Source organism: Panulirus ornatus, chromosome 70 (genome assembly GCF_036320965.1).
Source record: "Panulirus ornatus isolate Po-2019 chromosome 70, ASM3632096v1, whole genome shotgun sequence".
Classification (NCBI taxonomy): Eukaryota; Metazoa; Arthropoda; class Malacostraca; order Decapoda; family Palinuridae; genus Panulirus; species Panulirus ornatus.
In genome coordinates this window covers 3,070,885-3,142,973 of record NC_092293.1, presented here as the reverse complement: position 1 = coordinate 3,142,973, position 72,089 = coordinate 3,070,885, and the positions used below count along the sequence as shown (strand labels likewise).

At 42.9% G+C, this 72,089-nt stretch overlaps 1 pseudogene; it reads right to left on the bottom strand.

The window, feature by feature from the left end:
- Positions 1 to 18,307: 18,307 nt before the first annotated feature.
- On the bottom strand, positions 18,308 to 42,771 carry LOC139747743 (uncharacterized; annotated as a pseudogene).
- Positions 42,772 to 72,089: the final 29,318 nt, after the last annotated feature.

The window sequence follows — 72,089 nt, the reverse complement described above, 5'->3', positions numbered from 1 at the left end:
AGCGATGGGATGTCGGAAAAAATATATATGACTCGTGGGGTCAAGCAGGGCGACCCATTATCGCCGATGCTCTTTAACCTGGTGATTGACGAGGGAATCACTAGGGTAAAGGAGACCGGCGTAGGGGTAAAGTTAGGTGACAAGACTGTATCAGCGCTGGCTTTTGCTGATGACTTGGTTCTGGTAGCGCAGACGCCCACTGGCTTGCAAAAGGCAATGGACGTCATGGCTGAGACCCTCGCGGGGGGTGGGCTTCAAGTGAACCCAGGGAAATGTCGTACCCTCAGCATGGAGGTTGACGGCAAGCGAAAGACTTGGTACGTCAATAAAAATAGGACGTATCAAGTCTTGGGCAGCGCCGTCGGCTCCATGAGTTCTGAGGACGATTATAAGTACCTCGGAATTCTCGTTGGGGCCGGGGGTCGCCGAAAGTCTTATGGGGCCTTGCTAGAAGAGGGGCTAAGAAACATCACCAGGGCCCCTCTAAAACCCCAACAACGGATTGCGCTGCTGGTTGAACATCTGATCCCCAAGCTCATGCATCGACTTGTGTTGGGGGAAGTATATAAGACACAGTTAGCACGCATGGACAGGCAGGTGCGAGTGGCGGTTCGCCGCTGGCTACGCCTAGCCCATGACGTGCCCTGCGCATTCTTCCACTCGACATCTGGAGATGGTGGGCTGGGCATACCAGACTTTGTCTCAACCGTCCGGCTTAACAAACAAGCGCGGTTCGAAAAACTTCTCACCTCGTCCGACCCAGCAATTCAGGCGGCTGTTCGGGAGCCTGCAGTCTTGAGCAAACTGCAGCGCTGGTCCGGACCCGCATGCATTGCCGGTCGCCAGGCGGGAAGTAAGACCGAACGTCAGCACGTATGGCGTGCCAATCTAATCAGCACTGTTGACGGTGCGGCCCTCGCTCCATCTACCACTGTGCCTCAAGTGAGTAGATGGGTGAATAGTGGGAACCGTTTCTTGTCCGGTGCTGATCATGTGAAGGCCGTTCAAGTGCGGATAGGCGCCTTACCCACCCCTGCCAGGGCGTCCAGAGGCCGGCCCGAAATAAACGGCCTCTGTGACACCTGTCAGAAACCGGGTACGCTGGGTCACATCGCTCAGATGTGCCCACGTACACACGGGGGTCGGGTCAAGAGACACGACAACATCTGTGCGTTTTTGGCTGGACGTCTGAGGCAAAGGGGTTTTCAGGTGTCCTGCGAGCCCCGCATTCCGATTGTGGGGTCCTTTAGAAAGCCGGACATCGTGGCTTCTAAAGGCACGGAGACCTACATAATAGACACCCAGGTCTCCGGGGTTCACTTCCCGCTTTCGGCTGCACATGCCTACAAGTGCAGCTACTATGGTACCCCGGAAGTCTTACAAGGCGTACGGGAATACACAGGTAAAGACACCGTGCATGTTACCTCAGCTACCCTGAGTTGGCGAGGTGCATGGTGTCAGGAAAGCGTGAGTGCTCTCAGGGGGTTAGGGCTGACGTACCGGGACCTCGACGTGTGCAGCGTCAAAGCCCTAACCTGGACGCATTCCCTTCACAGGATGTGGTCCAAGAGCACAGGTTAGTAGTCGGAGCCTGCCTCAAACATCTGGTGTCGGCCCACCGAGCGGGCGAAAGGTCATCTCCCCCTTGTCGGCTTGGGGTGTGCGGGATTAGGCTGTTCTCCCGTGGCCCCCACAGGCAGGTACCAGTTCCTGAGGGCGGGTTGTCGGGCGGGATGGTGGACGCCTAGGCAGGGCTGCCCATTGCTCCCGCGCGACGGCCGCACCGGAAGGTGAGCGGTGCTGGAAGGTCGCTGTGCCGATGTCGGCAACCTAAGTCGAAACGGGCCCAACAGAGTCCGAAACATCCTCTAACTGCCACCTCAAACTTATCTCGAACTTTACTATCAGCATTCTGATCTATAATCTTCCTCTTATAGTATCCATACAGTTTTCCTATTAACAACTTCCTTCACTTTCAATACGTAGTGTTAGCCGACGAACCATCACCTTTGCACAGTAGATAGATCTTCCCCATCGCACCACTACTAATTGGCAAGATCGAAAAAAAAAAAAAAAAAAAAATAATCGAATACGCATCGTCTCACGATGGTGCGCAACGGGGTCTAGACCAGTCAAAGCCTTGATCATCAAGCCCACATAACCACTATACAGCATTTCACAGAACCTAACTGTACAACACAGAGGTATATTGATACGAGATTAGCGCATAAGAACGCGCACTTTCATAAAACATACAAACATCCTACAGCCTGGCTCGAAAACAGGACCCTGCATGGCAGGCTGGAGCGGTACCACAAGGCTATGATTGCCCATAATAGGGACATGACTACTGGAATATTAATAATAGAATACCCTTAGTCTCTCGTTGTAGAGTAACGGGCCTTTAACAGCTCAAATCCAATCAGGCTCACAAAATCATCATACAGCATTTTGCAGAACCTGACTATACAACACAGAGGTATATGGATACAAATATAGTGCATATGAACGCGCACTTTCATAGAACATAGAAACTTCCAACAGCCAGGCTCGAACCCGGGACCCCTGAGTGGAGAGCGGGAGTGCTACCGATTGGTTATGATCATCTATAGTAGAGAAATGACAATTCCAATACTAAGTAATCGAATACCCATCGTCTGACGTTGATGAGCAACGGGGTCAAGACCGGTCAAATCTTATCAAACTCACACAACCAGCAAATAGCATTTTGCAGAGCCTAACTATATAACAAGGAGGTATGTGAATACGAATATAGTGCATAAGAAAGCGCACTCTCATAAAACATTCAGACATCTGACAGCCAGGCTTGAGCCCGGAGCCCCTGCGTGGTAGGTGGAGGCGCTACCGCTAGTCTTTGATCGCTCCTAATAAGAAAATGACTGGTCGAATATGAGTAATCAAATACATTTCCACTCATATTGGTAAGAAACGGGGTGTAGACTGGTCAAATCCCATCAGGCTTGCACAACCAGCAGATAGCATTTTACCAAAACTAACTGCACAACACGGACTTATGTAAATACGAATACATTGCATATGAACAAGCACTTTCATAGAACATACAAACCTTCAAAAGCCAGAATTGAATCTGAAACCCCTTGAGTGGCTGGCGGGAATGCTAGTACTAACAGGGATATGACCATTCGAATACTAAGTCATCGAATACCTTTCGCGTTACATTAGTGAGCAACGGAATGTAGACCGGTCAAATATCATCACCCTCACATAACAAGCAGATAACATTTTACAGAATCTAATTGTAGAGCACAGAGGTATATGCAAATGAATATAGTGCATAGGAATGTGCACTTTCACAAAACATACAGTCTTCCAATAGCCAGTCTCCAACTTGCGACGCCTGCGTGGCAGGGGAGAGCGCTACCACTAGGCTATGATCACCCATAACAGGGAAATCACTATTCGAATACTGAGTAATCGAATACCTTTCGTCTCACGTTTGGAGCAACTGAGCTTAGACTGGTCAAATCCTATCAGACTCACGCAAACAGCAGATAGTATATTACGGAACCTAATTGTACCACACGGAGGTATATGAATACGAACATACTGCATATGAACGCAGTCTTTCATAGAACACAGAAACCTACAACAAGCGCTAACTGCAAGGCTATGATCACCCCTAATTGAAATGACTATTCGAATGGTAAGTAGTCGAATACCCTTCCCTTCACGTTGGTGAGCAACGGGGCCTAGACCGACCAATTCCCATATGTCTCAAACAACAAAGCAGGTAGCATTTTAGAGAACCTAACTTTACAATACGGAGTTATATGAATACGAATATAGTACATAGAACATACAATCAGACTCGATCCTGGGACGCCAGCTTGGCAGGCGGGAGCGTTACTGCTACGCTATGATCACCCCTAATGGGGAAATTACTACTTGAATACTGATTAATCGAATACCCTTCGTCTCACGCTAGTAAGCCACGGGGTCGAAACCGATCAAATCCCATCAGGATCAAGCAACAAAGTAGATACCATTTTACAGAACCTAAATGTACAACACAGAGTTATATGGATACGAATATAGTGCATATGAACGCGCACTTTCATAAAACATAGAAACCTCCGACAACCATGGTACTGACGACCATGACGGTGTTGATGATTGTACTGACGGCCATGATGGTGTTGATGATGGTACTGACGACCATGATGGTGTTGATGATGGTACTGACGACCATGATGGTGTTGATGATGGTACTGACGACCATGATGGTGTTGATGATGGTACTGACGACCATGATGGTGTTAATGATGGTACTGACGACCATGATGGTGTTGATGATGGTACTGACGGCCATGATGGTGTTCATGATGGTACTGACGACCATGATGGTGGTAATGATGGTACTGACGACCATGATGGTGTTGATGATGGTACTGACGACCATGATGGTGTTGATGATGGTACTGACGACCATGATGGTGTTGATGATGGTACTGACGACCATGATGGTGTTGATGATGGTACTGACGACCATGATGGTGTTGATGATGGTACTGACGACCATGATGGTGTTGATGATGGTACTGACGACCATGATGGTGTTGATGATGGTACTGACGACCATGATGGTGTTGATGATGGTACTGACGACCATGATGGTGTTGATGATGGTACTGACGACCATGATGGTGTTGATGATGGTACTGACGACCATGATGGTGTTGATGATGGTACTGACGACCATGATGGTGTTGATGATGGTACTGACGACCATGATGGTGTTGATGATGGTACTGACGACCATGATGGTGTTGATGATGGTACTGACGACCATGATGGTGTTGATGATGGTACTGACGACCATGATGGTGTTGATGATGGTACTGACGACCATGATGGTGTTGATGATGGTACTGACGACCATGATGGTGTTGATGATGGTACTGACGACCATGATGGTGTTGATGATGGTACTGACGACCATGATGGTGTTGATGATGGTACTGACGACCATGATGGTGTTGATGATGGTACTGACGACCATGATGGTGTTGATGATGGTACTGACGACCATGATGGTGTTGATGATGGTACTGACGACCATGATGGTGTTGATGATGGTACTGACGACCATGATGGTGTTGATGATGGTACTGACGACCATGATGGTGTTGATGATGGTACTGACGACCATGATGGTGTTGATGATGGTACTGACGACCATGATGGTGTTGATGATGGTACTGACGACCATGATGGTGTTGATGATGGTACTGACGACCATGATGGTGTTGATGATGGTACTGACGACCATGATGGTGTTGATGATGGTACTGACGACCATGATGGTGTTGATGATGGTACTGACGACCATGATGGTGTTGATGATGGTACTGACGACCATGATGGTGTTGATGATGGTACTGACGACCATGATGGTGTTGATGATGGTACTGACGACCATGATGGTGTTGATGATGGTACTGACGACCATGATGGTGTTGATGATGGTACTGACGACCATGATGGTGTTGATGATGGTACTGACGACCATGATGGTGTTGATGATGGTACTGACGACCATGATGGTGTTGATGATGGTACTGACGACCATGATGGTGTTGATGATGGTACTGACGACCATGATGGTGTTGATGATGGTACTGACGACCATGATGGTGTTGATGATGGTACTGACGACCATGATGGTGTTGATGATGGTACTGACGACCATGATGGTGTTGATGATGGTACTGACGACCATGATGGTGTTGATGATGGTACTGACGACCATGATGGTGTTGATGATGGTACTGACGACCATGATGGTGTTGATGATGGTACTGACGACCATGATGGTGTTGATGATGGTACTGACGACCATGATGGTGTTGATGATGGTACTGACGACCATGATGGTGTTGATGATGGTACTGACGACCATGATGGTGTTGATGATGGTACTGACGACCATGATGGTGTTGATGATGGTACTGACGACCATGATGGTGTTGATGATGGTACTGACGACCATGATGGTGTTAATGATGGTACTGACGACCATGATGGTGTTGATGATGGTACTGACGACCATGATGGTGTTGATGATGGTACTGACGACCATGATGGTGTTGATGATGGTACTGACGACCATGATGGTGTTGATGATGGTACTGACGACCATGATGGTGTTGATGATGGTACTGACGACCATGATGGTGTTGATGATGGTACTGACGACCATGATGGTGTTGATGATGGTACTGACGACCATGATGGTGTTGATGATGGTACTGACGACCATGATGGTGTTGATGATGGTACTGACGACCATGATGGTGTTGATGATGGTACTGACGACCATGATGGTGTTGATGATGGTACTGACGACCATGATGGTGTTGATGATGGTACTGACGACCATGATGGTGTTGATGATGGTACTGACGACCATGATGGTGTTGATGATGGTACTGACGACCATGATGGTGTTGATGATGGTACTGACGACCATGATGGTGTTGATGATGGTACTGACGACCATGATGGTGTTGATGATGGTACTGACGACCATGATGGTGTTGATGATGGTACTGACGACCATGATGGTGTTGATGATGGTACTGACGACCATGATGGTGTTGATGATGGTACTGACGACCATGATGGTGTTGATGATGGTACTGACGACCATGATGGTGTTATGATGGTACTGACGACCATGATGGTGTTGATGATGGTACTGACGACCATGATGGTGTTGATGATGGTACTGACGACCATGATGGTGTTGATGATGGTACTGACGACCATGATGGTGTTGATGATGGTACTGACGACCATGATGGTGTTGATGATGGTACTGACGACCATGATGGTGTTGATGATGGTACTGACGACCATGATGGTGTTGATGATGGTACTGACGACCATGATGGTGTTGATGATGGTACTGACGACCATGATGGTGTTGATGATGGTACTGACGACCATGATGGTGTTGATGATGGTACTGACGACCATGATGGTGTTGATGGACTGACCATGATGGTGTTGATGATGGTACTGACGACCATGATGGTGGTAATGATGGTACTGACGACCATGATGGTGTTGATGATTGTACTGACGACCATGATGGTGTTGATGATGGTACTGACGACCATGATGGTGTTGATGATGGTACTGACGACCATGATGGTGTTGATGATGGTACTGACGACCATGATGGTGTTGATGATGGTACTGACGACCATGATGGTGTTGATGATGGTACTGACGACCATGATTGTGTTGATGATGGTACTGACGACCATGATGGTGTTGATGATGGTACTGACGACCATGATGGTGTTGATGATGGTACTGACGACCATGATGGTGTTGATGATTGTACTGACGACCATGATGGTGTTGATGATGGTACTGACGACCATGATGGTGTGATGATGGTACTGACGACCATGATGGTGTTGATGATGGTACTGACGACCATGATGGTGTTGATGATGGTACTGACGACCATGATGGTGTTGATGATGGTACTGACGACCATGATGGTGTTGATGATGGTACTGACGACCATGATGGTGTTGATGATGGTACTGACGACCATGATGGTGTTGATGATGGTACTGACGACCATGATGGTGTTGATGATGGTACTGACGACCATGATGGTGTTGATGATGGTACTGACGACCATGATGGTGTTGATGATGGTACTGACGACCATGATGGTGTTGATGATGGTACTGACGACCATGATGGTGTTATGATGGTACTGACGACCATGATGGTGTTGATGATGGTACTGACGACCATGATGGTGTTGATGATGGTACTGACGACCATGATGGTGTTGATGATGGTACTGACGACCATGATGGTGTTGATGATGGTACTGACGACCATGATGGTGTTGATGATGGTACTGACGACCATGATGGTGTTGATGATGGTACTGACGACCATGATGGTGTTGATGATGGTACTGACGACCATGATGGTGTTCATGATGGTACTGACGACCATGATGGTGTTGATGATGGTACTGACGACCATGATGGTGTTGATGATGGTACTGACGACCATGATGGTGTTAATGATGGTACTGACGACCATGATGGTGTTGATGATGGTACTGACGACCATGATGGTGTTGATGATGGTACTGACGACCATGATGGTGTTGATGATGGTACTGACGACCATGATGGTGTTGATGATGGTACTGACGACCATGATGGTGTTGATGATGGTACTGACGACCATGATGGTGTTGATGATGGTACTGACGACCATGATGGTGTTGATGATGGTACTGACGACCATGATGGTGTTGATGATGGTACTGACGACCATGATGGTGTTGATGATGGTACTGACGACCATGATGGTGTTGATGATGGTACTGACGACCATGATGGTGTTGATGATGGTACTGACGACCATGATGGTGTTGATGATGGTACTGACGACCATGATGGTGTTGATGATGGTACTGACGACCATGATGGTGTTGATGATGGTACTGACGACCATGATGGTGTTGATGATGGTACTGACGACCATGATGGTGTTGATGATGGTACTGACGACCATGATGGTGTTGATGATGGTACTGACGACCATGATGGTGTTGATGATGGTACTGACGACCATGATGGTGTTAATGATGGTACTGACGACCATGATGGTGTTGATGATGGTACTGACGACCATGATGGTGTTGATGATGGTACTGACGACCATGATGGTGTTGATGATGGTACTGACGACCATGATGGTGTTGATGATGGTACTGACGACCATGATGGTGTTGATGATGGTACTGACGACCATGATGGTGTTGATGATGGTACTGACGACCATCATGGTGTTGATGATGGTACCGACGACCATGATGGTGGTAATGATGGTACTGACGACCATGATGGTGTTGATGATGGTACTGACGACCATGATGGTGTTGATGATGGTACTGACGACCATGATGTGGTATTCAGCAGAAATAAGTCTTTTTATATTAAAGAACATTACTTCCATTATATAAGAATGAGATAAACTGAAGGTTTCGTGTCTTAATGTACCTGGACCATAGACGTTTTAGGTCTTGCATCAAGAGTATCAACATCAATATCATCCTGTTTAATTATTTCTTGAACGATGTCCACAGCTCTCTCATCAGATTGGGTACCCATATGATCGTCAAATAAATTAAGGTTGTATTCCTTTTCGATGTCAGGGTGTTTGGCAGTATAATCCATAAATGCCAAACATTAATATGTGCACGAATCTACTGACTTTCCCTGTAGGCAGTAATGCTGGAAGTAACCACCAGCTGGTCTTCCAGACCTTAGTACAGCTTCCTGGATACCTTGAGGATAGCTCACTCATGCAGGATCGAAAACAATATGTATTTTTAAAATCTATTGTACAGTAAGATTATCATTATCCCTTAGTACAAAAAAATAGTATTTCTTTACAATGTTGGAGGAGTAAACTGGACACTCCCTTCAGTAGTGAGATTCAACAATGAATCGCAGTTTGGTGATGACGGTGTCGAGAGAAGGCCGGGCTCTGGGACTGTCGTCTTGGATTTCGGCTTGAAGCATGATAAGCTCCCATATGACCTCATCGTCGGACACCTTCTTCGTTACGGTGCCTATAACCTCTCCAAATGAGTAGACGTCGCAGGCTGGGGTCAATGGCACTCCTTCATACAACTCGGGTGCATACCAAGGTCGTCTCCCACTCTTGCCCGAGAAGATGAGGATTTTGCCTATTTCTGTGGCTAACCCATAGTCAATAATGTGGATGTCGATATCTTCGGAAACTTCGACTGTTATATTGTTTGTTTTGAGGTCAGTGTGCACGAAGCCGTGATCGTGGATTTCTTGTAGTCTGGAGGCCACGGTAATGAGAGACTCGATGAGTTCTCGCTGCGTGCAGCTGTTGATGTAGGTGTCGTAAATCTCTCCAGTGTAGGACATGAAGACCCTGGCAGGCTCCAGACTCAAGCCATATATATCAGGGGCTCCTCCAGCGCCTGCTAGTTCACGCTGGATCCTGACTTCACTCAGCAATTCGGGAATGTTTTCCAATTTTAGGAGAGTCTTCATGACAACCACTTGGTCATTGATTTTGACCAGTTCTACTCTTCCGTTGCCACCAATCCCAAGCAACTGTAGGTAGTGGATATCATTGTCGTCGGGTTGTACGAGGAGGTCATGTTCATCGTCTTGGAGAAGGTGTACGAAGCTCTCACGTGAAGTAGTGGAGACGACGATAAAGTCACTGTGGCCAGAGGAAGAAGATGAGGTGTTACCTGCTTCTGCAGATGAAGAAGGAGGCGCGTGTACCCGTTCTTCATGCCCAGGAGGGTGAGAGGTAATGTGTGTGTGAAGCTCCTGAAGACAGGTGCCGGAGTCGTTCACGTACACCTTGTCTGCTCCAGCCCGTACCAAGAGCTGGTCTTGGTCCTGACGAATAAGGGATTGTGAATACGAGATCATTTCGCTGATATTGTTACAAGATCATTCAACACTTTACGAAGTAAACTTTCATAGCCTTGTAGCTTTAGAATATAGTGAAGCATCTTCAAATATAGTAAATATAGTTAAGTCTGTTTTTCCAAGAACTAGATTTTACCGGATAAGGAGTTGATAAAACTGGATTATACCGAATGAGAATAAAAGTTACATTAGAATGGACAAGGAAAAAAAGAAAAAAAATTCATACATAACCTTTAAAGGTCAGGTTCGAGTGTACCTTTATCAAACTATGGCGTTTGGCCTGACCGATAAAGATCAGTGTAGAGAAGATGTAGATCTAGTGAAGAGAAAGATATTAGTGAAGATGAAGGGGGCTATTTTAATAGTGTAGAGACGATGAGGGTGTAGTGAAGATAAAATGTGTAGCGAAGATGAAGGGGGCAAGTGTAAGTGAAAGTTTTGAGACGATGATGGTGTAGCGAAGATGAAGTGTAGTGAAGATCACGGTCGTCGGCTATTGTAGGTGAGACTGTACTAAATATGTGGGTGTAGTGAACATAAATTGTTGATCGAAGATGAAGGGGGGCTATTGTGTGAGTGTAGAGATGAGGATGTAGTGAAGATAAAATGTAGTGAAAAGAACAGAGGCATGTGCAGGTGAGAGTTTAGAGACAATGAGGGTGTAGTTAAGATAAATCGTGTTGTGAAAAGGACGGAGGAAAGTGTAGGTGAGTATAGGGTGTACCGAAAGGAAAGATACAGAGATGGCCTTGTGCACACCCTCTGGCATCACCCGGTCGTAGGTTAAGGGGTATTGAGTGTGTAGCGAAGGTGAGGAACCAATGAAAATATGGAGTGGAAGTGAAGAAGAATGGGTCGTGCCATTGGCTTTGTTCCGACTTGATCTATTTGAAAGATGAAGGCACAGATGGACACATTCCTTCATGAGACAGAATTTGGGGCCTTTTATGATCCAAGGAGAGTGTGTATATGCGTGTGTGTGTGTGTGTGTGTGTGTGTGTGTGTGTGTGTGTGTGTTGATATGTACATTTATGTTGTGCCATGTTAGCATTCTTGACTGTGTTGCTTTGTGACGTGTTACTATCCCGGCTGTGTTGTACTGTAGCGGTGCTGGAACATATGCTATCTAACTTCCCAAGGTGTAGTGTATTGAGTTAGTGTTCCAAGATCTCTTGTGCTAACATAATGTGTCTATGTCCCTTGTGTTTCTAGTGTCCTTAGGTGAGTTGTGTCAGAGTCCACGGCTGGATCACATTATACTAGTATCGTCAGCTGTGCGTTTGTTGTCTTCTGTGTGATGTTCACATCCCTCTTTGTGTTATGTTCTGTTAGTGTCTCCAACTGTTTTATATGTCGTCAGTATTCTCTGTTGTGTTGGGTTATGCTTAATTCCCCGGATGTCTTAGTTTAACGTTGTGTTTCTAGCTGTGTAGTGTTGGTCTATCTGACTGCATTATATTGAAAGTATTTTCTATTGTATTGAGCGTCACTAATATGTTGTGTAGCGTAGGTGCCTCCAGTTATGTTGTATTCTTTAAAATTGGATGTGGTGTACTACATTAGTCCCCCGCTATGCTATGTTGTATAGTGTGTCTTCATTAAGGGGATTTCAATTTTGTTTTGTAGTATGATGCCCTGCTATGCTCTCTTGAGCATGGTTAGTGGCGTCCCACCATGTTGTGTTCGTACTGCCTAATGTGTTATTTGTGCTGTTTATTGTTGTCACCATTAGTGTGTAACACACACACACACACACACACACACACACACACACACACATACACACACACACACACGTTACATATATATATATATATATATATATACATATATGGGGATAGGGGAGAAAGAATACTTTCCACGTATTCCCTGCGTGTCATAGAAGGCGACTAAAAGGGAAGGGGGCGGGGGGCTGGAAATCCTCCCCTCTCGTTTTATTTTTTTTAATTTTCCAAAAGAAGGAACAGAGAACAGGGCCAGGTGAGGATATTCCCTCAAAGGCCCAGTCCTCTGTTCTTAACGCTACCTCGCTATCGCGGGAAATGGCGAATAGTATGAATATATATATATATATATATATATATATATATATATATATATATATATATATATATATATATATATATATATATATACATACATAATGTACGTGAGAAATACTTAGAAAAGCAAATGGATTTGTATGTAGCATTTATGGATCTGGAGAAGGCATATGATAGAGTTGATAGAGATGCTCTGTGGAAGGTAGTAAGAATATATGGTGTGGGAGGCAAGTTGTTAGAAGCAGTGAAAAGTTTTTATCGAGGATGTAAGGCATGTGTACGTGTAGGAAGAGAGGAAAGTGATTGATTCTCAGTGAATGTAGGTTTGCGGCAGGGGTGTGTGATGTCTCCATGGTTGTTTAATTTGTTTATGGATGGGGTTGTTAGGGAGGTGAATGCAAGAGTTTTGGAAAGAGGGGCAAGTATGAAGTCTGTTGTGGATGAGAGAGCTTGGGAAGTGAGTCAGTTGTTGTTCGCTGATGAGAAACTGCAGAAGCTGGTGACTGAGTTTGGTAAAGTGTGTGAAAGAAGAAAGTTAAGAGTAAATGTGAATAAGAGCAAGGTTATTAGGTACAGTAGGGTTGAGGGTCAAGTCAATTGGGAGGTAAGTTTGAATGGAGAAAAACTGGAGGAAGTAAAGTGTTTTAGATATCTGGGAGTGGATCTGGCAGCGGATGGAACCATGGAAGCGGAAGTGGATCATAGGGTGGGGGAGGGGGCGAAAATCCTGGGAGCCTTGAAGAATGTGTGGAAGTCGAGAACATTATCTCGGAAAGCAAAAATGGGTATGTTTGAAGGAATAGTGGTTCCAACAATTTTGTATGGTTGCGAGGCGTGGGCTATGGACAGAGTTGTGCGCAGGAGGGTGGATGTGCTGGAAATGAGATGTTTGAGGACAATATGTGGTGTGAGGTGGTTTGATCGAGTAAGTAACGTAAGGGTAAGAGAGATGTGTGGAAATAAAAAGAGCGTTGTTGAGAGAGCAGAAGAGGGTGTTTTAAAATGGTTTGGGCACATGGAGAGAATGAGTGAGGAAAGATTGACCAAGAGGATATATGTGTCGGAGGTGGAGGGAACGAGGAGAAGTGGGAGACCAAATTGGAGGTGGAAAGATGGAGTGAAAAAGATTTTGTGTGATCGGGGCCTGAACATGCAGGAGAGTGAAAGGAGGGCAAGGAATAGAGTGAACTGGATCGATGTGGTATACCGGGGTTGACGTGCTGTCAGTGGATTGAATCAGGGCATGTGAAGCGTCAGGGGTAAACCATGGAAAGCTGTGTAGGTATGTATATTTGCGTGTGTGGACGTATGTATATACATGTGTATGGGGGTGGGTTGGGCCCTTTCTTTCGTCTGTTTCCTTGCGCTACCTCGCAAACGCGGGAGACAGCGACAAAGCAAAAAAAAAAAAAAAAGAAAAAAAAAATAGACTGGTTATCTAGAAATTCCTCTTGTATCAGGCTACAGACTAGCTGTCAAATTACATGAAAGGTCTAATGCATTTTGTCCGTACAGGTGACGAGTGTCGCTTCAATGTCTTAAAATGTGCCACATTTCCAGTCGTATTCAATCTCACTTTTTTCTTTCGTTTACAAAGATACTTTTAGAAAACGGAGCCACCACAACACGTAATGAACAGCCGAGATTAACAACACGTCATCAACAGCCCAGATGATGAACAACACGTAATGAACAGCTGGGATGATGAACAACACGTAATGAACAACTGAGACGATGAGCAACACGAAATGAACAACTGAGATGATGACCAAAACGTAATGAGCAGCTGATATGATGAACAGCACGTGATGAACAGCTGAGATGATGAACAACACATAATGATCAACTGAGATGATGACCAAAACGTAATGAACAGCTGATATGATGAACAGCACGTGATGAACAGTTGAGATGATAAGCAACACGTAATGAACAACATGATGAACTACACGTAATGAACAGCTGAGATGATGAACGACAAGTAATAAGCAGCCGAGATGATGAATAACACGTAATGAACAGCTGAGACGATAAACAACACGTAATGAACAGCTGAGATGATGAACAACACGCAATGAGCAGCTGAGATGAAGAACAACACGTAATGAACAGCTGATATGACGAACAACATGTAATAAACCGCTGAGATGATGAACAGCACGTAATAACAGCTGAGACATGAACAGCTGAGATGATGAACAACACTTAATGAACAGCTGAGATGATGAACAACAGTAATGAACAGCTGAGATGATGAGCAACAGGTAATGAACAGGTGAGATGATGAACAACACTTTATGAACAGCTGAGATGATGAGCAAACGTAATAAGCAGCTGAGATGATGAGCAACACGTAATAAACAGCTGAGATGATGAACAACACGTAATGAACAGCTGAGATGATGAACAACATGTAATGAACAACTGAAAGGATGAACACGTAATGAACAGCTGCAATGATGAACAACACGTAATGAACAGCTGAGACGATGAACAACACGTAATGAACAGCTGAGATGATGAACAACACGTACTGAACAACTGAGATGATGAACAAAACGTAATGAGGAACTGAGATGATGAATAACGCGTAATGAATAGCTGGGATGATGAACAACACGTAATGAACAGCTGAGATGATGAACAACACGTAATCAGCAGCCGAGATGATGAACGACACGTAATGAACAGCTGGATTGATGAACAACACATAATGAACAGCTGAGATGATGAACAACACGTAATGAACAGCAGAGATAATGAACAACACGTAATGAGCAGCTGAGATGATGAACAACACGTAATGAACAACTGAGATGATGAACAAAACGTAATGAGCAACTGAGACGATGAATAACGCGTAATGAACAGCTGAGATAATGAACAACACGTAATGAACAGCTGAGATGATGAACAACACGTAATCAGCAACCAAGATGATGAACAACACGTAATGAACAGCTGGGATGATGAACAACACATAATGAACAGCTGAGATGATGAACAACACGTAATGAACGGCAGAGATAATGAACAACACGTAATGAAAAGCTGGGATGATGACCAAAACGTAATGAACAGATAAGATGATGAACAACACGTAATGAACAGCTGCGATGAGGAACAACATGTAATGAACTACTGAAAGGATGAAGAACAGGTAATGAACAGCTGAGATGATGAACAACACGTAATGAAGAGCTGAGATGATGAACAACATGTAATAAACAGCTGAAAGGATGAACAACACGTAATGAACAGCTGAGATGATAAACAACACGTAATGAACAGCTGAAATGATGAACAACACGTAATGGATAGCTGAGATGATGAACAACACGTAATGAACAGCGGAGATGATGAACAACACGTAATGAACAGCTGAGATGATGAACAACATGTAATGAACAGCTAAAAAGATGAACAACACGAACAGGTAAATTGATGAACAGCACGTAATGAACAGCTGAGATAATGAACAACACGTAATGAACAGCTGAAATGATGAACAACACGTAATGGATAGCTGAGATAACGAACAACACGTAATGAACAGCTGAGATGATGAACAACATGTAATTAGCAGCTGAGATGATGAATAACACGTAATGAACAGCTGAGATGATGAACAACACGTAATGAACAGATGAAATGATGATTAACACGTAAAGGATAACTGAGGTGATGAACAACGCGTATTTAACAGCTGAGGTGATGAACAACACGTAATGAACAGCTTAGATGATGAACAACACGTAATGAACAGCCGAGACGATGAACAACACGTGATGAACAGCTGAGATGATGAACAACATGTAAAGAACAGCTGAAAGGATGAACAACACGTTATGAACAGCTAAATTGATGAACAACACGTAATGAACTGCTGAGATGATGAACAACACGTAATAAACAGCTGAGATGATGAACAACACGTAATGAACAGCTGAGATGATGAACAACACTTAATGAACAACTGAGATGATGACAAAAACGTAATGAGCAGCTGAGATGATGAACAACACGTAATGACAGCTGAGATGATGAACAACACGTTATGAGCAGCTGAGATGATGAACAACATGTAATGAGCAGCTGAGATAATGAACAACACGTAATGAACAGCTGAGATGATGAACAACACGTAATGAACAGCTGAGATGATGAACAACATGTAAGGAACTGCTGAGACGATGAAGAACATGTAATGAACAGCTGAAAGGAAGAACAACACGTAATGAACAGCTAATATAATGAACAACACGTAATGAACAACTGACATGATAAACAACACGTAATGAACAGCTGAGATGATGAACAACATGTAATGAACAGCTGAAATGATGAACAACACGTAAAGGATAGCTGAGATGATGAACAACACATAATGAACAGCTGAGGTGATGAACATGTTACCTCTGTTATTATCAGTATACTGTATGATTTATGATATACCTGTTTTGTTTTACACAAACGTTGTTACCTATGTTACTATCAGTATACTGTATGTCGTGTTATACCTGCTTTGTGTTACACAAACGTTGTTACCTATGTTACTATCAGTATACTGTATGATTTATGTTATACCTGCTTTGTATTACACAAACGTTGTTATCTATTTTACTATCAGTATACTGTATGTTGTGTTATACCTGCTTTTTGTTACACAAACGTTGTTATCTATGTTACTATCAGTATACTGTATGTCGTGTTATACCTGCTTTGTGTTACACAAACGTTGTTATCTATGTTACTATCAGTATCGCTTAGTATACTGTAATTAATGTATCCTAGACCCACCTCTGAAGGGAGTGTACCCTTGGGGTGCCTGAGCCCGCTCGCCTTCCCCCGTCACTCTCCTATGTTGATGTATTTTACCCACTGTGCGCTCTATACTGGCCTCCACCTACACTTAGATATGTATGTACACTTCACCCATACAATCACTGATATGCTTTTTCTATGGATATCCAGACAATAATCTTTCTTTTCATAAAAGAAATAACATTTATTGAATTGTAACAAACTTACCTCAATCTTCAACATTATCAACGACACGAGCAGGTTTCTCAACTAATTGGATTATGGAACTATCAAGCAAATCTACGTGGATCCGCACCCGAAGCTGGTGGAAAGAGACATTCGCCCCAACCTTGCACTTAAGTCTTTTACGACAGAATCTTGTTCATCACAAATTTCTGCAAACTGATCATAAAATCTGTCGCCTTTCTCTGGTGTTTGTCCTACTGTTATTTTCTTACGAAGTTCATCTTTAATTTATGCAAAATGAAATCGACATTCCCATCGGGTACATTTTATTCATCACAAGATTAAGATGATCTTTAACAAAGGCCAAACATTACCGCCTACATTATTTACCATGTTTCTATCAAAGATTATACCCTGGAATTGCGTATTAGACAAAGAAGTCTATCTATTTTATATCAAACAAAGACTCAGAAATAACAATCACATAATATCTTCTACAGATGCTTTCTCAGACTCTGACATTTAGTTACGTAGCCTCCGAACATTAACAATACTTTATGTCATGAACCAATGACAGTAAAACAATGCACAGTTCAATATTAGTATTAGGTGCAGAGACAAGTGTAACACTGCAAACTGTTGCCACTCGTTACCACCACACATAAGTATTAAGGTTTTCTACACAGTCTAATGGCAATAAACAGACAACTTACCTACAGTGAGCTTATTCTAGGGAAAAGTCACTTTCCTTCAGGAGTTTCGTCACATTTGCTTGCAGCCAGTAACCTGAGCTCTCCTGGCTTAATGTTGAGGCTCTACATGTACTGTACTGTACGTCTGTACTTACCACCATGTATACTTAATTTTCAATGAATATAACATGTGTCGTGCTGTTGCTTTCATATGGAGATGCAAGTGAAATGACATACACTACTGATCAGGCAAGTAAAAAAAAAAGAAAAGATTGATTAAAAGGTAATTTATTTCTTTGATAACATATCACTAATACAATAAACACGGTAAATCAACACTTTTTTAAAAGTTATTGATACTCTTATAGTTAGAATCTTTACAAATCAAGCAATCTCTTGCACAGTTTACGGTTTACTGAGGCCATAATGTTTAAATATGATCAAAAGGTTGTGGACATAATGTTGCTGAAGCCGCAGACACCCACCAGAGATAATCATATGTGAGCAAGAGCGTGACACCTGTGTTACTATAAACCAGACCTAGGAGTGAGGCAGTGTGCCTCCCACACACTAGACCAGGCACTGGGCTGCTGTATTATACATTCATCATGGATGGTACAAGATAATGAATTTCCCATAAACCAGACTTAATGTTGAGATAGTTTGTCCTCAAACATCAAGACTGGCAACGTGTCTCTGCAGACCAGACCTGCAGAGAAGCTTGGCGATTGTGTCACTACACAACAGGCTTAGCACTGTGGTACTGTGTCACTAGGCACAGCACCTGGCACAAGGGTCCTGTGGCACCACACATACACTAAATCTGTGGTAGTGTCTCACCACACACCACACCTGTCACGAGGGTCCTGTACCACCATACCACACCTACGCTAACCCTGGGGTACTGATGTCACCAGACACCTCACCGTTGTGAAGGAAAGTCTTGTAGGTCGGCAATGAGGGTGAATAGTGTAGGCGGGTGGCGAAGGAAGTCAGTGTTAGCACTACAGCGCTGCACCACCACACCTACACTGACACTGGGGTACTTTCTTACCACACACCACATCTGACACTAAACCATTTTATCTCACACTGACCAGTATTGCACTGGCACTGAGGTACTCTGTTCCTCACATACCAAACCTGGCAGGTAGTACCACACACCGCAAGCTTGTACCGGGATGAGGATACTGTGATAAGAGTTCCGTATCTCTGCTTGGGTATGGCGTTCCTTCACACATCACATCTCACACATAGGTATTGTGTCCCTCACACACCAGACGTAGCACTGGGGAACTGTTCCTGCACACCACACCTGGAGCTGGGATCCTGTTTTCCCACATCCTGAAAAATAATGAACATAACTCTCAGCACTGGTAGGCTTCCTGTAGATCTTAAAGAATAACTAATCAAAATACCTAATTATCACCACATTAAGGAAGGGTGATTTGCCTTTGTGTTTCCATTTAGTCTTAAACTTGATGGTGGGATGAATCGTAATTCATTAAAGAACACATCACGATCTTGGTAAGATGGCCATAAGAACCACACATCGTTAACGTATCTTAACATTATTTTTGGACTGTTACTAACTGAAGTTTGGATCTCAGTCTCATAGTATTCCATGAATAAGTTACTGAGAATGGGAGTGAGGGAATTTATCATGGCTAAACCGAATTTCTTTCAATAAGAATCAGCCTCAGCAACTTGGAAAACGTTATTGTCAACAAAGTTTTATTAAGTCAATGAAAGTTTTTGAGGGTAGGGGCATCTCAGCTACGTTAAAGGAAAAAGAATCTCGCCATATAATGTAAATAATAGATTAGATTTTGCTAAGAGGGCTAGGATCATTTATTTGCCTGATCATGAACTTCTTAGATTTAATATCAATTTCTCTTTACCAAAGTCTATATTGATGAAACCATTGCTTACTTAACCCTAAACACTATTGTCAATAATGAGGAATGGTTTTACTTTCCTCGGGTCCAACAGACACAGAGGAGAAAAAGATCTCATTACGATTTACTAAACAAATTACATGGACTTAAGCTTTAATTTACCTTATTGAAATATACGAGTAAAGAGAACAAATATAGGAGTAGTTATTGTGTATAATGCAAAAAGTAAAAGATACGAGAAATGAAAAGAGAGAGATAGAGAGAATTTGTACGTGTGTGTGTGTGTGTGTGTGTGTGTGTGTGTGTGTGTGTGTGTGTGTGTGTGTGTGTGTGTATTTTCAAGTCCTGCCATTACATGTTCCTCAGATCAGCAATTCCACGTACTTCAGGTGGAGTGAGCGAGGATCTTAAGCCGCTGCAACAATGTATTAAAGTGTGTAATAAGACTAATAGTATGTTTGGGTTGATTAATGGGACTGTTAGCAATGAAACTCCTAGAGTATTATTACAACATTATCTTGAATTGGTGAGACTCACATTTGAATCATGCGGTTTAGTTTTGGGCTCCATACTATGCAGTTAATAATGATCATTAGAGAGAGAGAGAGAGAGAGAGAGAGAGAGAGAGAGAGAGAGAGAGAGAGAGAGAGAGAGAGAGAGAGAGAGAGAGAGAGAGAGAGAGAGAGAGAGACCTCACTTATGAAGAAAGTAAAAAAGGCTGAATTTGCAGTCATTTAAGAGGAGAAGGTCTAGAGGGGATGTGAATGAAGTTTTTGAATAGGTGAAGACCATACATAGAGGTAACATGAATAAAGTTCTTAGAATGACGCCACTGGGTAGGACCAAAAATAATGGATTTAGATAGATTCAGGTCGGATGTGGGTAGATATTGGTTCGGGAATAGGGTAGTAGATTATGGAACAAGCTGTCAAGTACAGTAGTTGAAGTTAGATCTTTAGTTAGCTTTAAACGAAGGTTGGATGTGTTTATGTGTACAGGCAGTTGGTTTGTGGACAGACTCAGGACCTGCCTAGCTCGGGCCAATACGCCTCTTGCAGTGTCCTTACTTCTCATGTTCTTATGGTATGTAGTTTTGTAATATACTCTATAATACAGTTGGACTATGTATCCCTGATAATACCTTTGTATTTTTCTACAGTTTTCTCGTATAGGCGTTACTATTAAAAATCAATCCCAGAGATAGAACAAACATACTTATAAACCGGTACAAACATACTTATAAACCGGTACAAACATACTTATAAACCGGTACAAACATACTTATAAACCGGTACAAACATACTTATAAACCGGTACAAACATACTTATAAACCGGTACAAACATACTTATAAACCGGTACAAACATACTTATAAACCGGTACAAACATACTTATAAACCGGTACAAACATACTTATAAACCGGTACAAACATACTTATAAACCAGTACAAACATACTTATAAACCGGTACAAACATACTTATAAACCAGTACAAACATACTTATAAACCGGTACAAACATACTTATAAACCAGTACAAACATACTTATAAACCGGTACAAACATACTTATAAACCGGTACAAACATACTTATAAACCGGTACAAACATACTTATAAACCGGTACAAACATACTTATAAACCGGTACAAACATACTTATAAACCGGTACAAACATACTTATAAACCGGTACAAACATACTTATAAACCGGTACAAACATACTTATAAACCAGTACAAACATACTTATAAACCGGTACAAACATACTTATAAACCAGTACAAACATACTTATAAACCAGTACAAACATACTTATAAACCGGTACAAACATACTTATAAACCAGTACAAACATACTTATAAACCAGTACAAACATACTTATAAACCGGTACAAACATACTTATAAACCAGTACAAACATACTTATAAACCGGTACAAACATACTTAGAAACCAGTACAAACATACTTATAAACCGGTACAAACATACTTATAAACCGGTACAAACATACTTATAAACCGGTACAAACATACTTATAAACCAGTACAAACATACTTATAAACCGGTACAAACATACTTATAAACCAGTACAAACATACTTATAAACCGGTACAAACATACTTATAAACCAGTACAAACATACTTATAAACCGGTACAGACATACTAATAAACCCGTACAAACATACTTATAAACCGGTACAAACAAACTTATAAACCAGTACAAACATACTTATAAACCAGTACAAACATACTTATAAACCAGTACAAACATACTTATAAACCAGTACAAACATACTTATAAACCGGTACAAACATACTTATAAACCGGTACAAACATACTTATAAACCGGTACAAACATACTTATAAACCAGTACAAACATACTTATAAACCGGTACAAACATACTTATAAACCGGTACAAACATACTTATAAACCAGTACAAACATACTTATAAACCGGTACAAACATACTTATATATATATATATATTGGATGGTATTGCAGTGGAATTTATTAAAAAAGGGGGTGACTGTATTGTTGACTAGTTGGTAAGGTTATTTAATGTATGTATGACTCATGGTGAGGTGCCTGAGGATTGGCGGAATGCGTGCATAGTGCCATTGTACAAAGGCAAAGGGGATAAGAGTGAGTGCTCAAATTACAGAGGTATAAGTTTGTTGAGTATTCCTGGTAAATTATATGGGAGGGTATTGATTGAGAGGGTGAAGGCATGTACAGAGCATCAGATTGGGGAAGAGCAGTGTGGTTTCAGAAGTGGTAGAGGATGTGTGGATCAGGTGTTTGCTTTGAAGAATGTATGTGAGAAACACTTAGAAAAGCAAATGGATTTGTATGTAGCATTTATGGATCTGGAGAAGGCATATGATAGAGTTGATAGAGATGCTCTATGGAAGGTATTAAGAATATATGGTGTGGGAGGCAAGTTGTTAGAATCAGTGAAAAGTTTTTATCGAGGATGTAAGGCATGTGTACGTGTAGGAAGAGAGGAAAGTGATTGGTTCTCAGTGAATGTAGGTTTGCGGCGAGGGTGTGTGATGTCTCCATGGTTGTTTAATTTGTTTATGGATGGGGTTGTTAGGGAGGTGAATGCAAGAGTTTTGGAAAGAGGGGCAAATATGAAGTCTGTTGTGGATGAGAGACCTTGAGTCAGTTGTTGTTCGCTGATGATACAGCGCTAGTGGGTGATTCATGTGAGAAACTGCAGAAACTGGTGACTGAGCTTGGTAAAGTGGGTGAAAGAAGAAAGTTGAGAGTAAATGTGAATAAGAGCAAGGTTATTAGGTACAGTAGGGTTGAGGGTCAAGTCAATTGGGAGGTAAGTTTGAATGGAGAAAAACTGGAGGAAGTAAAGTGTTTTAGATATCTGGGAGTGGATCTGGCAGCGGAGGGAACCATGGAAGCGGAAGTGAATCATAGGGTGGGGGAGGGGGCGAAAATCCTGGGAGCCTTGAAGAATGTGTGGAAGTCGAGAACATTATCTCGGAAAGCAAAAATGGGTATGTTTGAAGGAATAGTGGTTCCAACAATGTTGTATGGTTGCGAGGCGTGGGCTATGGATAGAGTTGTGCGCAGGAGGGTGGATGTGCTGGAAATGAGATGTTTGAGGACAATGTGTGGTGTGAGGTGGTTTGATCGAGTAAGTAATGTAAGGGTAAGAGAGATGTGTGGAAATAAAAAGAGCGTGGTTGAGAGAGCAGAAGAGGGTGTTTTGAAATGGTTTGGGCACATGGAGAGAAAGAGTGAGGAAAGATTGACGAAGAGGATATATGTGTCGGAGGTGGAGGGAACGAGGAGAAGTGGGAGACCAAATTGGAGGTGGAAAGATGGAGTGAAAAAGATTTTGTGTGATCGGGGCCTGAACATGCAGGAGGGTGAAAGGAGGGCAAGGAATAGAGTGAATTGGATCGATGTGGTATACCGGGGTTGACGTGCTGTCAGTGGATTGAATCAGGGCATGTGAAGCGTCTGGGGTAAACCATGGAAAGTTGTGTGGGGCCTGGATGTGGAAAGGGAGCTGTGGTTTCGGGCATTATTGCGTGGCAGCTAGAGAATGAGTGTGAACGAATGGGGCCTTTGTTGTCTTTTCCTAGCGCTACCTCGCACACATGAGGGGGGAGGGGGAAGGTATTCCATGTGTGGCGAGGTGGCGATGGGAGTGAATGGGGGCAGACAGTGTGAACTGTGTGCATGGGTATATATGTATGTGTTTGTGTATGTATATATATGTGTACACTGAGATGTATAGGTATGTATATTTGCGTGTGTGGACGTGTGTGTGTATACATTGTGTATGGGGGTGGGTTGGGCCATTTCTTTCGTCTGTTTCCTTGCGCTACCTCGCTAACGCGGGAGACAGCGACAAAGCAAAATAATAAAAAATAATATATATATATATATATATATATATATATATATATATATATATATATATATATATATATATATATATATATATATATCTTTTTCTTTTTCTTTTAAACTATCCGCCATTTCCCGCATTAGCGAGGTAGCGTTAAGAACAGAGGACTGGGCCTTTGTGGAATATCCTCACCTGGCCCCCCTCTGTTCCTTCTTTTGGAAAATTAAAAAAAAAAAAAAAAAAAAAAACGAGAGGGGAGGATTTCCAGCCTCCCGCTCCCTCCCCTTTTAGTCGCCCTCTACGACACGCAGGGAATACGTGGGAAGTATTCTTCATCCCCTATCCCCAGGGATAATATATATATATATATATATATATATATATATATATATATATATATATATATATATATATATATATATATATATATATATATATATATATATATATATATATATATATATATATAATATATTTTATTTGTTTTGCTTCGTCTGTCGCTGTCTCCCGCGTTAGCGAGATAGCGCAAGGAAACAGATGAAAGAATGGCCCAACCCACCCACATACATATGTATATACATACATGTCCACACACAGCACATATACATACCTATACATCTCAATGTATATATACCCATGTACATAATTCATGCTGTCTGCCTTTATTCATTCCCATCGCCACCGAGACACACATGGAAAAACAACACCCGCCCCCTCATGTGTGCGATGTAGCGCTAGAAAAAGACAACAAAGGCCAAATTCGTTCACACTCAGTCTCTAGCTGTCATGTAATAATTCACCGAACTACAGCTCCCTTTCCACATCCAGGCACCACAGAACTTTCCATGGTTTACAGCCGATGCTTCACATGCCCTGATTCAATCCAATGACAGCACGTCAACCCCGATATACCACATCGTTCTAATTCACTCTATTCCTTGCATGCCTTTCACCCTCCTGCATGGTCAGGCCCCGTTCACTCAAAATCTTTTTCACTTCCATCTTTCCACCTCCAATTTGATCTACCACTTCTCCTCGTTCGCTCCACCTCTGACACATATATCCTCTTGGTCAATCTTTCCTCACTTTATTCTCTCTATGTGCCCAAACCATTTCAAAACACCCTCTTCTGCTCTCTCAACCACATTCTTTTTATAACCACACATCTCGCTTACCCGATTATTACTTACTCGATCAAACTACCTCACACCACATACTGTCCTCAAACATCTCATATCCAGCACATCCACCCTCCTGCGCACAACTGTATCCATAGGCCACGCCTCGCAACCATAACATATTGTTGGAACCACTATTCCGTCAAAGATACCCATTTTTGCTTTCCGAGATAATGTTCTCGACTTCCACACATTCTTCAAGGCTTTCAGAATTTTCGCCCTCTCCCTCACCCTATGATTCACTTCCGTTTCCATGGTTCCATCCGCTGACAAATCCACTGCAAGATATCTAAAACACTTCACTTCCTCCAGTTTTTCTCCATTCAAACTTACCTCCGAATTTACTTAACCCTCAACCCTACTGTACCTAATAACCTTACTCTTATTCACATTTACTCTCAATTTTCTTCTTTCACACACTTTATCAAACTCAGTCACTAGCTTCTGCAGTTTCTCACACGAATCAGCCACCAGCGCTGTATCATCAGCGAACAATAACTGACGCACTTCCCAATCTCTCTCATCCACAACAGACTGCATACTTGCCCCTCTTTCCAAAACTCTTGCATTAATCTCCCTAACAACCCCATCCATAAACAAATTAAACAACCACGGAGACATCATACACCCCTGCCGCAAGCCTACATTCACTGAGAACCAATCACTTTCCTCTCTTCCTACACGTACACATGCCTTACATCCTCGATAAAAACTTTTCACTGCTTCTAACAACTTGCCTCCTACACCCTATGTTCTTAATACCTTCCACAGAACATCTCTATCAACTCTATCACATGCCTTCTCCAGATCCATAAATGCTACATACAAATCCATTTGCTTTTCTAAGTATTTCTCACATACATTCTTCAAAGCAAACACCTGATCCACACATCCTCTACCACTTCTGAAACCACACTGTTCTTCCCCAATCTGATGCTCTGTACATGCCTTCACCCTCTCAATCAATATCCTTACATATAATTTGCCAGGAATACTCAACAAACTTATACCTCTGTAATTTGAGCACTCACTCTTATCCCCTTTGCCTTTGTACAATGGCACTATGCAAGCATTCCGCCGATCCTCAGGCACCTCACCATGAATCATACATACAATAAATAACCTTACCAACCAGTCAACAATACAGTCATCCCCTTTTTTAATAAATTCCACTGCAATACCATCCAAACACCCTGCCTTGCCGGCTTTCATCTTCCCCGAAGGTATTACTATCTCTTCTCTGCTTACCAAATCATTTTCCGTAACCCTTTCACTTTGCACACCACCTCGACCAAAAAACCCTATATCTGCCACTCTATCATCAACCACATTCAACGAATCTTCAAAATACTCACTCCATCTCCTTCTCACATCACCACTACTTGTTGTCACATCCCCATTAGCCCCCTTCACTGAAGTTCCCATTTGTTCACTTGTCTTTCGCACTTTTTTACCCCCTTCCAAAACATCTTTTTATCTTCCCTAAAATTTAATGATACTCTCTCACCCCAACACTCATTTGCCCTCGTTTTCACCTCTTGCACCTTTCTCTTGAGCTCCTGCCTCTTTCTTTTAGACATCTCCCACTCAGTTGCATTATTTCCCTGCAAACATCGTCCAAATGCCTCTCTCTTCTCTTTCACTAATAACCTTACCTCTTCATCCCACAACTCACTGTCCTTTCTAACTTGCCCACCTCCCATGATTCTCATGGCATAAGCATCTTTTGCGCAAGCCATCACTGCTTCCCTAAATACATCTCATTCCTCCCCCACTCCCCTTACCTCCTTTGTTTTCACCTTTTTCCATTCTGTATTCAGTCTCTCCTGGTACTTCCTCACAAAATTCTCCTTCCCAAGCTCACTTACTCCCAACACTCTCTTCACCCCAACATTCTCTCTTCTTTTCTGGAAACCCCTACAAATCTTCACCTTCGCCTTCACAAGATAATGATCAGACATCCCTCCAGTTGCACCTCTCAGCATATTAACATCCAAAAGTCTCTCTTTCGCGCGCCTATCAATCAACACGTCATCAAATAACGCTCTCTGGCCATCTCTCCTACTTATATACGTATACTTATGTATATCTCTCTTTGTCAACCAGGTATTCCCAATCACCAGTCCTTTTTCAGCACATAAATCTACAAGCTCTTCACCATTTCCATTTACAACACTGAACACCCCATGTATACCAATTATTCCCTCAACTGCCACGTTACTCACCTTTGCATTCAAATCACCCATCACTATAACCTGGTCTCGTGCATCAAAACCACTAACACACTCATTCAGCTGCTCCCAAAACACTTGCCTCTCATGGTCGTTCTTCTCATGCCCAGGTGCATATGCACCAATAATCACCCATATCTCTCCATCAACTTTCAGTTTTACCCATATCAACCTAGAGTTTACTTTCTTATACTCTATCACATACTCCCACCACTCCTGTTTCAGTAGTGCTACTGCTTCCCTTGCTCTTGTCCTCTCACTAACCCCTGACTTTACTTCCAAGACATTCCCAAACCAGTCTTCCCCTTTACCTTTGACATTTGTTTCAGTCAGAGCCAAAACATCCAGGTTCCTTTCCTCAAACATACTACCTATCTCTCCTTTTCTCTCATCTTGGTTACATTCACACATTTAGACACCCCAATCTGAGCCTTCGAGGAGGATGAGCACTCCCCGCGTGACTCATTATTCTGTTTCCCCTTTTAGAAAGTCAAAATACAAGGAGGGGAGGGTTTCTAGTCCCTCGCTCCCGTCCCTTTTAGTCGCCTTCTACGACAAGTGAGGAATGCTTGGCAAGTATTCTTTCTTTAAAATGATATCAAAATAAAATTATATATATATATATATATATATATATATATATATATATATATATATATATATATATATATATATATATATATATATATATATATGATATGGGTAATACTGAAAGTTGATGGAGAGAGATGGGTGATTATTGGTGCATATGCACCTGGGCATGAGAAGAAAGATCATGAGAGGCAAGTGTTTTGGGAGCAGCTGAATGAGTGTGTTAGTGGTTTTGATGCAGAAGACCGGGTTATAGTGATGGGTGATTTGAATAGAAAGATGATTAACGTGGCAGTTGAGGTAATAATTAGCATACATGGAGAGTTCAGTGTTGTAAATGGAAATGGTGAACAGCTTGTGGATTTGTGTGCTGAGAAAGGACTGGTGATTGGAAATACCTGGTTTAAAAAGCGAGATATACATAAGTATACGTATGTAAGTAGGAGAGATGGCCAAAGAGCGTTATTGGATTACGTGTTAATTGATAGGCGCGCGAAAGAGAGACTTTTGGATGTTAATGTCCTGAGAGGTGCAGCTGGAGGGATGTCTGATCATTATCTTGTAGAGGCGAAGGTGAAGATTTGTATGGGTTTTCAGAAAAGAAGAGAGAATGTTGGGGTGAAGAGAGTTGTGAGAGTAAGTGTGCCTGGGAAGGAGACTTGTGTGAGGAAGTACCAGGAGAGACTGAGTACATAATGGAAAAAGGTGAGAGCAAAGGAGGTAAGGGAAGTGAGGGTGGAATGGGATGTATTTAGGGAAGCAGTGATGGCTTGCGCAAAAGATGCTTGTGGCATGAGAAGCGTGGGAGGTGGATTGATTAGAAAGGGTTGCGAGTGGTGGGATGAAGAAGTAAGATTATTAGTGAAAGAGAAGAGAGAGGCATTTGGCCGATTTTTGCAGGAAAATAATGCAAATGAGTGGGACATATATAAAAGAAAGAGGCAGGACGTCAAAAGGAAGGTGCAAGAGGTGAAAAAGAGCATCCTCTCTGATGCTCTGTACATGCCTTCACCCTCTCAATCAGTACCCTCCCATATAATTTACCAGGAATACTCAACAAACATATACCTCTGTAATTTGAGCACTCACTCTTATCCCCTTTTGCCTTTGTACAATGGCAGTATACAAGCATTCCGACAATCCTCAGGCACCTCACCATGAATCATACATACATTAAATAATCTTACCAACCAGTCAACAATACAGTCACCCCCATCTTTTTTATAAACTCCACTGCAATACGATCCAAACCCGCTGCCTTGACGGCTTTCATCTTCCGTAAAGCTTTTACTACCTCTTCTCTGTTTACCAAATCATTTTTCCTAACCCTCTCACTTTGCACACCACCTCGACCAAAACACCCTATATCTGCCACCTATCATCAACCACATTCAACAAACCTTCAAAATAGTCACTCCATCTCCTTCTCACATCACCACTACTTGTTATCACCTCCCCATTTGCCCCCTTCACTGAAGTTCCCATTTGTTCACTTGTCTTCCGCAATTTATTTACCTCATTCCAAAACATCTTTTCATTCTCCCTAAAATTCAATGATACTCTCTCACCCCAACTCTCATTTACCCTCTTTTCACCTCATGCACCTTTCTCTTGGCCTCCTGCCACTTACTTTTATTTATCTCCCATTCATTTGCATTATTTCCCTGCAAAAGTCGTCGAAATGCCTCTCTCTTCTCTTTCACTAATAATCTTACTTCTTCATACCACCACTCACTACCCTTTCTAATCTGCCCACCTCCCACGCCTCTCATGCCACAAGCATCTTTTGAGCAAGCTATCACTGCTTCCCGAAATATATCCCATTCCTCCACCACTCCACTTACATCCTTTGTTCTCACCTTTTTCCTTTCTGTACTCAATCTTTCCTGGTACTTCCTCACACAAGTCTCCTTCCCAAGCTCACTTACTCTCACCACTCTCTTCACCCCAACATTCTCTCTTCTTTTCCTAACACCTCTACAAATTTTCACCTTCGCCTCCACAAGATAATGATCAGACATCCCTCCAGTTGCACCTCGCAGTACATTAACATCGAAAAGTCCCTCTTTCGCGCGCCTATCAATTAACACGTAGTCCAATAACGCTCTCAGGCCATCTCTCCTACTTACATACGTATACTTATGTATATCTCTTTTTAAACCAGGTATTTCCAATCACCAGTCCCTTTTCAGCACAAAAAATCTACAAGCTCTTCACCATTTCCATTTATAACACTGAACACCCATGTATACCAATTATTCATACAACTGCCACATAACTCACCTTTGCATTCAAATCACCCATCACTGTAACCCGGTCTCATGCATAAAATCACGAACACAGTCATTCAGCTGCTCCCAAAATACTTGAATCTCATGATCTTTCTTCTCATGTCCAGCTGCATATGCACCAATAATCATCCATCTCTCTCCATCAACTTTCAGTTTTACCCATACCAATGTAGAGTTCATATATATATATATATATATATATATATATATATATATATATATATATATATATATATATATATATATATATATATATATATATATATATATATGTAGTGCTGATGTGAGAAGGAGATGGAGTGAGTATTTTGAAGGTTTGTTGAATGTGTTTGATGATAGAGTGGCAGATATAGGGTGTTTTGGTCGAGGTGGTGTGCAAAGTGAGAGGGTTACGGAAAATGATTTGGTAAACAGAGAAGAGGTAGTAAAAGCTTTGTGGAAGATGAAAGCCGGCAAGGCAGCAGGTTTGGATCGTATTGCAGTGGAATTTATTAAAAAAGGGGGTGACTGTATTATTGACTGGTTGGTAAGGTTATTTAATGTATGTATGACTCATGGTGAGGTGCCTGAGGATTGGCGAAATGCGTGCATAGTGCCATTGTACAAAGGCAAAGGGGATAAGAGTGAGTGCTCAAATTTCAGAGGTATAAGTTTGTTGAGTATTCCTGGTAAATTACATGGGAGGGTATTGATTGAGAGGGTGAAGGCATGTACAGAGCATCAGATTGGGGAAGAGCAGTGTGGTTTCAGAAGTGGTAGAGGATGTGTGGATCATGTGTTTGCTTTGAAGAATGTATGTGAGAAATACTTAGAAAAGCAAATGGATTTGTATGTAGCATTTATGGATCTAGAGAAGGCATATGATAGAGTTGATAGAGATGCTCTGTGGAAGGTATTAAGAATATATGGTGTGGGAGGCAAGTTCTTAGAAGCAGTGAAAAGTTTTTATCGAGGATGTAAGGCATGTGTACGTGTAGGAAGAGAGGAAAGTGATTGGTTCTCAGTGAATGTAGGTTTGCGGCAGGGGTGTGTGATGTCTCCATGGTTGTTTCATTTGTTTATGGATGGGGTTGTTAGGGAGGTGAATGCAAGAGTTTTGGAAAGAGGGGCAAGTATGAAGTCTGTTGTGGATGAGAGAGCTTGGGAAGTGAGTCAGTTGTTGTTCGCTGATGATACAGCGCTGGTGACTGATTCATGTGAGAAAATGCAGAAGGTGGTGACTGAGTTTGGTAAAGAGTGTGAAAGAAGAAAGTTAAGAGTAAATGTGAATAAGAGCAAGGTTATTAGGTACAGTAGGGTTGAGGGTCAAGTCAATTGGGAGGAAAGTTTGAATGGAGAAAAACTGGAGGAAGTGAAGTGTTTTAGATATCTGGGAGTGGATCTGGCAGCGAATGGAACCATGGAAGCGGAAGTGGATCATAGGGTGGGGGAGGGGGCGAAAATCCTGGGAGCCTTGAAAAATGTGTGGAAGTCGAGAACATTATCTCGAAAAGCAAAAATGGGTATGTTTGAAGGAATAGTGCTTCTAACAATGTTGTATGGTTGCGAGGCGTGGGCTATGGATAGAGTTGTGCGCAGGAGGGTGGATGTGCTTGAAATGAGATGTTTGAGGACAATGTGTGGTGTGAGGTGGTTTGATCGAGTAAGTAACGTAAGGGTAAGAGAGACGTGTGGAAATAAAAAGAGCGTGGTTGAGAGAGCAGAAGAGGGTGTTTTGAAATGGTTTGGGCACATGGAGAGAATGAGTGAGGAAAGATTGACCAAGAGGATATATATGTCAGAGGTGGAGGGAACGAGAAGTGGGAGACCAAATTGGAGGTGGAAAGATGGAGTGAAAAAGATTTTGTGTGATCGGGGCCTGAACATGCAGGAGGGTGAAAGGAGGGCAAGGAATAGAGTGAATTGGGTCGATGTGGTATACCGGGGTTGACGTGCTGTCAGTGGATTGAATCAGGACATGTGAAGCGTCTGGGGTAAACCATGGAAAGCTGTGTAGGTATGTATATTTGCGTGTGTGGACGTGTATGTATATACATGTGTATGGAGGTGGGTTGGGCCACTTCTTTCGTCTGTTTCCTTGCGCTACCTCGCAAACGCGGGGGTCAGCGACAAAGCAAAAGAAAAAAAAAAAAATATATATATATATATATATATATATATATATATATATATATATATATATATATATATATATCGCTGGGGATAGGGGAGAAAGAATACTTCCCACGCATTCCTCAGGTGTCGTATAAAGCGACTAAAGGGGATGGGAGCGGGGGGCCAGAAACCCTCCCCTCCTTGTATTTTAGCTTTCTAAAAGGGGAAAGAGAAGAAGGAGTCACGCGAGGAGTGCTCATTATCCTCGAAGGCTCAGATTGGGGTGTCTAAATGTGTGTGGATGTAACCAAGATGAGAAAAAAGGAGAGACAGGTAGTATGTTTGAGGAAAGGAACCTGGATGTTTTGGCTCTGAGTGAAACGAACCCCAAGGGTAAAGGGGAAGAGTGCTTTGGCAATGTCTTAGGAGTAAAGTCAGGGGTTAGTGAGAGGACAAGAGAAAGGGAAGGAGTAGCACTACTCCTGAATCAGGAGTTGTGGGAGTATGTGATAGAGTGTAAGAAAGTAAATTCTAGATTGACATGGGTAAAACTGAAAGTTGATGGAGAGAGATGGGTGATTATTGGTGCATATGCACCTGGGCATGAGAAGAAAGATCATGAGAGGCAAGTGTTTTGGAAGCAGCTGAATGAGGTTGTTAGTGGTTTTGATGCCCAAGACCGGGTTATAGTGATGGGTGATTTGAATGCAAAGGTGAGTAATGTGGCAGTTGACGGAATAATTGGTATACATGGGGTGTTCAGTGTTGTAAATGGAAATGGTGAAGAGCTTGTAAATTTATGTACTGAAAAAGGACTGGAGATTGGGAATACTGGTTTAAAAAGCGAGTTATACATAAGTTTACGTATGTAAGAAGGAGAGATGGCCAGAGAGCGTTATTGGATTACGTGTTAATTGATAGACGCCCGAAAGAGAGAATTTTGGATGATAATGTGCTGAGAGGTGCAACTGGAGGGATGTCTGATCATTATCTTGTGAAGGCGAAGGTGAAGATTTGAGTGGGTTTTCAGAAAAGAAGAGAGAATGTTGGGGTGAAGAGAGTGGTGAGAGTAATTGAGCTTGGGAAGGAGACTTGTGTGAGGAAGTACCAGGAGAGACTGAGTACAGAATGGAAAAAGGTGAAAACAAAGGAGGTAAGGGGAGTGGGGGAGGAATGGGATGTATTTAGGGAAGCAGTGATGGCTTGCGCAAAAAATGCTTGTAGCATGAGAAGCGTGGGATGTGGGTTGATTAGAAAAGGTAGTGAGTGGTGCATTGAAGAAGTAAGATTATTAGTGAAAGAGAAGAGAGAGGCATTTGAACGATTTTTGCAGGGAAAAGAATGCAAATGAGTGGGAGAGGTATAAAAGAAAGAGGCAGGAGGTCAAGAGAAAGGTGCAAGAGGTGAAAAAGAGGGCAAATGAGAGTTGGGGTGAGAGAGTATCATTAAATTTCAGGGAGAATAAAAAGATGTTTCGGAAAGAGGTAAATAAAGTGCGTAAGACAAGGGAACAAATGGGAACTTCAGTGAAGGGGGCTAATGGGGAGGTGATAACAAGTAGTGGTGATGTGAGAAGGAGATGTAGTGAGTATTTTGAAGGTTTGTTGAATGTGTTTGATGATAGAGTGGCAGATATAGGGTGTTTTGGTCGAGGTGGTGTGCAAAGTGAGAGGGTTACGGAAAATGATTTGGTAAATAGAGAAGAGGTAGTAAAAGTTTTACGGAAGATGAAAGCCGGGAAATCAGCAGGTTTGGATCGTATTGCAGTGGAATTTATTAAAAAAGGGGGTGACTGTATTGTTGACTGGTTGGCAAGGTTATCTAATGTATGTATGATTCATGGTGAAGTGTCTGAGGATTGGCGGAATGCTTGCATAGTGACATTGTACAAAGGCAAAGGGGATAAGAGTGAGTGCTCAAATTACAGAGGTATAAGTTTGTTGAGTATTCCTGGTAAATTATATGGGAGGGTATTGATTGAGAGGGTGAAGGCGTGTACAGAGCATCAATTGGGCAAGAGCAGTGTGGTTTCAGAAGTGGTAGAGGATGTGTGGATCAGGTGTTTGCTTTGAAGAATGTATGTGAGAAATACTTAGAAAAGCAAATGGATTTATATGTAGCATTTATGGATCTGGAGAAGGCATATGATAGAGTTGATAGAGATGCTCTGTGGAAGGTATTAAGGATATATGGTGTGAGAGGCAAGTTGTTAGAAGCAGTGAAAAGTTTTTAATCAAGGATGTAAGGCATGTGTACACGTAGGAAGAGAGGAAAGTGATTGGTTCTCAGTGAATGTAGGTTTGTGGCAGGGGTGCGTGATGTATTCATGGTTGTATAATTTGTTTATGGATGGGTTGTTAGGGAGGTGAATGCAAGAGTTTGGGAAAGAGGGGCAAGTATGCAGTCTGTTGCGGATGAGAGAGTTTGGGAAGTGAGTCAGTTGTTGTTCGCTGATGATACAGCGCTGGTGGCTGATTCATGTGAGAAACTGCAGAAGCTGGTGACTGAGTTTGGTAAAGTGTGTGAAAGAAGAAAGTTGAGAGTAAATGTGAATAAGAGTAATATTATTAGGTACAGTAGGGATGAAGGTCATGTCAATTGGGAGGTAAGTTTGAATGTAGAAAAACATGAGGAAGTGAAGTGTTTTAGATATCTTGGAGTGGATTTCGCACCGGATGGAACCATGGAAGCGGAAGTGAATCATAGGGTGGGGGAGGGGGAGAAAATTCTGGGAGCCTTGAAGAATGTGTGGAAGTCGAGAACATTATTTCTGAAAGCAAAAATGGGTATGTTTGAAGGAATAGTGGTTCCAACAATGTTGTATGGTTGTGAGGCGTGGGCTATGGGTAGAGTTTTGCGCAGGAGGGTGGATGTAATGGAAATGAGATGTTTGAGGACAATATGTGGTGTGAGGTGGTTTGATCGAGTAAGTAATAATAGGGTAAGAGAGATGTGTGGTAACAAAAAAAGTGTGGTAGAGAGAGCAGAAGAGGGTGTTTTGAAATGGTTTGGTCACATGGAGAAAATGAGTGAGGAAAAATTGACTAAGATGATATATGTGTCAGAGGTGGAGGGAACGAGGAGAAGTGGGAGACCAAATTGGAGGTGGAAAGATGGAGTGAAATAAAGTGAATAGAGTGAATTGGAACGATGTGGTATACCAGGGTCGACGTGCTGTCAATGGATTGAACCAGGGCATGTGAAGCGTCCTGGGTAAACCATGGGATGTTCGGTGGGGCCTGGATGTGGAAAGGGAGCTGTGTTTTCAGTGCATTATTACATGACAGCTAGAGACTGAATGTGAACGGATGGGGCCTTTGTTGTCTTTTCCTAGCCCTACCCCGCACACATGAGGGGGGAGGGGGTTGTTTTTCCATGTGTGGCGAGGTGGCGATGGGAATGAATAAAGGCAGACGGTATGAATTACGTACATGGGTATAAATGTATATGTCTGTGTGGGTATATATATGTATACATTGAGATGTATAGGTATGTATATTTGCGGGTGTGGACGTGTATGTATATGTATGTGTATGTGTGTGGGTTGGGCCATTCTTTCGTCTGTTTCCTTGCGCTACCTCGCTAACGCGGAAGACAGCGACAAAGCAATATATATATATATATATATATATATATATATATATATATATATATGTTTTGGGAGAAGCTGAATGAGTGTGTTAGTGGTTTTGATGCACGAGACCGGGTTATAGTGATGGGTGATTTGAATGCAAAGGTGAGTAATGTGGCAGTTGAGGGAATAATTGGTATACATGGGGTGTTCAGTGTTGTAAATGGAAATGGTGAAGAGCTTGTAGATTTATGTGCTGAAAAAGGACTGATGATTGGGAATACCTGGTTTAAAAAGCGAGATATACATAAGTATACTTATGTAAGTAGGAGAGATGGCCAGAGAGCGTTATTGGATTACGTGTTAATTGACAGGCGCGCGAAAGAGAGACGTTTGGATGTTAATGTGCTGAGAGGTGCAACTAGAGGGATGTCTGATCATTATCTTGTGGAGGCTAAGGTGAAGATTTGTATGGGTTTTCAGAAAAGAAGAGTGAATGTTGGGGTGAAGAGGGTGGTGAGAGTAAGTGAGCTTGGGAAGGAGACTTGTGTGAGGAAGTACCAGGAGAGACTGAGTACAGAATGGAAAAAGGTGAGAACAATGGAAGTAAGGGGAGTGGGGGAGGAATGGGATGTATTTAGGGAATCAGTGATGGATTGCGCAAAAGATGCTTGTGGCATGAGAAGAGTGGGAGGTGGGTTGATTAGAAAGGGTAGTGAGTGGTGGGATGAAGAAGTAAGAGTATTAGTGAAAGAGAAGAGAGAGGCATTTGGACGATTTTTGCAGGGAAAAAATGAAATTGAGTGGGAGATGTATAAAAGAAAGAGACAGGAGGTCAAGAGAAAGGTGCAAGAGGTGAAAAAAAGGGCAAATGAGAGTTGGGGTGAGAGAGTATCATTAAATTTTAGGGAGAATAAAAAGATGTTCTGGAAGGAGGTAAATAAAGTGCGTAAGACAAGGGAGCAAATGGGAACTTCAGTGAAGGGCGCAAATGGGGAGGTGATAACAAGTAGCGGTGATGTGAGAAGGAGATGGAGTGAGTATTTTGAAGGTTTGTTGAATGTGTTTGATGATAGAGTGGCAGATATAGGGTGTTTTGGTCGAGGTGGTGTGCAAAGTGAGAGGGTTAGGGAAAATGATTTGGTAAACAGAGACGAGGTAGTAAAAGCTTTGCGGAAGATGAAAGCCGGCAAGGCAGCAGGTTTGGATGGTATTGCAGTGGAATTTATTAAAAAACGGGGTGACTGTATTGTTGACTGGTTGGTAAGGTTATTTAATGTATGTATGACTCATGGTGAGGTGCCTGAGGATTGGCGGAATGCGTGCATAGTGCCATTGTACAAAGGCAAAGGGGATAAGAGTGAGTGCTCAAATTACAGAGGTATAAGTTTGTTGAGTATTCCTGGTAAATTATATGGGAGGATATTGATTGAGAGGGTGAAGGCATGTACAGAGCATCAGATTGGGGAAGAGCAGTGTGGTTTCAGAAGTGGTAGAGGATGTGTGGATCAGGTGTTTGCTTTGAAGAATGTATGTGAGAAATACTGAGAAAAGCAAATGGATTTGTATGTAGCATTTATGGATCTGGAGAAGGCATATGATAGAGTTGATAGAGATGCTCTGTGGAAGGTATTAAGAATATATGGTGTGGGAGGCAAGTTGTTAGAAGCAGTGAAAAGTTTTTATCGAGGATGTAAGGCATGTGTACGTGTAGGAAGAGAGGAGAGTGATTGGTTCTCAGTGAATGTAGGTTTGCGGCAGGGGTGTGTGATGTCTCCATGGTTGTTTAATTTGTTTATGGATGGGGTTGTTAGGGAGGTGAATGCAAGAGTTTTGGAAATAGGGGCAAGCATGAAGTCTGTTGGGGATGAGAGAGCTTGGGAAGTGAGTCAGTTGCTGTTCGCTGATGATACAGCGCTGGTGGCTGATTCATGTGAGAAACTGCAGAAGGTGGTGACTGAGTTTGGTAAAGTGTGTGAAAGAAGAAAGTTAAGAGTAAATGTGAATAAGAGCAAGGTTATTAGGTACAGTAGGGTTGAGGGTCAAGTCAATTGGGAGGTGAGTTTGAATGGAGAAAAACTGGAGGAAGTGAAGTGTTTTAGATATCTGGGAGTGGATCTGGCAGCGGATGGAACCATGGAAGCGGAAGTGGATCATAGGGTGGGGGAGGGGGCGAAAATTCTGAGAGCCTTGAAGAATGTGTGGAAGTCGAGAACATTATCTCGGAAAGCAAAAATGGGTATGTTTGAAGGAATAGTGGTTCCAACAATGTTGTATGGTTGCGAGGCGTGGGCTATGGATAGAGCTGTGCGCAGGAGGATGGATGTGCTGGAAATGAGATGTTTGAGGACAATATGTTGTGTGAGGTGGTTTGATCGAGTAAGTAACGTAAGGGTAAGAGAGATGTGTGGAAATAAAAAGAGCGTGGTTGAGAGAGCAGAAGAGGGTGTTTTGAAATGGTTCGGGCACATGGAGAGAATGAGTGAGGAAAGATTGACCAAGAGAATATATGTGTCGGAGGTGGAGGGAACGAGGAGAAGAGGGAGACCAAATTGGAGGTGGAAAGATGGAGTGAAAAAGATTTTGTGTGATCGGGGCCTGAACATGCAGGAGGGTGAAAGGAGGGCAAGGAATAGAGTGATTTGGAGCGATGTGGTATACCGGGGTTGACGTGCTGGCAGTGGATTGAATGAAGGGCATGTGAAGCGTCTGGGGTAAACCATGGAAAGCTGTGTAGGTATGTATATTTGCATGTGTGGACGTATGTATATACATGTGTATGGGGGGGGGTTGGGCCATTTCTTTCGTCTGTGTCCTTGCGCTACCTCGCAAACGCAGGAGACAGCGACAAAGCAAAAAAAAAAGAAAATATATATATATATATATATATATATATATATATATATATATATATATATATATATATATATATATATATAGTAATATTATTTTACAGAAATACTAGTATAATACCAGAGATGAAACAATATCATTTGTTTATCAGTGTGGTGTCTCACCTGTTTGGCGCCTGACCTCCCTGGTGGGGTCCTCTGTGATCTTGGGAAAGATGGGTGTGACGTCATGGGTCAAGCGGGGCATGGCCGGTTCTCCTCACCACATGAGACCTGGGATGCGTTCAACTACCTTGCGTTTTACTATACTGCTTTTTCGGGAGAAACATTTAGGACATTCTGAACATAAGCGTGGTTTCTACCGTGTGTGAACTCTCCGATGTCTTCCTTAATCACCTCTTCAAGAAAATTGTTTTTGACATTCTGAACACCGGTATGGCTTCTCGCCTGTGTGAACTCTCAGGTGTCTGACTAAAGCACTTTTACCAGGGAGAGTTTCTTGACATTCTGAACACTATTATGGTTCCTCGCTTGTGTAACCTCTCGATGTGTCACTGAAGTACTTATAGCAGAAAAGGTTTTTAGATATTTTCTTTTACTTGTTTGGCTTCTCGGCTGTGTGAACTCTCAGACGTTTTACTAAATTACCTCTGTTATAGAATTGTTTTTGACATTCTGAACATTGATATGGCTTCTAGCCTGTGTGAACTCTCAAGTGTCTCACTAAATTACCTTTTTCAGAGAATTGTTTTAGACATTCTAAACATTGGTATGGCATCTCGCCCGTGTGAACTCCCGGGTGTGTCACTAACCTACTTTTAAAAGAAAAAGTTTTTTGACATTCTGAACATTGGTATGGCATCTCGCCCGTGTGATCTCTCAGGTGTGTCACTAACCTACTTTTAAAAGAAAAAGTTTTTTGACATTCTGAACATTGGTATGGCATCTCGCCCGTGTGATCTCTCAAGTGTCTCACTAATTTTCTTTTCTGAGAAATTTTTTTTGGCATTCTGAACATTGGTATGGTTTCTCGCCCGTGTGAACTCTCAGGTGTGTCACTAAACTACTTTTCTGAGAAAATTTTTTTTGACATTCTGTACATCGGTATGGCTTCTCGTCCGTGTGAACTCTCATGTGCGTCACTAACTTACTTTTAGAAGAAAAACTTTTTTGACATTCTGAACATTGGTATGGCATCTCGCCCGTGTGAACTCTCAGGTGTGTCACTAACCTACTTTTAAAAGAAAAAGTTTTTTGACATTCTGAACATTGATATGGCATCTCGCCCGTGTGATCTCTCAGGTGTCTCACTAATTTTCTTTTCTGAGAAATTTTTTTTTGCCATTCTGAACATTGGTATAGCTTCTCGCCCGTGTGAACTCTCAGGTACGTCACTAACTTACTTTTAGAAGAAAAACTTTTTTGACATTCTGAACATTGGTATGGGTTCTCACCAGTATGGATTCTCAAGTGTGTCTTTAAATCACATTTTTTAGAAAAATACTTTTGACACTCTGAACACAGATACTGCTTTTGTCCAATGTATTACAAATTTTCATCTGCAACACTAAGTTGTTCTTACGGGAGAAGGTACTCTGGTATTCTTTACACTGATATGTCTTCTCAAAAGTATGTAATTTCATGTGCCTATGAAGATAGACATGTTTTGTAAAGCTTTTCTGACACTCAGGACATTTGAAGGGTTTTTCTTGTGTTTATGACCTTTCGTCTCCTGTTGTGAAAACTGTTTGAGGAGGTTTCGCTGCACGGAGAATATGTCCCTGGTTGTCCCTGCATGCTGCAGTCTTCTGTATCACCATAACACGTTTACAACACAGTGTAGCTCACCCTGTCAGTCTGCAACTGCCGTCCGCGACACCATGAGATGCTTTGCGAGTGAACACCAGAGAGAGACTGACCTTGGCTAGAGTGTGGGATATACAGGCAACTCACTCTCCACCCTACGTTGCCTCCAGTCCATTTCTCTCGTGCTTTTTACTATCTTTTTTACCATCCATCATCCAACATCTCTCGACCGTTAGGTTTGAACAATTTCTACCCCAGCTTCCCCAACCCATTCAGGAAAATTACTTCCTGAGGAGCGGAGGCTTGGTGTGGACCTGTTCTCACCTAACGGGGTTGAGACCCTCACATTCTTACCACTGCCGCCGAGCCTCCTGGGTTACCCTGTGATAGTGCAGGGTCCTCCCTGGAGTGGGGTTGTGGTCCCTCACCTACGTTTCCTCAGCATTAGGACATTGATGCCATCATGCCTCCTGACATTAGTTTAAAATTGATTAAAACCGAAAGTCCCCAACCCCCCCCCCCTTTACACGTTCGAATTACTAACGAATGTATTTAAGACCACTGAGGTCCGTCCCAGTAGGGTTATTCAATCCCCTACTAATAAATATCTATATAAAATATATTGAAGCAAGGATAGCGATCCAGATGAGATCCTATCCAAGCTTACGACCATCCCCTTCAAGCTAGATGCATCGATTATGCTAATAATATTGATGCATCTATCTTGTCCCTTAACCCCATAGAGATAACTGAAGCCATAAATCAAGAAAACAGTGACATTAATGTCATCAACGTTTTCAAACTGAACACTTCAAGATCACTAAAAATACAATGCTCTAACTCGACCGAGACAGATCGCCTACTCTCCCGGGGAATCTTGTTTCCCACGATCTCAGTGCCTGCCAAATACCACAAACCTGACCAGTACCTCGATATACAAGGTTTTAAATGTCTACAACACGGACACGAGACTAAGAGCTACAAAGCTCAGCGCCAGACATGCAGTCAATGTGCGGAAACTCATCACGGTTTTCGTGAGTGTAAGGCTCAGGCAGCAACCTGTGTTAATTGTAAAGGTCAACACGTTGCTGTATCTGGGCAATGCCCACGAAGGTATGAGCAACTCCGCTCGGCGCGACAATCTCTCAAAACCTCCAGCTCGTCCCCTTCTACAAACCCTCACCTCTACGCAGCAGTTGCTGCTGCACCTCCGTCTGCCACCCAAGCTTCTCCTATCCCAACCACAAACTCCTCCGACCTCCTCACCCTACAAGGAAGGATGCAAGCGTGCTACCTCAAAGCACTGTTCTTGAGCAAGGAAGACAAGTGTGAATTTGTCATGATTTTCCACTTGCTGCCAGCACACATTAACCTGCCCAATGTACTTACTCCACCCGAACTCCTCACCTCCCCCGCCAACAGCCATCCTTCCCAGGCTCCTGTCACACGTCTCCCTGACCCCTAACGCAAATATGTCCCAGGATACTTCCAGTAACACTTCAAACTCTCCACCAGCAACACAACCTGTCACCCTCCCAATACCTCCCCCGCACACCCTAACACAACTCCATCTACCACCCTTCAACCCAACACCAACACCCCACCCATTTCTCCACTTACCAGTTCCTCTTCCACACTCAACATTACAACTTCCGCTTCTCCCCAACCGTCCCTCCCGAACCTCCACTTCCCAATCCCTCCCCTCCTCCCCCACTCCTTCCCCTCCACCACCCCTCCTCTCGCACCTAACCCTCCCAGAGGAGCCACAGAACCTGACCCTGCCGACTCACCAGACAACCTACCTGCTTACAACGTCGACATTCGACTCGTCGACTATGACTCTCCCTCTCCCTAACCCCTCGCAGGAAGTTGCCGACCCAAGACCAGACAAACCTCCACCGAAGTTCACATGAAGACCCTCAACGGAATGCCAATGGCTGTCATCGAACACAGAAGTAAAAGAACGATAAATTTCCCAAAATCGTAAAGTGCTTAAAATCTTGCAGTTTAATGTGCTCATCTACCACACTGGCCGTCATCTGGTTGCCACTCTCCTCGAAGAGAAAAGATCCGATGTTTTGATAATCAACAGCACATGTATCACTAATGGGTGTAGAATTAGACACTACGGATATACATCCCGACAGTCTTCAGACGGTAGACACGAGGGAGTCGCCATTCTTACATGCAATACTGTCAAGCACGAATAATAACCACTTCATGGCGTCTCGAACACTTTCTAGCGGTAAACACCATATATGGCTTCATTATCTTCTGCACTACATACTCTCGACCCAACACTAACATTCCACTCCACGATCTTTGGACAGTATTCAATCACACTCATATCCCAGTCTACCTTCTAGCTGACCTCAACGCCCAACACAGAAGCTTCCACCACAACAGAAACAATTCTCACGGTGATGACCTATTCGCTTTATGCTCCTTCAAACGTCTCAACTTCCTAGGACCTTTCTTCCATACCATCTTCACTGGCCCTGGAGGAAAGGGCAGACCCGACCTTGTCTTCTCCAACAGAGCCAGCAATTATCTTCATTACTTTTTCTCTCCAGGACCACTGTGTGTTTCCGACCCAATCCTTCTCTTTCTTCACCTCTCATCTAACCCTATCCCCGTCCCACCACCCTCACACTACCACTACAAAAAAAGCAGACTAGCGCAACTTCGAAGACATTTTTTCTAATTGCACTTACACCACAAGCTATGAAAATCACCCAATAACACTAATAGACACAGAAATAGAACATATACACGAAACAATCACACAGGCAGCTGACATTTCTATTCCCAAATCTTCATTTACTTCAAGATACTCCTTCTTCTCTTCTCCCAAAACAACAAGACTTCCTTCGTGCTACCGTCGACGCTTTGAGCAAAACGGGCATCGTTTGGGCCTAGTACAGTGGGACCTCACATCCCTACGAAACCACACACTCAACAGCCTTCTAGAAACCACAATAGACACTGGAAATCTCTTATCACCACAACAGAACAACACCGAATCAAATCTCCTCAAGAGTTTTGGAACAGAATACGAAAACTCAAAGGAATACCGAAAACAGACTTTAATGGGCTTAATGACGACAACACTCTACACCATAACCCACAAGATTTGCCAACATTTTTCAAAAACACTGGGAAGGTATCTTTCACTCTCACCCCCTCACCCTCTGGCGTGCGAAAACACTCAAATCGTCACAGAACACATACAAAACAGACCCAGTCACTTCTACCCAGAACAGATCATACACCTCCAATCGCTTTCACACGACCACCTTCTCACAACTCCCATAAGATCGAACGAAGTCAAATTCCTCCTCCTCAGATCACCCAAAGTAGCCCCAGGTAATTCAGGCATTGGTTACCAGCTACTTACACATCTCCCTAACAACACTATTAGAGCCATCACCTTCCTCTTCAACGCGGCACTAGCCTCTGGCAATTTTCCCGCGGCCTTCAAAACAGCAACAACCACAATGATACCTAAACCCAACAGATCCAACAGAGACCCCATGAACTACAGACCCATCAGCCTACTTGAGTCCATTGGGAAGACATTTGAAAGAATCATAAACAACAGACTTAGACAACACATTACAAAAAACAACCTACTCTCACACAAACAGTTTGGCTTTCACCAACATCGCTCCACACAAGATGAACTCAACATCATTACGAACTACATAAGAAACAACACGAGGACACACAAAATGACCGCACTCATCACAAAAGATGTTGAAAAAGCCTTTGACACCGTGTGGCACGATGGATTGAGGTATAAACTAAGCACCCAATTCCAACTCACACGACCCACAATTAGGCTTCTCTCTAACTATCTTAGCAACAGAAAAACCCGAATCAAATACAGAAATATTTACTCAAACTGCTTCTTCCTTAATGCCGGTGTACCCCCAGGCTCCGTGCTGGCCCTCACTCTTTACACACTCTACTCAAATGATCTTCCCAATCCTATACACCTGGACTCCATCACTCTCCAATACGCAGATGATGTCACACAGCTAATCAGAGCTAGAAGCCTCACACACTTAATCAATAGAACCCAGTAGGAAATTGACCACGTTTCGCTCTGGGAGTTAAAATGGAGGATTAAAACAAATCCTGCAAAATACAACATATCCTACTTTAATGTACGTCAGAGATACAACATAACTAATGTCTACCTACACTCCCGTATACACCGACATTTACCCATTCCCATCTCAAATACCAACACTGTCCTGGGCCTAAACTATGATGTACACCTGCGAATGAGCCGACATATTCAGTCTAGAGCGGCTATTGCGAGAGCGGAACTCGCAAAAATGTATGGATTCAGAGAGGCGCAATTCAAAACCAAATTGCACCTCTATAAAGCATTAATACGACCACTTATCACTTATGCCTCTTCAGCTCTTGAACTCGGAGCCCAATCCAACATCCGTGCACTCCAAATCATTCAGAACAAAGCTCTACGTTGGCTTTTTAACATCAAATGGCACGAGTTCATCAGGAACACAGAACTTCGCGAGAGATCACGAATCCCTCCATTAAACATCTATTGGAGGAAATTGTTTGAAAGACAAGTAGAGCGATTTCAAATACATCATACTCACTGGATTGATTACTTCAACAATCTCCTAGGAATAGACCACCCAGGTAACATGTTTAATATACAACCTGGACAACATCCAGTGACCATATATTAAAAACTAAAAATCACTATAGATCTTGCTGCTAAGTCCGTGCGGGGAACGCCTTGGTCAAATCAGTGTCCATCAGCCAGAGATACGATCCATTTCCTCCTATATTAAAAAGAAAAGAAAAAAACTTGCCCTCCACTCATCATCTTTGACCTGCTCATCCTGTTATTCCTGTGCAAGCTGGGTTAAGACTTGGCTCTTTTCCTCCCTCTAAAATTCACTTACTCTAACAATTTCTTGCTCTTTCCCCCCACTCTTTTTCCGCTCTTCCTTGGAAGGGACCTTTCTATCATCGGATTCCCTTCTTTTCTTGCCATTCGAGAAGGTTCTTGCTGCTCCTGTTTCGGCCACGTGGTTGATGGAGGATTAACCACCAGATCCCACGAAGAAAGAAGAAAGAAGAGAGAAGACAGAAGACAGAAGAGAGAAGACCGAAGAAAGAGGTGGATTGTAACGTTGCCTCCCGCGTTGGTCCTTCCCGCGGGAGACCGTTACGGTGACGACGCCGGCAGGCTGTTCCCTCACCACCCTCGCTGCTCCCCACACCCCCGCGTTGCCTCCACTCCATCTTCACATGTCTTTTTATTTTCTATTTTTCATCATCCATCATCCATCTCTCGACCGTTTGGCTTGAGCAATCTCTACCCCAGCTTCCCCACCCCATTCTGGAAAACTCATTTTCCTGAGGAGTGGAGGCTGGAGTGGACCTGTTCTCACCTGACGGGGTGGAGACCCTCACACTATCTCTTACCTCTCCCCTACCTTGGACCGTCGAGCCTCCCTCACTCACGTTTTCTCGCACTAGGACACTGATGCCACCAACATGCCGCCCGACATACGTCTAAAATCCCTCAAAACTGATTGTCCCCCTCCTTCCACGTTCGAACTCCTGTCCATCGTCTTTAAGACCACTGAGATCCGTCCTACTAGGGTCATTCAATTCCCTTCAAACAATTACCAAATTAAGATTTGCTAGGGTAAAGATAGTGATTTAGATTGAATCCTATCTAAGCCTCTCCTTGATGAACTAGCCAAAATACCTACCAAATCGTTCAGGACCGCTGCCCCTTCAAGCTAGATGTACTATTATTGCCTACAATGTTGATGCATCTATCTTGTCCCTCAGCCCTTCGGAGATTGTTGAAGCCATCAATGGCGAAAACAATGACGTTAATGTCATCAACGTCTATAAACCGAATAACTCCAGATCAATAAAGATACAATGTTCAAACCCGACCGAGGCCGATCGCCTGATCTCCCGGGGAGTCCTGTTCCCCATGATCTCTGTGCCTGCAAAATCCCTGAAGAAAGATGAACATCTCGACGTACAACAATGTTTCAAATGTCTGAAATACGGACGTGAGACTAAGAGCCGTAAGGAGCCCCACCAAACCTGTAGTCAATGCGCATAAACTGGTTATGGTTTTCGTGAGTGCAAGGCTCAGGCAGCGAAGTGTGTCAACTGTAAAGGTGAACACGTTGCTGTATCTGGGCTGTGCCCACGTAAGAAGGAGCAGCTCCGCGCAGTGCGTCAGGCACAAAAAACCAACTCACCTCCTTCCACAAACCCTGACCTCTACGCAACAGTTGCTGCTGCTGCTCCTCCCCCTGCCACCCAAGCTTCTCCTATCCCAACTACTAATTCTTCAGACCTCCTCACCCTACAAGGTAGGATGCATGCGTGCTACCTAAAAGCGTTGTTCATGAGCAGGGAAAATAAGTCGGAATTCATCAGAATTTTCGATTTGCTTCTTGCTCATAACAACCTACCCAATGTACGAACTCCACCTGAACTCCTCAGCTCCCCCGCCAACAATCATCCCTCTACGACCCCTGTCTCGTCCGCCACACTGACCCCTAACGAAAACGTATCCCAGGAGACCCCCAGTAACACTTCCAACTCTCCCCCAACTACTCAACCTGTCACCCTCCCAACTTCCAATACCCCCTCCGCACCCCCTAACACAACTCCATCCACAACCCCCCCAACCCAACACCAACAATCCTACTGTCTCTCCAAATACCGATTCCTCTCCCACCCCCACCGTCCCAACTTCCACCACCACGACAGTTCCCCCAGAACCTCCACTCACCAATCCCCCCCTCCCCCCTCCCCCTCCATCCGTCCCCTACCTAACCCTCCCAGAGGAGCCCCAGCACCTGACCCTGCCGACACACCAGACAACCCACCAACGGTCAACCTTGACCTTCAACTCGTCGACAATGACCCTCTCCCCTCCCCTCTCCCCTCTCCTGACCCCTCACCAGATATATCCCGACCCAAGACTAGAAATATGATACAAGTGAAATTCTCAAAGGGCGCGTCAATATGCCAATATGTCAATATGCCAATATGTCAATATTGCCTTCATCGACAACAGACACAGAAGGCCAATAAACTTCCATAAGTCGTAAAATGCTAAAATTCTAACAGTTTAACGTGCGCAGCTATCACAATGGCCGTCATCTGATTGCCACTCTCCTCGAAGAGAAGGGACCCGATGTTGTGATACTTAACATCACATGTATCACCAACGGATACAAAATTAGACATTACGGGTATACATCACGACAGTCTCCAGACAGTAGACACGAGGGAGTCGCCATTCTCATACGCAACACCATCGAACACGAATACCTCGCCATCTCATGGCAATACGAACACTTTCTAGCAGTTAAGATAAACACAATACATGGCTTCATTATCTTCTGCACTACATACTCTCGACCCAACACTACCATTCCACTCCATGATCTCTACACAGTATTCAATCACACACATATCCCAGTCTACCTTCTAGCTAACCTCAACGCCCAACACAGAACCTTCCACCACAGCAGAAACAATTCTCATGGTGATAACTTATTCGCTTTATACTCTTACAAACGTCTTAACTTCCTAGGTCCTTACCTCCACACCGTCTTCACTGGCCCAGGAGGAAAAGGCAGACCTGACCTTGTCCTCTCCAACAGAGCCAGTAATAATCTTCATAATTTCTTGTCTCCAGGACCATTGTGTGGTTCCGAACAAATCTCTATCTTTCTTCAACTCTCGTCTAACCCTAACCTCGTCCCATCACCCTCACACTACCACTACAAAAAAGTAGACTAGGACAACTTCAAAGACACTCTCCAACTGCACTTACACGACAAACTATGAAAATCACCCAATAACACTAATAGACACAGAAATAGAACATATACATGGAACAATCACACAGGCAGCTGACGCCTCTATCCCAACATCTTCATTTACCTCAAGATACTCCTTCTTCCTTTCTCCCAAAACAACCAGACTCCTCTCGTGCTACCGTCGACGCTTTGAGCATAACAGACATCGTTTGGGCCTAGTACGGTGGGACCTCACATCCCTACAAAACCACACACTCAACAGCCTTCTAGAAGACCACAATAGACACTGGAAATCTCTCATCACCACAACAGATCAACACCGAATTAAATCTCCTCAAGAGTTTTGGAGCAGAACCCGGAAACTCAAAGGAATACCAAAAACAGACTTCAATCGGCTAAATGACGACAACACTCTACACCATAACCCACAAGACATCGCGAACATTTTTCAAAAACACTGGGAAGGTATCTTTCACCCTCAACCCCCCCCACCCCCTACCCCCCACCGTCCCCACCCTCTGGCGTACGACCAATCGCTTCACATGACCACCTTCTCACAACTCCCATAAGAACGAGCGAGGTCAAATTCCTCCTCTTCAAATCGCACAAAGTATCCCCAGGTAACTCAGGCATTGGTTACCAGCTACTTACACATCTCCCTGACAACACTATTAAAGCCATCACCTTCCTCTTCAACGCGGCACTAGCCTCTGGCTATTTTACCGCGGCCTTCAAAACAGCAACAACCACAATGATACCTAAACCCAACAAATCCAATAGGGACCCAGTGAACTACAGACCCATCAGCCTACTTGAGTCCATTGGGAAGACATTTGAAAGAATCTTAAACAACAGACTTAGACAACACCTAACATACAACAACCTACTCTCACACAAACAGTTTGGCTTTCGTCAACATCATACAAGATGAAGTCAACATAATCACAAACTACATAAAAAACAACACGCGGACACATAAAATGACTGCACTCATCACAAATGATGTTGAAAAAGCCTTTGACACCGTGTGGCACGATGGATTGAGGTACAAACTAAGCACCCAATTTCAACTCCCACGACCCGCCATTAAACTTCTTTCTAACTATCATAGCAACAGAAAAACCCGAATCAAATACAGAAGCACTTACTCAAACTACTTCTTCCTCAATGCCGGTGTATCTCAAGGCTCCGTGCTGGCCCCTACTCTTTACACACTCTACTCAAATGATCTTTCCAGTCCTATACACCTGGACTCCATCACTCTCCAATATGCAGATGATATTACTCAACTGATCACAGCCGTAACCCTCACACACTTAATCAGCAGAACCCAACAGGAAATTGACAACGTTTGGCTTTGGGAGTTTAAATGGAGTATTAAATCAAATCCTGCCAAATTCAACATATCTTACTTTAACGTACGTCAGAGATACAACATAAGTAATGTCTACCTACACTCCCGTATACACCGTCATTTAGCCATTCCCATCTCAAACACCAACACTGTCCTGGGCCTAAGTTATGATGTATACCTGAGAATGAACCGATATGTTCAGTGTATAGCGGTTATTGCGAGAGCAGAGCTCGAGAAATTGTATAGATTTAGAGAGGTGCAATTCAAAACCAAATTGCACCTCTACAAAGCATTAATACGACCACTTATCATTTATGCCCCTTCAGCTCTCGAACTCGGAGCCAAATCCAACATCCATGCACTCCAAATACGTAATTCAGAACAATGCTCTACGTTGGGCTTTTAACATCAAATGGCACGAGTTCATCAGAAACACAGAACTTCACGAGAGAGTACGAATCCCTCCTCTAAACATCTACTGGAGGAAATTGTTTGAAAGACAAGTAGAGCGATTTCAAATACATCATACTCACTGGATTGATTACTTCAACAATCTCCTGGCAATAGATCCACCCAGGTAACATGTTAATATCAACCTGACAACATCCAGTGCCAATATATTAAAAACTAAAAACACTATAGATCTTGCTGCTAAGTCCGTGAGGGAACGCCTTGGTAAAATCAGTGTCCATCAGCCAGAGATACGATCCATTCCTCCTATATTAAAAAGAAAAGAAAAAAATTCTTGCTCTTTCCCCCCACATCTTTTTCCGCTCTTCCTTGGAAGGGACCTTTCTATCATCGGATTCCCTTCTTTTCTTGCCATTCGAGAAGGTTCTTGCTGCTCCTGTTTCGGCCACGTGGTTGATGGAGGATTAACCACCAGATCCCACGAAGAAAGAAGAAAGAAGAGAGAAGACAGAAGACAGAAGAGAGAAGACCGAAGAAAGAGTGGATTGTAACGTTGCCTCCCGCGTTGGTCCTTCCCGCGGAGACCGTTACGGTGACGACGCCGGCAGGCTGTTCCCTCACCACCCTCGCTGCTCCCCACACCCCCGCGTTGCCTCCACTCCATCTTCACATGTCTTTTTATTTTCTATTTTTCATCATCCATCATCCATCTCTCGACCGTTTGGCTTGAGCAATCTCTACCCCAGCTTCCCCACCCCATTCTGGAAAACTCATTTTCCTGAGGAGTGGAGGCTGGAGTGGACCTGTTCTCACCTGACGGGGTGGAGACCCTCACACTATCTCTTACCTCTCCCCTACCTTGGACCGTCGAGCCTCCCTCACTCACGTTTTCTCGCACTAGGACACTGATGCCACCAACATGCCGCCCGACATACGTCTAAAATCCCTCAAAACTGATTGTCCCCCTCCTTCCACGTTCGAACTCCTGTCCATCGTCTTTAAGACCACTGAGATCCGTCCTACTAGGGTCATTCAATTCCCTTCAAACAATTACCAAATTAAGATTTGCTAGGGTAAAGATAGTGATTTAGATTGAATCCTATCTAAGCCTCTCCTTGATGAACTAGCCAAAATACCTACCAAATCGTTCAGGACCGCTGCCCCTTCAAGCTAGATGTACTATTATTGCCTACAATGTTGATGCATCTATCTTGTCCCTCAGCCCTTCGGAGATTGTTGAAGCCATCAATGGCGAAAACAATGACGTTAATGTCATCAACGTCTATAAACCGAATAACTCCAGATCAATAAAGATACAATGTTCAAACCCGACCGAGGCCGATCGCCTGATCTCCCGGGGAGTCCTGTTCCCCATGATCTCTGTGCCTGCAAAATCCCTGAAGAAAGATGAACATCTCGACGTACAACAATGTTTCAAATGTCTGAAATACGGACGTGAGACTAAGAGCCGTAAGGAGCCCCACCAAACCTGTAGTCAATGCGCATAAACTGGTTATGGTTTTCGTGAGTGCAAGGCTCAGGCAGCGAAGTGTGTCAACTGTAAAGGTGAACACGTTGCTGTATCTGGGCTGTGCCCACGTAAGAAGGAGCAGCTCCGCGCAGTGCGTCAGGCACAAAAAACCAACTCACCTCCTTCCACAAACCCTGACCTCTACGCAACAGTTGCTGCTGCTGCTCCTCCCCCTGCCACCCAAGCTTCTCCTATCCCAACTACTAATTCTTCAGACCTCCTCACCCTACAAGGTAGGATGCATGCGTGCTACCTAAAAGCGTTGTTCATGAGCAGGGAAAATAAGTCGGAATTCATCAGAATTTTCGATTTGCTTCTTGCTCATAACAACCTACCCAATGTACGAACTCCACCTGAACTCCTCAGCTCCCCCGCCAACAATCATCCCTCTACGACCCCTGTCTCGTCCGCCACACTGACCCCTAACGAAAACGTATCCCAGGAGACCCCCAGTAACACTTCCAACTCTCCCCCAACTACTCAACCTGTCACCCTCCCAACTTCCAATACCCCCTCCGCACCCCCTAACACAACTCCATCCACAACCCCCCCAACCCAACACCAACAATCCTACTGTCTCTCCAAATACCGATTCCTCTCCCACCCCCACCGTCCCAACTTCCACCACCACGACAGTTCCCCCAGAACCTCCACTCACCAATCCCCCCCTCCCCCCTCCCCCTCCATCCGTCCCCTACCTAACCCTCCCAGAGGAGCCCCAGCACCTGACCCTGCCGACACACCAGACAACCCACCAACGGTCAACCTTGACCTTCAACTCGTCGACAATGACCCTCTCCCCTCCCCTCTCCCCTCTCCTGACCCCTCACCAGATATATCCCGACCCAAGACTAGAAATATGATACAAGTGAAATTCTCAAAGGGCGCGTCAATATGCCAATATGTCAATATGCCAATATGTCAATATTGCCTTCATCGACAACAGACACAGAAGGCCAATAAACTTCCATAAGTCGTAAAATGCTAAAATTCTAACAGTTTAACGTGCGCAGCTATCACAATGGCCGTCATCTGATTGCCACTCTCCTCGAAGAGAAGGGACCCGATGTTGTGATACTTAACATCACATGTATCACCAACGGATACAAAATTAGACATTACGGGTATACATCACGACAGTCTCCAGACAGTAGACACGAGGGAGTCGCCATTCTCATACGCAACACCATCGAACACGAATACCTCGCCATCTCATGGCAATACGAACACTTTCTAGCAGTTAAGATAAACACAATACATGGCTTCATTATCTTCTGCACTACATACTCTCGACCCAACACTACCATTCCACTCCATGATCTCTACACAGTATTCAATCACACACATATCCCAGTCTACCTTCTAGCTAACCTCAACGCCCAACACAGAACCTTCCACCACAGCAGAAACAATTCTCATGGTGATAACTTATTCGCTTTATACTCTTACAAACGTCTTAACTTCCTAGGACCTTACTTCCACACTGTCTTCACTGGCCCAGGAGGAAAAGGCAGACCTGACCTTGTCTCTCCAACAGAGCCAGTAATAATCTTCATAATTTCTTGTCTCCAGGACCACTGTGTGGTTCCGAACAAATCTCTATCTTTCTTCAACTCTCGTCTAACCCTAACCTCGTCCCATCACCCTCACACTACCACTACAAAAAAGTAGACTAGGACAACTTCAAAGACACTCTCCAACTGCACTTACACGACAAACTATGAAAATCACCCAATAACACTAATAGACACAGAAATAGAACATATACATGGAACAATCACACAGGCAGCTGACGCCTCTATCCCAACATCTTCATTTACTTCAAGATACTCCTTCTTCCTTTCTCCCAAAACAACCAGACTCCTCTCGTGCTACCGTCGACGCTTTGAGCATAACAGACATCGTTTGGGCCTAGTACGGTGGGACCCTCACATCCCTACAAAACCACACACTCAACAGCCTTCTAGAAGACCACAATAGACACTGGAAATCTCTCATCACCACAACAGATCAACACCGAATTAAATCTCCTCAAGAGTTTTGGAGCAGAACCCGGAAACTCAAAGGAATACCAAAAACAGACTTCAATCGGCTAAATGACGACAACACTCTACACCATAACCCACAAGACATCGCGAACATTTTTCAAAAACACTGGGAAGGTATCTTTCACCCTCAACCCCCCCACCCCACCCCCTACCCCCCACCGTCCCCACCCTCTGGCGTACGACCAATCGCTTCACATGACCACCTTCTCACAACTCCCATAAGAACGAGCGAGGTCAAATTCCTCCTCTTCAAATCGCACAAAGTATCCCCAGGTAACTCAGGCATTGGTTACCAGCTACTTACACATCTCCCTGACAACACTATTAAAGCCATCACCTTCCTCTTCAACGCGGCACTAGCCTCTGGCTATTTTACCGCGGCCTTCAAAACAGCAACAACCACAATGATACCTAAACCCAACAAATCCAATAGGGACCCAGTGAACTACAGACCCATCAGCCTACTTGAGTCCATTGGGAAGACATTTGAAAGAATCTTAAACAACAGACTTAGACAACACCTAACATACAACAACCTACTCTCACACAAACAGTTTGGCTTTCGTCAACATCATACAAGATGAAGTCAACATAATCACTAACTACATTAAAAACAACACGCGGACACACAAAATGACCGCCTTCATCACAAATGATGTTGAAAAAGCCTTTGACACCGTTTGGCACGATGGATTGAGGTACAAACTAAGCACCCAATTTCAACTCCCACGACCCGCCATTAAACTTCTTTCTAACTATCATAGCAACAGAAAAACCCGAATCAAATACAGAAACACTTACTCAAACTACTTCTTCCTCAATGCCGGTGTATCTCAAGGCTCCGTGCTGGCCCCTACTCTTTACACACTCTACTCAAATGATCTTTCCAGTCCTATACACCTGGACTCCATCACTCTCCAATATGCAGATGATATTACTCAACTGATCAGAGCCGTAACCCTCACACACTTAATCAGCAGAACCCAACAGGAAATTGACAACGTTTGGCTTTGGGAGTTTAAATGGAGTATTAAATCAAATCCTGCCAAATTCAACATATCTTACTTTAACGTACGTCAGAGATACAACATAAGTAATGTCTACCTACACTCCCGTATACACCGTCATTTAGCCATTCCCATCTCAAACACCAACACTGTCCTGGGCCTAAGTTATGATGTATACCTGAGAATGAACCGATATATTCAGTGTATAGCGGTTATTGCGAGAGCAGAGCTCGAGAAATTGTATAGATTTAGAGAGGTGCAATTCAAAACCAAATTGCACCTCTACAAAGCATTAATACGACCACTTATCATTTATGCCCCTTCAGCTCTCGAACTCGGAGCCAAATCCAACATCCATGCACTCCAAATACGTAATTCAGAACAATGCTCTACGTTGGGCTTTTAACATCAAATGGCACGAGTTCATCAGAAACACAGAACTTCACGAGAGAGTACGAATCCCTCCTCTAAACATCTACTGGAGGAAATTGTTTGAAAGACAAGTAGAGCGATTTCAAATACATCATACTCACTGGATTGATTACTTCAACAATCTCCTGGCAATAGACCACCCAGGTAACATGTTTAATATACAACCTGGACAACATCCAGTGACCATATATTAAAAACTAAAAATCACTATAGATCTTGCTGCTAAGTCCGTGCTTGGAACGCCTTGGTAAAATCAGTGTCCATCTGCCAGAGATACGATCCATCTCCTCCTATATCCTTATTAAAAGAAAAATAAATAGATAAATAGATAAATGAATAAAATAAAATGAAAAATAAATCTACGAAAGAATATCAATAAAAAAACAAATAGAAGAAACAAACTCGCCCTCCACTCATCGTCTCTGCCCTACTTATCCTATTATTCCTGTGGAAGCTGGGTTAAGCCCTGGCTCTTTTCCTCCCTCTAAAATTCACTTCCTCTAACAAATCTTGCTCTTCCCCCCCTCTCTTTTCCCGCTCTTCCTTGGAAGGGACTTTTCTATCATCATTCCTCATCATCATCACCAAACTAGTATGATTGGAGGGAACCTACAAAATTAAGCAAAGTTCTTTTGCTTCTCTTTACTTTTTCGTGTTGATCCTGGCGTTAGTATTTACTGAAGATTCAGTGTCTTGTATTATGTCATACAGAATCACACAGGTACTATTCAGTTTCTAGGTCCACTGGTTTAACTAAGTTGGAGAAGGAGCAACACTAGAGTTTCTGATGGACGCACTGGTGTAAAACTTGAGTAGGGTAGACCGTAAGCGAGGTACGGCCTCCAGTAGTCTCAGTAAATGATCGTAAGTGTAGGGTAGACCCTCCAGGCCCAACTTAACTGTGTCCCTCACGATGTGGACCCCGCGGGGAGTCGTGAGAAGGGCGCCTGGTACTGCCATGGTGTCATGTACAGGAAGACACCAGAAGGACATGAGAAGGAAGAACCTGGAAAATGATAAACTTAGCAACTTCTTAAAGGTGAGGTCTTAATGAATATTGATGTGTGTATGAGGGTAGTGGTGATGTGAGGGTAGTGGTGATGTGAGGGTGGTGGTGATGTGAGGGTGGTAGTGATGTGAGGGTGGTGTTGATGTGAGGATGGTGGTGATGTGAGGGTGGTGGTGATGTGAGGGTGGTGGTGATGTGAGGGTGGTGGTGATGTGAGGGTGGTGGTGATGTGAGGGTGGTGGTGATGTGAGGATGGTGGTGATGTGAGGGTGGTGGTGATGTGAGGGTGGTGGTGATGTGAGGGTGGTGGTGATGTGAGGGTGGTGGTGATGTGAGGGTGGTGGTGATGTGAGGGTGGTGTTGATGTGAGGGTGATGGTGATGTGAGGGTGATGGTGATGTGAGGATGATGGTGTGGGGACAGACTGAACAGTGGTAGAAGGTGGTTGGCTTACGTTGTTTGGAGGTTGAGGAGTGTTGTCTGGTGTGGGATCGGGATGATGATGATGATCATGTTCACAATAATGTACAACTTTCAAGTGGTCCTCATGTTCTTCACGAATGTCACTTGTATTTAGATGTCGAACCCTAAACTTATGTCCCTTTAAATGAGCTAAGACTCTATAGGGTCCAGAACATTTTGGGTCAAGTTTACGATCCTCACTTGTAGAGTTAAATTCCTGCGCCATTACCAAGAGTCCGGGAGCCACCGTTAATGGTTTGGTCGATTTATTAGCCTGATCCGTGAAGGTTGTAGTGGCTTCAACTAGATTTTCCTTGATCCTTTGATGAATCAATTGAGTCGTGCGATATTTTTCCGCTACAACTGATTTCTGGACCGCTGGACATGAAGGAGGGGACGCTATTATGTCATACGGCAACACTTTATCAAAACCGTGTAAGGCGTGGAAGGGTGTGTCTCCAATTGACTTATGATATGCAGAGTTTAATGAACATTGGACATCAGACAGGTATTCATCCTATTCATCATGATCAAAATTAATGTTGGTGGGAAGACACTGGAGGATCTTACGGTTCAACCTTTCTGCCAGGCCATTCGAGGCTAAGTGATGAGCCATTATATTACATTTACTTATGTTATACAATTTACAGAGTTCTTCTAATAATGAGTTATTAAGTTCCCTTCCATTATCTGTGACTAAAATCTTCGGCGCATTATGTCTGTCTAAGATATACTTTTTGAACGCCTTAGCGACCGTGGCTGCGGCTTTATTTTGAATTGGGACTAATTCACAATATCTCGTGAAGGCATCAGTAATTACTAAGATGTATCTGTAGCCTGCCATGGGCCTAGGGAAACCTCCTAATATGTCCATATGAACTCTTTCCCATGGGTATGAAGGTAAAGGATATTTCAACACAGTTTGCGGGGTAGTGGGACTTCCCTTGTGTGTGTTACAGGTTTGGCACCTCAAAATATGATCTGTAATGTTTTTCTGCATCTTGGCCAAAAATACCTCAAACGAGTTTGCTTATAGCATTTGTCTGCACCTGGGTGTGCGGTCTGCGGTGAATCATGTGATAACTTCAAGAAATTCTGTACTAATGCTGTTGGAATTATTGTTTGTTTAACAACACGGGCGAGCACTCCTAATTTCGCGTCCCTGCACAAGACTCCCTCACTGTGCTAAATACAATTCTCTGACTGGAACAACTGTTTTAGCATCCAATGAAGATCTTTCACCCTCTAGAATTCTATGACAGGACCCCAGACTGGGTCATCCTGTTGATGCCGTCTCAACCTTTCTACATCAAAATCTACGGGGCTATTACCTACAACGGCCGCACCCACTCTGCGGGAAAGCGCGTCTGCAACTACATTGGATGAGCCAGAAACAAAACGAAAATCTGGGTCAAATGTTTGTGTAGTTAAAAACCACTTCTGGAACCTTCCTGTAAGATCCTGTCGCTGAAAAATACCTCACAGTGCTCTGTGATCTGTATAAACTGTAATAGGGTAACCATATATGTATTCCTTAAAATGTTTGAGTGCCCAAACAACTGCAAGGCCTTCTAACTCAGTTATTGAGTATTTCGATTCAGTCTTCGAACATATACGGCTCGCATAAGCTATGGGAAAAAGTTTACCCTTATTTGACTCCTACATAAGTACAGCTCCAAGACCCTGTTTACAAGCATCTGTTGTGTGCAAAATGAAGGGTTTCTCAAAGTTGGGAAATCAAAGGATAGGCGCCTCGATCAAGTGTTGCTTGAGTAAGTTAAACGCATTGTCTTGTGCTGTAGACCACTGGAATGTAACTCCCCGTTTCAGAAGTGAAGTGAGGGGGTTTGCGATCTTCGCGAAATTAGCGATAAATCATCGATAATATTCTTCTAACCCAAGGAAGGATTTGACCTTGTCTGTTGTGGAAGGAACTGGCCATTCTACAATTGTGTTTACTTTATCTGCATTAGGTTGAATACAGTTTTCATCAACGGTGTGACCTAAGTAATTAATTCTTGTCTGTAGAAAGGAACATCTGGATAACTTGACTTTTAGGTTCGCATCATTAAGTCGTAGAAACACTCTCTCAAAACTTTTGAAATGAGAAGCAATATCTGGAGACATAACAATTATATCATCAAGATAAACCAATACATCTTGGCCCAACATGTGACGACAAATGTTAGTCATTAACCTTGAGAAGGTGATCACCGGTGAGGAATGAAGACCGAAGGCCATGATGCATATGAACTGCCAATGACCATCTGGCGTACTGAACACAGTCAGGGGGCGGCTTTCCTCTGACAAGGGAATCTGCCAAAATCCGCTCAATAAATCCAAAGTTGAAAATACCTTATTGTTACCGAGGCTATGAAGAAGCTCTGATACCACTGGTAATGGGAAACCATCTTTCAAAGTGACCTTGTTGTTGAGTTTTCTAAAATCTATGACTGGTCTAAAAGTTCCGTCCTTTTTAGGAACGATCAGAAGTGGTAAATTCCATGGTGATCGTGATTCCTCTATAACCTTATCTTTCAACATGTCCTGAACAAGTTTGTTTGCTATGTCTCTGTGCGCGTGTGGCAATCGGTAGGCTGGGACGTCAATGGGACGTGTGTTTTTCTCTAAGTTAATAATGTGAACATCCAAATGAGTTCTACCGAGTGGTTCTCCTGATAAGGCAATAGTAGACCTATACTGGTTAAGTAAGTGTGTTAACTGGTCAACATGTTTGGTTAATCCTACCTTGGATATCATGTCAGGGGTGATGGTGGGGAGCTGACTCAAGCCGTGCACTGCTGAGTCAGGGGTAGGAGGAGTAGGCGGTGGTGGGTTAATGGAATGTGAGACTAGATGGATGTTAAACTCATGCAACTCCTCGTCTTGAATTCCGGACTTCAAAACGGAGAATTCCACAAGCTTGGTCCCTCTACGGAGACGGACAGGAGTGGGGTCCCGTATTGGCAATGTATATGGTGACCTCTCCATCTGGGGTCTCATGAATAGAGGCGTCCATCATGGATAGTCGTGTGACAGTTAGTGAGGAAGGTTCAGCAACTACTCTTAGTGCGAGATCACCCTGACTATGTCTCAGTCCATGATCATTCATCCATGTTCGAGAAAGTGAGAGAGGAACCTTCGTTAATGTGTTACTATGCAGAGTCATGTTGGTTCTCATTTTACCAGGGCAATGATGAGTAGAAAAGTAAGAAGGATGCGTATTGTCTACCGTGAAGCAGGACGTGGGAGCAGATGTATTAATGACTCTGACTGAGTGAGAACTCTTCTCTGACAATGGCAGGAACGTATTATCAACACAAACCACATGATAAATAGGACAGATCTTATGTTGTGCCACACATAGAGTGGCGTCCTAGTAACAAGTTAGCAGGAAAAGTTACACCACAAACAATGTAAGGGGTGACGGTCATGACCGGGTCGCCTATGTGAATGTTCATTTTAATAGTGCCCCTTACGTCGAGATTTTCACTTGAGATACTTTGAAGGGATGGGTAAAAGTCCGAGCATTGACCAAGTTGAGTGTGCCCCATTAATGGTTGAATAAAATCATAATGAATGACATCTTCTTCCGCGCCGCTGTCTAGAAAGATTGTGATTGGCTTATCCTGGAAAGAACCCACTAAATCGAAACTTGTAATGTGAGAAAATGGCGAAGAACGAAGATGTCTTAAGAGTTCCTTATGTGATGGTGTCTTGTCATGAGCGAGAGATTGTCATTGTTGATAATGACATGATGAACCTGTGTTAGATGACGTCTGTCTAGCTAATGCTCGACATTCCGCTGAAGTGTGTCTAGCGTTCCTATGATATGAACACCTGCTTGGTGGTGTTGGGCGCGAGCGGGTGAAGGTCAGCCTGATGTCTGACTGGATTAAATCATGACTAGGTCGGCAGAATTGTGACGACCGAGGCTGTGATGACATGGGTCGTTGACTGCGTTTGTTGTTCTGGTCGAGGCTCACGTGAGAATGAGTCCCATGTGTAAGGACACACATTCGCTTTATGTCCTGGTTGGCCACACCGGAAGCACGTCACTTTATGTGAGTGTTTGTCATCACTGAATCGCTGTATTTGACCATGAGAAGAATGATTGTGTTGACCACTAGAATGTTACGTCACACTTTGGGAAGCCGACACTCTCCCCAGTGTCTTGGTGTTGGAATAACCACATTTCTTTTGAATGTAATTCAACAGTTTCGTTACTGACCCACAATGATGTGTCGATGTTCTCATTAAGTAACCGTCGTCTTACGTCTGGAGGTCAGGTCATTGAGAATGAAGGTTATGTGTAATAAACGCATGAATGTTTGCACATGAGTTTCAGGATTCATCATGGCCGATATCCAGGGTAAGGATTCATAAGCCTGCCTAACTAATCTCATTCTTCCATGTAAGGTACTCCAGTGATCAGGGACTGACGTATCATCCAAGTATGTTGTGTTAAGAGCACGTAAAAGGACGTGTAGTAAACTATCTGAGAATGATTCCTCACAACCTGATGTAAACAATGTTTTAAATTCCTCCCAAGATGTACAGTTTCCAATGTCATCTGAGTCATAGACAACCCTAGCTTAATTGTTAGGCTGGTTGAAATCAATGAGGTTTTTAGCAGCCGATATAAACGCTCTGTCTCCTGAATCACCATTATGTTCAACAATGTCCTCTGCATTTCTAATCCACCGATCAAAATTTGACAGTTTACCATCAAATAACTCGTGTGGTTCCCTAGCTTGTTTTAGTGTTACAACGGTTTTTAGTGAAGGAGTTTTTGTGAGGTGGCGGGGGAGGTGGGTGTGGGTGTGGTAACGTGTGAGAAGGTTTCTGTGGGTCATCTGTGTCACCAGAATCTGTCAAAACAACTTTGTGTGACGTCGCCATTTTAGAAGGTTGGTTCCGTTTATAATAAGGGATTCTAGGTAAATTCCTAAGTACATATGAACCTTTACGATTACCGCGTGGAATTTCATCGGACTTGTAATACAATCTTACATAAAGTGTGTAATTAATAGCCCCCCAAAATATCTAAAATATAATTAACACTATTGACTTAATACAAAATACACAACATGAATATCATTTGAAAATACTGTAATGAAATAAAGGCAATAAAAGGCTGGCATAACAGTATAACATATGAATACAAGACTCTGTATATGAGAGGTGCACATAATAGTATAACATATCAGTAATGGACTCTATATATGAAAGTAATCATCACTAAAATGAATAGTACCAATGTATGAAAACATAAGAGAGAATATATGCAAGAATAACTGAAAACTTAGATTAATTTGCTAAACTATAAAGATGAATAATCATATTACCCAAAATATATAAATGTTTATATTTATAGACTAGGAACTAGTAACACACAAAAGGAGCATATCTCACAGAGTGAACCATTTTGACACAGTTCTTATCTGAATGGGAGATTCGCTTACGAAGGCGTCTTGGGTGTAGCGAGGTGGAGATGTGTGTAGAGTAGCGGCTCGCTGAGTGTAGCGAGATGATGTGTGCAGAGTAGCGGCTCGCTGAGTGTAGCGAGATGAAGACGTGTGCAGAGTAGTGGCTCGCTGAGTGTAGCGAGGTGAAGATGTGTGCAGAGTAGCGGCTCGCTGGGTGTAGCGAGGTGGAGACGTGTGCAGAGTAGTGGCTCGCTGAGTGTAGCGAGGTGAAGATGTGTGCAGAGTAGCGGCTTGCTGGGTGTAGCGAGGTGGAGATGTGTGCAGAGTAGCGACTCGCTGGGTGTAGCGAGGTGAAGATGTGTGCAGAGTAGCGACTCGCTGGGTGTAGCGAGGTGAAGATGTGTGCAGAGTAGCGGCTCGCTGGGTGTAGCGAGGTGAAGACGTGTGCAGAGTAGCGACTCGCTAGCAGGAAAGTTGAGTGAGCGACAAGGGCTGGACCACGCGATGCTGACGTCTGGGATGTCGCCACGGCTGATGATGACGCGTCTCTGGAGCGGTTGACAAGATGACCTCCACGTTGGTGTTGGCAGGATGGCTGACCTTGCTTGACACGTCTGGATGTGATGACAACACTGCACGGCGGTGGCGCTGTCTTGATGCCCTTGCAAGCGACACAGTGTCAGCAATGCAATAAAGGCGTATCTTCAATGCATTGAGGTACGGGTGATGGAGCACGTAGCCGGCCGTGGGTTCCGCCCTTAACGTCCACAGGAGGGAGCACCAGGACTGTGTCAGGTAGGCTTGTATGACTGCTGGCAACACCAGACGTAGAAATATGAAGTAGATGTGACGGTCGTGTGTGGTCACGTGGGTTCTTACGTCACTGCCACCATTTGTAAGGTTGAGTTGAGAGGAAGGAAATCAGGTCTTCTTCGTCTGTGGTACTCAATGAAGATCAGGCGGCCTTTGTAGATTTATTACAACAAAACGTGTACGTCCATCTGTAGTACTCTGGGCTATAGTCTTATGACACACTACGACACACTCTAGTGAACAGTGTGACGATGCTGGCCAGTGTGTCCCCTCAGGTCACACTGGCAGGGGTTATATGGGAGTCCGTCAACACCGATTCAACAACGTGTCCAAATAACAGATCAGCTCTTACGTGTTCAAACATCCTGATTAACAGTAGCCCGTGGGAACAGTGAGCCCGTGGCAACATGCATCTAACTCTATGTAACTCACAACAAAATGATAATAACAAATATCTAATGAAAAATTAACGGTAGTGTGCGTGAGTCTTACACCGTCACTGTACACGTCAGTCACCATACATTACTGGTTGTCTGGTACAACATACAGGTGGCTCCCTCACTGTAGACGTCAGTCATCATACATTACTGGTTCTCTGGTACAACATACAGGTGGCTCCCTCACTGTAGACGTCAGTCACCATACATTACTGGTTGTCTGGTACAACATACAGGTGGCTCCCTCACTGTAGACGTCAGTCATCATACATTACTGGTTGTCTGGTACAACATACAGGTGGCTCCCTCACTGTAGACGTCAGTCATCATACATTACTGGTTGTCTGGTACAACATACAGGTGGCTCCCTCACTGTAGACGTCAGTCACCATACATTACTGGTTGTCTGGTACAACATACAGGTGGCTCCGTCACTGTAGACGTCAGTCACCATACATTACTGGTTGTCTGGTACAACATACAGGTGGCGCCCTCACTGTAGACGTCAGACACCATACATTACTGGTTGTCTGGTACAACATACAGGTGGCTCCGTCACTGTAGACGTCCGACTCCATACATTACTGGTTGTCTGGTACAACATACAGGTGGCTCCGTCACTGTAGACGTCAGTCACCATACATTACTGGTTGTCTGGTACAACATACAGGTGGCTCCGTCACTGTAGACGTCAGTCACCATACATTACTGGTTGTCTGGTACAACATACAGGTGGCTCCGTCACTGTAGACGTCAGACACCATACATTACTGGTTGTCTGGTACAACATACAGGTGGCTCCGTCACTGTAGACGTCAGTCACCATACATTACTGGTTGTCTGGTACAACATACAGGTGGCTCCGTCACTGTAGACGTCAGTCACCATACATTACTGGTTGTCTAGTACAACATACAGGTGGCTCCGTCACTGTAAACACTGTAGAATCTTTAGGTTTAACCATAAACCTTAACTAAAGCAATATGGCAACATGAACAAATTTTACGACTGAAATATCAGAGACGATCGAAATTAAGGGTGACTGAGAGCGATATAAACACTCAGTTTAAAAGAACAAAGTATGAATGGCAGCCAGGGAATAAGAGGCCGCCCAGCTAAATTTAAAAGTTCGCGTTCAGTGGCAGAGTTAAATTAATTGTACAAACTTCCATTGCTCTGGTGGAATTTAAAGGTCATGTGTACCTCTACAGTTACAATTTAAAGGTTCATATTAAAGTGCAGAATTCCAAGAATATCGTTAAAATAATTCACTTTAAATTCTTTAGTTATGTGAAGCATTTCATACAACAGCTGCAATATGACGGTGTGTAAAAGTTCACTGTTGCATGGTAGTATCAAAGCGTTTAATTGACGAGGTTGATTAACCTAAACTAACCTAACCTAACCCAACCTAACCTAATGACGTATGTAAAAGGACTTTGTTGACATAATGCAGCTGGAAGATTTACGTTCAAATGATCATGTTTAAATGTTCGTTAATGAATGAGGGAGTTAAATGGATGAATTTTAAGTTCGCGTTTCATGGAGTCGTTTTGAAACAATTTGTTAAAATGTCAGAGTTTAAATGATCATATGCACAAGGTTGGCCAGATGGCGGGAGTGTGTAGACACAGCCATAATCATCCGATGATTGCATTTAGAAACTGACAGATGTAATATAGCAAGAAATATGAACAAAACAGTGAGTTGGTGACATGTTTCATATATTTGTAATACAGCTCTGAAGATAGTTTGTAGATCCTTAAGAGGAATGATATATTTGTAATACAGCTCTGAAGTTAGTTTGTAGATCCTTAAGAGGAATGAATGGTGGATAAATGGTGAGAAAATGTGCAGAAACAGGGCTAAGTATTTCAGTCCAAACTAGAATTCTTTTGTTCACTTCTTCGACATTGATCTCAGGACATTTCAATGGCTGAGATTTACATGATACAGAAAATCTTCAAACAAGGACGATAGACAGATAGATAGATGGTTGAATAAATAGGTAAACTGATAGATGTAGGTGCAATCAGAGTCGCCTATGATTTCGTACACAGCGAATGAGATGATAGACAGGCGAGGCTATAACCATCGTCTATGATTATTGTAAATGACTAATAATGATTAATCTTTATTGTTTTTGTGCGACTGCTGTTAGCCTTTGAAGGTTAATGTTCCCTCAAAGTTGCCCGGACCCTACCACTAGGAGGTCAGCAGTTCGACTTAGGGTCCATTTGTGCCATGTTTATGGCACCCAACAGAATGGATGTATTTTTCTTATTTTTTTTTTCCTTCCCAGTAGATGGGACTGATAAATGGTAGGAACGTTTCCTAAGGATTTAATCCTTTATGATAACCGCTTCATCCGTACAATAGTTTGTCAATAATTTGCAACTGAATGAGAACTTTTGCCATAGGAAGTGTCTTCTGAGGACCGGGTATAACAGGGTCGACTGCTGGAGGATGAGCAGCTTCTCCGATCTCAGGGACGGGAACTTAAGGTTCAAGGAATTTCAGGGATGAATGTTGGTGGTGTGGACTTTAATCTTCAACACGGCCGCTTCAGCTTTAGGGTCGGCTGCTGCTGCAGGTGCTGCTGATCCTCCAGTCGCAGTGACGGACATATCAGGGTCTTCATCGACGACCAGTACGAGTAATATCCTAGATGATACATTAACATAGTGAAGTTGAAGCACTAGTGTAGTGAAGATGAAACATCAAAATAGTGATGATGGCAGGTTGCCGTAGAGGGTGTACACTGGGCAGAATTGCCTCTAGTGGAGAGTGTAATGTAGCTTGTAGTGGAAATATAATGGTGTGTGTGTGTGTGTGTGTGTGTGTGTGTGTGTGTGGCTGTGTCAGTCCTTGGAGTGAAGTGTGTTTTCGGACAGTGTGAGTGAGGGGCGCATCATCATCATCAGAGATGAATCATTATGCCAATAATTAGGGCTAGGCTAACCTGACCTCAGGTCTCATCAAAACACGGTATGGCGTAGTGGTGGTCTGTGTTTAATATTAGTATACTGAACTGATGGCAATATGAACCTGAATATTGTGATAAAGATACTGGCTTCTGGGATCACGTTGTCTTGTGTGACGAAAACACGTTTACTTCTGACTGACGCTTCCAGAAATACTGGAGTGTGGCGGTTAGCATATACTCTCTCTCTCTCTCTCTCTCTCTCTCTCTCTCTCTCTCTCTCTCTCTCTCTCTCTCTCTCTCTCTCTCTCTGTATTAGACATTCCCACCGCACTGGTGCAGGTTTAGGTTATCAACTAAGAATATGATCAATTCTTTATCAATAACAGATTATTGCCCTGGCAGGTCAGGAGGCCAGGGTCGAGTGTGTCATAACATGGTAGAGGTTCAGAATAATCTTTTAGTAACTGTACATATCTTGTGGTATCCATTAATATTTTGTCTACACGGATATCATGATAAACTTTAAATTCAGATAGAAAATATAAAACATGTACATATACACTTGTAGATATATCTATATGCATGTAAATGAGGCAGATGAATGCGTTATGTACTTAAAAATGCTACTGAAAGCTTAAAGATTCCGGTAAAAAACATAACGACTGTTGTGATAAATTCCTTTTTTTTTCGTAATAAATGTGTATTGTGCTGCATTTTGTGGCCGTCACAGGGCCAAGATCGTTCAGCCAAAATCCGTTAAGGTCTGGAAGAAGTGATGAAAGGCGTTGAGAATATATATTTATTAATGATTACAAAACACAGACTATGTTCTCCTCTTGGTGTCTAAAAGATGACCCAACACAAGACGACTACTTTAAGATCAAAGTTTCTAGACATTTAACAAATTATTTCCTATTATGTCCCTTTTCTCTCACCATCATTTTTCTGGTTTACTTCGAAGAACTGCCATGTACTAACTAATATGATCATTCACTATAGATGTTTCGTGAATGATCTCCAACAACGCGTTGTATAACTCTGTTGTTGACATTATTTCGTGTAATGGATCAAACATTACAAAGTTGTGTCCATCCTCACAGGTGTTACACGTCCCAAGTAGAGATAATTCCTAGATATGGCGTCTGTCTAACATAGATATGTTATCTGTTAATATTTATATAATATTCCCCTGCTGGACGGTACTTAAGACTTTCGTATTAAAGTTGATCAGTTGTAAGTGATCAAGCATTACAAAGGTGTGTCCATTGCCACAGGTGCTACTGATCCCGGGTAAAGGTATTTCACCATCTTTGTATCTTTAACCCTTCCAGTTATAGATGTTTCATCCCTGATTCCAGCCTTACAATCGATTTTTTCCTTCTTATCCTTATCATATAATTAGTCAGTTGAAGTGCAGAACACGCTTTTCAGTCCAGCCACTTTACTGTGTTTCTCAAATGATACCATTGAAATGGTGTTACCGGACTCCAACTGTAAGTAGTTACACCTGGAGTGACAAGTCACCATCGGCAAGGCAAGTAATCCACGAGTAACTGAATTGGTCTTGGCTGTGACTTGCCCTTCCATTATTTATATATATTGAAATGTGACAGTAAGAATCAAAAGCCAGAGGAGGAGGAGCAGTACACATTGCTCATGATGTTTATGTATTGGCTTTACATCTCGACTAATAATTACACCTACGTCTTTCTCCTTCCTTGATAGTGCTATTTCTAAATCTTATGATGATCCTCTAATTTGCCTGCTATGTGCACACAGTATATCATTTTGCGTATACCTACAGTGAATATCACTGGCCATTGTACACTGTACAACGATACGCTGTTAATCTTTCTGCAGTCGTCTTGCGTCATCGTACCAGTTGATAATGTTAGCTGATTTTGCCATCGTGAAATTGTTTTTAGTAATCAATATCTCTTACAGATATCAAATATCAGGAAAATCTATCAAACTCGTAAGCACAATTTGACTGCATGTGCGAAAAATCGGATATAAGTTTCAAAGATTTTTCTGAAGAGAATTATAGAACAAGGCAGATCACATTTATTGTATCACATATCAGTTCACCAGGTAAAGACACCATTATAACATATTGTGAAACTAATATATAGCATGATTCATGTACAAGGACCATCTTCTACACATGACCAATATTTCACAACCATCACAAAATGATTCACTGATAAAGCCAGTGTATGTAATGTCCTTCCTTTTCCTCAGCTCATTAGGCATTTTCCGTGACCCAACCTATATGTTATTTGTCCCCTCATTTGTGACCTTGTAGTTGTTGTACGGTGGAGTAATGCTTGACTTGCTGTACTGAGGGACAGACACACTGACACAAGCCATGTTGTAGTTGTTGTACGGTGGAGTAATGCTTGACTTGCTGTACTGAGGGACAGACACACTGACACAAGCCATGTTGTAGTTGTTGTACGTTGGAGTAATGCTTGACTTGCTATACTGAGGTACAGACACACTGACACAAGCCATGTTGTAGTTGTTGTACGGTGGAGTAATGCTTGACTTGCTATACTGAGGTACAGACACACTGACACAAGCCATGTTGTAGTTGTTGTACGGTGGAGTAATGCTTGACTTGCTATACTGAGGGACAGACACACTGACACAAGCCATTATTCATTAAATTGACAAAAATGAAGTGGTAGATTTCTTGAAAGATATGTCAAGTGTAATGATACATCGACTTATGTACATTTTAGGAATCATTTACAAATTCAAAACATAGAATCTATATGATGGCATAGTGTGTTTAGATAGATTTCTAACTCTTAATGTTCTTATCAGTTCAGTCTAAGGGGAAAAAAACATGACAAATAAAGCCAGCTAACAGTGTGTCATAAGGCAAGAGCCCCTGCCAAGCTGGGACTTGGCCAAACATAAACAACCACTTTCTTATAGACGATTAGTCAAGGTTCTGGGTCGAGCACCAGGATCTATTGACTTCCGTCCGACATAATATATTTTCTCTGATCCTTCATCATCATCACCACACTCCCGGCACCCATCAATAAACCCTTCCCAAATTCCTCACTTCCTTATAAACTCGTCCCTGTAGTCAACAATTAAGAAACCTAAACCGACCAAAAAGCATTACGTTGTTCAACAATGTAAACCCCAGCTAGGGTGAGCCTTAGATACTCTTACGGTATATTGTGATGGACGAAGGATTTACCACCCTAGTAATGTATTACACATTTACTTATTCTAACAACCAATCACTGATTATCGTTAGATACATATGGCAAAAATATATTTTACTTGTGGACTTCTAGTGAAAATACATGGGATATTGTATGCAAGCTAAACATTTGATGTGATAATAAATAGAATTTCATAACTTTTCTGGAGCACAAGGTACAGAAATATATGTAACGTGATATCGTTAAGATTAACATATCTAACATAAAGATTTCTATTTTGCAGATAAATGTTTTACATGTAGAAATCAATAATGTTTTCAATAACAAAAAGATAATTGCGTCAGTATCTATGTTGCTGACTTTTTATCCGGGTTTTACACACTGTAGAAAAGTATTGTTTAGAGAAGAGTAATGTAATTATTATCAACACAAGGTTCATGGATTCTAAGTTATGAATTTCTACTCTTCAAAATGTTAGCATCATCTGCTGAGAAAACTTTGAAAAACAGACTTTTATTTTGTGTGATGAGAACTAATGACAAATTATTTACGTTTTTCTTAAGAATATTCTTTATGAGTCAAATGAAAGTATCTCGTTGGATAAAAAACTTACATCAGTAACAACGAGAGATAAACAATCAATATTCATAAACTTTATCTTTGATGAATTAAAGTTCATCAAATGACAGATAAAGATTATTATATACAATTCCCAACAATCTTATTGACATCATAAAACCAAATATGATTCATAAATTTTTCAAATCATCAAAAGTAAAAACAAGAAGTCGTCCGGAGGTGACTTGTTACCCCCGGTGTAAACACTTATAGGCGGAATCCGGTAACACCTCTTGAATAGCATGTGGAAGACAGAGTAGAGTGGCTAGGCTGTGGAGCATGTTCTCCACTTCAACTGACTAATGATATGTTAAGACAACACAAACCACATACATCCATTGTGAGGATGGAATCAGGGATGAAACATCTATAACTAGAAAGGTTAAAGATACAAAGATGATGAAATACCTTTACCCGGGATCAGTAGCACCTGTGGTAATGGACACACCTTTGTAATGCTTGATCACTTACAACTGATCAACTTTAATACGAAAGTCTTAGGTATTGTCCCTCAGGAAAACTTTTTATAAATATTTATAAAACACATATATATGTTAGATATACACTATCTCTAGAATATATCTTTACCTGGGACGTGTAACACTTGTGTGGATAGACACAACTTTGTAATGCTTGATCCATTACACGAAATGAACTTCACTAACGAAGAGTTATACAACGCGTCGTTGGAGAACATTAATCAAATACCTATACAGAATTTTTATGTTAGATAAGAGGCATTAATTACAAGTGAACATAAGAAATGATGAAAGAAAAGGACGTAGATGTAGATATTTTATTAAGTGATGAAATACTCCTGCCTCAAACTAGCCCCTTTTATTGGATTTTCTGTGGTTTATATTTATAAAAGTTTAAATTTAACATCTTTTTATTTCTTCTAACATCTTACGATTTCAGGCTTAAAGACCTTGGTTCTGAACAACCATTATAATGCAACACAATACATATTTATCATAAATAAATCATTTATCACAATAACCATTATGTTTGTACCAGATTCTTTAAGTCCTCAATCACGTTTGTTAATATATAAGGCATTTTTCCGCCACATTTCAATACATAACATATATCTACACGTGTGGAAATATATGTTTTATAGATTTTTCCTTATCTTTTTTAATCAAAGTACAAGGTTATGTGTGTGTGTGTGTGTGTGTGTGTGTGTGTGTGTCTGTGGGAGTGTGTCTATGTGTATGTGTGTGTATGCATGTGTGTGTGTGTCTCTGTATGTGTATGTGTGTGTGTGAGAGCTCATAGAAGTAAAGACAGTATATGATTACAAGGTCAGAAGACGAGACATCACGAGTGTATATCGCTCTCCCGTAATACGCAAATATTACCTCCCCCCCCCCCCCCCCCCCCACACACACACACACACACACACACACACACACACAGAGCGGCGCCAGGCTGGAGGCGGGGCATC